The sequence below is a fragment of the Glycine max genome, chromosome 19 (assembly GCF_000004515.6).
Source record: "Glycine max cultivar Williams 82 chromosome 19, Glycine_max_v4.0, whole genome shotgun sequence".
NCBI classification, from domain to species: Eukaryota; Viridiplantae; Streptophyta; class Magnoliopsida; order Fabales; family Fabaceae; genus Glycine; species Glycine max.
Window position 1 is genome coordinate 47,054,440 of NC_038255.2, and position 69,679 is coordinate 47,124,118.

Genomic DNA, 69,679 nt, shown 5'->3' on the forward strand with positions numbered 1-69,679 from the left:
AATACCAAAATTTGATGTCCTAAAATGCAATAGATCTTAAGATGTTTATTAGTTCAGCCCAACCTCTTTATATTGTTTCATTTGTACATGTAAATACAAAAATTGACTTGAGTTAAAACTAAGGTAAAAGAACACTAAAATTATGCAAATAGAACAAGAAAAAGTTGAAGAAAGATATTAAAGTTGAAATAGCTACCATGTTTAATCCAACCATAATAAATCCAAATAAAAATGCTTCAAAAAATCGTGTACTTACATGGAACAAAATGTTTTTAAAAACAAAATAAAAATCACAAAGTTCATTAGATAAAAATAGAAATGGATAAAAAAAAATAACAAATATAACAATATTATGTTTTGCGATTCGAGTTGTGCAAGATGAAGTGTGAGAGATGAAAAACTTTATATCATTTATGAAAGTAAGAGAAAATAATTAAATTAAAAGTGAGAGAAAATTAAAAGATAATGTGTGGTTATTTGGGAGAGAATGATGATATGCAGTTAGTTAATGTTGGAGGAAATATAGGGTGCCGTTATTTGCTTTGGTTAATAATATATCACGAAGTGGTCGGACTGAAATTTTGATACTTCTTTTTGAGGAAATTGGGTCAGTTACTTATTACATCAAATTCACTTTTACTTTACCTTTTTTTCCTTTTTATCCTTAACTAAAAACAGAGATTTATTTATGAAGATAATTTATACATGGACATAAATGTCTTGTAAAAAGAGAAACAAAAAAAAAAATGATTAGAGGTGGCATCTTTTTTATCTATTGTAAACACAGGGATTTATTGGTTTCATTAATTTTAAAAGAGTTATTGTTTTTTAACAACTTTTTCATGACTCGTTTTTTCTTTATTTTTATTTTCATCATATTATTCGTTTTATTTCATTTCTTTCTTTCTATCTGTACTTATATATCATTGATTTGTTTAAAAGCATTAGTGTAGACTACCAATTAACATGTATTTCACACATAATTACATGTAGGCAATTTTTAATACGCAAAAAAAAAATACAGTTAAAAGGAAAATCTTTAATATTATAAAATTATATATAATTAATTTAAATAAATATAATGACAAATAACCAAATTTCAATACATTAGGCCAGGGCTAGTTATATGAAACAAATGACACCGTATTTTAATCCGACTATACATCAAACTATTAAAAATACTTTGTTGAATTATTCCTAAAAATATTTTTTTACTTGAACCAACAAAATCTGGTTCCAGTTTAAAATTCTTTCAAACTCAACCTAAGCCATATTTCTCCCTAGTAAAAGTATTAGTCTTTAAAACCCGCTAAATACTTCAATAAACAATGATAATTATTACACACAAGTACAAGTTGATTATAGATTTAATGTTGTTCTTATTGCTAAAATGAGGGTAAAATTATCATAGCATCTGGTACAGTGGATTGACAGCCATTTAGAAATCGTTTCTATATATTCTATAATTATTCTTATTTTCTCTATTAGGAATTAGGAATGGGAACTTTTCATTTTCATGTCACTTCTAAAATTGTTAAAATATATTTTTTTTTTATCATGCGGTCATTTTAAGTTACCACTTATTGTAAAGATCTCTCCTAATTCTTTACTTAATCATTTAACCTAAGATTTTTTAAATTTAATAATTATTTTAAGAAAATAATAATTTTATGATCAATGTTTAGTATAATAAAATATTCACAAAATGACTGGAACAACATAATAGGATGTTATTAATTAAAGGAAAATAATCCATAGACATCTAATATGTCATATGACACTTAGTGAGAGTGAAGAAAAATAATATAAATTATATATAATGGGAGAGAGAGAGGAATAGAGAGAAATGATGAATATTGATTAGATGTTTTAAAAAAATGAATGTCCATTTATTATTATTCTTAATTAAACTAGTATTTTAAAAATAAGTAATGATATTTGAATACATTTGTATTTTAAACATCCCAATATAACTTTTTTTCATATTTCTTCCTATCACAATTATTCACTTATCAATTATCATATCTATACTTTTTTTTCATTTTCTATTTATGTCAAATAACATTTGAATCTTTAATTATCTTTTCAATAATAATACATAAATCACTATTAATCTTAAACACTTAACCAACATCTTTTATTTTTTTTTATTTTTCTATTCCTATCAAATCATAAATTTTATTATATCTACTTTTTTTTTTCTTTCTATATTCGTAGGTATAGTAAGATAACATATGGATGTATATCAAATGTTTTTCATATCTTATTCCTTTACATGTTTTCTGTCATATATATATATATATGAGATAAAATTACATTGATAACAATTATTTTATTATTTTATAATTTTTAATTGAAAAATATTTTCTTAGTTTTATTAAATTAAAAGTTTATTTCACACAAATTAATTATGTAACATTTTATATTAATTCAAAATTATTTTATATATTATTCTTATAGATTAAAGTCAACATAATATAAATATTTCATAATATATTAAAATATGAATAATTTGATTACTTTTTCTTATTATTTAATTTTAATAAATATTTGATATAAATATAAATTTAATGATTGAATGAATAAAAATGATAAAATGATAGTATAATTTAATCTCGTCTGGTACTTCTTAGTATATATCTACATGGGACGATGGAGCATAAAAGCTGGTCAGTTTATAAAGACCAAAACGCACGCACCCCTACCTTGGATCTGATGAGGTGACTCTCCCTCCCTCCCCGCCTTCTCCGCATTCATTATTTCTTTCTTGGTATCAAATTCAGATTGGAGATTGTGAATTAGCTGGCGAGAATGTCTTCGTCTACGGGCTTGATTTTCCGAGGGCACGAGGCCCAACCCATGGACGACGCCTATTACCCGAAGCCGCAGAAGCCATGGCTCTCCTTCCGCTACCTCCTACGCGAACAGCGTCTCCACTTCCTCCTCCTGGGCATTGTCCTCGCCACCCTCTTCTTCTTCCTCCTCCCCTCTGGCCTCCACGACCCATTCCCCACTCCTTACTTGGAGCCCACCCGCTGGCCCACCAACTCCCCAAGCTACGACGTCGTCTCCGTGCATTCCGTCGGAAAAATCCCTCTGGGGATTAAGCGGAAGGGTCTCCGGATCGTTGTGACCGGTGGGGCCGGGTTCGTCGGTTCCCACTTGGTGGATCGCTTGATTGCCCGCGGAGACAGCGTCATCGTCGTCGACAATTTCTTCACCGGAAGGAAAGAAAACGTCATGCACCATTTCGGCAACCCCAACTTCGAGCTCATTCGACACGACGTCGTTGAGCCTCTCCTGTTAGAGGTCGACCAGATCTACCATCTCGCCTGCCCCGCCTCCCCTGTCCATTACAAGTTTAACCCAGTCAAGACTATCATATCCTTTTCTTACATTCTATTCATGTTTCTTAATTATGCTTAACAATTTTATTTGTTTCTTTTGGAATATTCTTAATTGAGCTAGTGTTAATTCACAAGACCAACGTGGTGGGAACGTTGAACATGCTGGGACTGGCTAAAAGAGTGGGGGCCAGGTTCTTGCTGACCAGTACCAGTGAGGTTTACGGAGATCCTCTGGAACATCCTCAGAAGGAGACCTATTGGGGCAACGTTAATCCCATTGGTCAGTTCCAACCTCTCTCTTCTTTTCTTTTTCTTATTCTGGACTGTACTTTAAGCAATACCCTATGGTCCGAGATTCACATGCTCTGAACCATAGTAGTTAGTTTTTTAGATTAGACTTATTGCGTCACGTGAGAACCACGGTGTTGCGACACCACACCTCTGTTTGTGTGTTTTCCTTTTCAAACTAGGTGAATTGAGGAAAGGAGAGTCAAACCAACCGAGGTTTTTGGCTTGTGAGACACGTGGGACATCATGAGAGGACCACGTTTCCCATACCCTGTCAAAATTCTCATGGGCAACGAGGAATCCCTCACTCCAGGGTCCACCCAACGGAGGGTTCAGACTTCAGATCTTCGTTCCTTGTTCTATAAGATCGTATATAATTCGAATTGCAATCATCACAGTACGTTTCACTATAAAAAATCCTTATCGCCAAAGGTGAAAAACTGAAAAGGGTTGGTACTTGGCTTTTTCACTACCATAGCGGCTAACCTACATACATAATGTTTGGTGCGGTAAAACGAAAAAGAAAGAAATACTAATACAGTATTCATTATATCAACGAAAAAGAAAAAGGAGAGATACAATTATATTTGAGAAAAACATTACATATTTAATAGTGTAAAACAGGTATAAAAGTGTTTTATGCTACTAGTACGTACATATTAAACTCATTAAATAAAAATGAGATTAATTAGGCTTTTTTTTTTGGCAGTATTACGTTTTCGTGTTATAAGAATAGAAATGTGCGTGAATAAAGTATATGTAAAATACGTCATAAAAATATATACTTCCCATTTCATCTTTAGTTTCCAAATTAGAAGGATTAGAAATTGAAGGCTTGGCCAAACTTTGACTTCAAATTATTTGTTTTCCTTGTTAAATAGTACTTCATCCTCTCATTCATTTTCTTTAGTATTAAAACGGCATACCAAATATTAATTGATAGGTGTTCGAAGCTGCTATGATGAGGGAAAGCGTACTGCTGAGACGTTGACCATGGACTACCACAGAGGAGCTGGAGTCGAGGTCATTTAAGTGTTTGATTTTCTTTGCTAATCAATTTCATTGTTCTAGCAAATAAAAAATAATCACAAATTTTTCTTTTGTATTTTATTTTTTTCAGGTGAGAATAGCTAGGATTTTCAACACCTACGGGCCACGAATGTGCTTAGATGATGGTCGCGTTGTTAGTAACTTCGTTGCTCAGGTAATTAAACCAATTGTTTTCAAGTTTGGAAATGCACCTTTCGTTACAGAATGGAATGCATATCGTGGCTTTCTTAGTCAAGTGTCGCTAATTGGTGGCGTTAATGCAGGCACTGAGGAAGGAACCTTTGACCGTTTATGGGGATGGGAAGCAGACTAGGAGTTTCCAATATGTTTCTGACTTGGTAAGTCATATACTTCTTTTTCTCTCTCATCTATTAGTAATTAGTATGCTGATAAAACTAAGTCTTATCTAATAAGTTTTGTGTAATCAAATATAAATTTTAGTACTTTCACACACACACACACATATATATATATATGCTTTATTTGGAAGTAGCTTGACTTTCAATCCAGAAACACGTGAACTTTCCCCTGTGCATACTGCATATATACACAACAAACAATTCTTTTCTTCCGGGATCCATTCACTTGTGAAAGTAGAATTATGGTTGAGAATCGTAATTTCAATTCTAATTCAAGAGAAGTGATGGTGGACGCAAGGGTACGTGGTGACAATTACAATTAACGGTAACAGTGATAACAACATTTTGATGATAATACTGACTGTCACATCAATAGTAGTTGTGGACCAATGGTGATGGAGACGAAGAGTAGTTGTGTAATTTGTAGTAAGTTAAAAATTGTAATTTAAATGGAAGGGATTAGGAATTGAGAATGGTCAATTTAGTTATATTACAATTCTATAGAATTGTATTTTGAAATTGCCATTTTAATTTTAAAAAAGACTTCAAAGTTTCATAATTAAAATTATGGTTAAATTATAATTTCAAACCTTGATTTCATGCTCTTTGCAAAGGGCCGAAGGCTACACCGTGTGTTAAGGCCTAGATCAGTACCAGTGAGATTACTGGTACCTTGTAGTACATTTGGACCATTAGCTGTAGAGCCCATATGCTTCTTTTTGCTGGATTAATGAGGTGTTTATGTTTGCACAGGTGGAGGGGCTGATGCGCCTTATGGAAGGAGAACATGTGGGACCTTTCAATCTTGGAAATCCGGGTGAATTCACCATGCTTGAACTTGCCAAGGTAAAGTTTAGATTCTTGCTCTTATATAAACTGATAAGAGGATGCTTCCTTTTTTTTGGTGAATAAAACTTTCTTATTTTTCACTATGCTTGTAATAATTCCAAGAGAAATTGGCTACAGAAATAATTGTCTAAGGGCTATGAAGGAATATAAAACTACTCATGATCATGCACATTACGTGGACAAAACCAAAAGTCAGAATCATACCTCTATATGTTAAATGAAACGAAGCTTACATATAAGAGGAAAGCATTTAGGTATCATTCTTAGCAAGGACGCCAGTTTATTCTGCTATTCTTGTCTCCTTTTCCTATTCTCTTAACAAGGAATAGATGACACTTGATGCAATTTGTCAAATTGTCTTATTTGCCTTGTCGTTTTCCCACCAAATCGTTTATTCATACACATTTCGATGAATTGCTGTGCCAAACAAATGGCTCTACTAACCCACCCACACAAATATAAATGAAGAATGCCAATTGGGAAGAAAAGAATTGTTGTTGTGATAAGATGTTCTATGGTTTACGAGGGATAATATTATATATCTGGTGATGTCGATGCAGGTGGTCCAAGAAACAATAGATCCAGAGGCTAAGATAGAGTACAGGCCCAACACTGAGGATGACCCGCACAAGAGAAAGCCTGATATTAGTAGGGCCAAGGAGCAACTGGGTTGGGAACCCAAGGTGGACCTACGCAAGGGACTCCCTCTAATGGTTTCTGACTTCCGACAACGCATTTTTGGGGACCAAAAGGAAGGAACAACCTCTGCCTAATTCTTGCTAGGATAATGGAAATTGGAGTTTGTTCTACAAAATATACCTCAGATTGAGTGCAAAAGGGGATTGTAGTTTTGCATTTTCATAGCATTAGCCAGAAAACAGTTAGTGGGATTTCCCATCTCTTCATAGTTCATTAGTCAGCTATATATACATAAATTTCCCCTTTATCGTTTGTCCTTTATAAATTTTTATTGTATGTGCTATTGATGTCCATATTGATATCCAGTGATGATTATATTCCTAAAATTCGGTACAAAGTATAGGAGAAAGTTTATAAACGTCTAATGATTAATTGTGAAACGGAAATATGTCTGAGAATTTACCTTTGGAATGAGTTGCAACTACATTGAACATCATGGATATGTGCCACATATCGACTTATTCTTATAAAACAGACACAGGATAGTTTTAATTCTCTTTTCGTCTGCATCTTTGTTATTGCTTTATGGGGTCTTATAGATTGCTTTTGCTGGTGTTATTATAACTTTATAAGCTTATTAGCCTAGTTATAATATCACTCAATCTTATTATCGATGTTCCATGTGAAAATTTTGTGAAACGATGCTACTTGGAGCTTTGCCACATTTTGTAAACAATTTAGACTCCTATCAATTAGGCAACCACGGGAAAATGGCCATAATAGAACGATATATAGGTACATGCCACAAGGTCACAGTCCCTAACTCCCTACCATAGTACGACTACAATTTAAATTGCTGAGTGGTATTGCAAACGGTTTCCTTTCAACCCACAAAGATAGCTTCTTAGCCCGTTTGCTTGCTTTACAATCTTTGTTGATGATGCAACTGTTGTAAATCTCTCAATGCCATAGTTGTAAGTCTCAATTTGTTGTGATGAAGCATGAGTGCCATTGCTCGTGTGCTTGTCTAGCCACATTATAATGTCTGCAAAGACTTTTTCGATGTTCTCATCGGTCTCCCCCGATGTTAAGCCATGCCACATTCCTGGGTACAATTTTATGGTCTTGTCTTTGCTACTGGCTCGCTCATATAATGCTCAGCTTACTTCTGGCTAGCTCAAAACTCAGCCAATGAACCGAACAAAATCAGGTATAATAAGTATATTTAAGAAGTGGTAATTTGATCGTGAACTAGATTCAATATAAAAACGAACGACTTTATAACCTTATAGCTGTCTTCAAGGCTCATGCTGATTCTCAACATTTCTAATGCTGTTTTCAACCTGGGCTTGACCTGGGTAAACGGATCTAGGTCCATGGACTGGTCCGTGAGGTTCACGGTCTGCCCGGGTTACGAACCAATTTTTTAAACGGTACATGATTATGTCATATTTTTTTGTTCGCCCCGCTTAACCCGCAGACTATGCGGGTTTGGCCTGCGAGATCCGCGGGTTGTCCGGCAGTTCGCATTAGGTTTGATTGGTGTGGTCTAACTCAATTATATTAGGTTTGATTTTCTCTTTTTCACTTTAAACTTTTCTTTTAAAATAACAGATAAAAAAATATATTAGATAAGATAAAGATTTAAAGATAAAAACAAAAGATTTAAATTAAAAAATGATAAAGATAAAAAAGGATAAGATAAGAAAAATAAAAGAACAAAAATCAAAGATTAAGATAAAAAAAGATAAATGATAACATGCTAAAAATCTTTCTTTTTGATATTTTCTCTTTTTTTTTCTTTTAATCAATCTTTTTCATATCTGCAAGTCATAAATAATAAAAATATCAATTCTTATCATTTAAGCTAAAAATAATTGTTAAATAAATATTTTTAAAGACATTTCAATATATTTTTATTATAAAAAATAGCTCACATCATATTTAACCGTTTTCTCCTCACGGTTTTCCTCCACCACGCAATCATGTATGCGCACAAGTCATACAACTCTTTCCATTACAAGAAAAACAAAACGCGACTCACACTCACGCAGTCACGCGACACACTACATCGGCATAGTCTCGGCCCACCACGCAAAGTACATCTCTTCTCTCTCTAGAATTTGTTTTTATCTTATTTTTGTTGGGATGAATTCATTGTTGTTGTACTCTTAAATGTGAAGATGGAGAAGACTCAAGCTACTTCAAATATGGAATCATTTGTTGTTGGAGATGTTTAAATTTCATATTTTAGATTTATTGCTTAGATTTTCTTTTGTTAAGACATTCTTTATTTTACTAATGTAATTGAGTAATTATTTAGATTTTATTTACATTTGCATTTAACTTTTTATTAAAATTAAAATTCTTTTAAAACTAGGCCGGCGAATCTGCTCGTTTGATTCGCGGGATCCACGGGACAGAGGTGGACCCACCAATTTATTTCGTCCGTGTAAAAAGTGGGGCGGACTGATCCGATCTGCTACAAATGCAGACTTATGTGAACGAGTCTTACACGGAACGGGCCAACCCGCTTACCCACCCTTAGGAATGACCCTCAAAGGAAGAGGCACATTAATTAACTCTAGCACTAAATCAACAAGATTTCAAGTCATTTAAGTAAGCATCTCAATTACAATATAAACTTCACCCTTTCACGTTTGACAGGGTCTTTGAAGGTTGAATTTGATCCGATCTGCTACAAATGCAGACTTATGCAAACGAGTCTTACACGGAACGGGCCAACCCGCTTACTCACCCTTAGGAATGACCCTCAAAGGAAGAGGCACATTAATTAACTCTAGCACTAAATCAACAAGATTTCAAGTCATTTAAGTAAGCATCTCAATTACAATATAAACCTCACCCTTTCACGTTTGGCAGGGTCTTTCAAGGCTGAATTGATGGCATCCTTTGTGTGAACTATCTTTCACTTTGGGATTATATCTTCCACTTTAGTCAATATGTTGACCACCACCGGGTATGGCTTCACCACCGGATATCTGGCTTATTGTTCCAACATTTGAATAAGCCATGTTCAATTTTTACGTAGCAAAAAGTACTATTCAATTAATGGAGTTGATAGAGTTACTCGAATTAATTTTATACCATTGGCATGATCTATTTTTCTATACTAAAATATTGTTAAAAACATTCATTCCTTACACATGGGTGCGACGAGAACTGCACCGTCCCAGAATAATGAAGGGTCCTTTTTATGTAAAACTAGGCTCACTGCCCCTCCCATACAAGAATCTAGCCTTACCCTTATACTCTTGTAGCTCTGAAATATGCAAAGGAATCATAAAGCTGAGCAGAAATGTCTCAGGTTTCAATAGAGTTGAGAATTTAAATTATTTGGATCCATACCGCTAACTGACTTGAAAAAGTTATAACAATTGTTAACGATGTTATCAATTTTTTTAATGTAACAACGAGCACCTTCAGAACGTCCATGCTCCTCATAATCAATACCGAACAGAGCATATTCGTCACACGCTAGCCGTACACCACATTCTACACCCATCATGCAAGCAAACCAACAAATTAATTAACTGTATTATTAGTTTTAATTCTAACATATGCACATTCATAACGATATGCTTTTCTCCGCACAAATGCACATTAAGTCTAATGGTTGGCTAAATTAGTTAGGTTTGGGCCAGACATTTTTTATTTGGTCCAATCTCGCGTTTTTGTCATGCAAGAGTGTTGTTCTAGATTGGCGAACACATTATGGTCATTTGATACTTTTTTAACAATGCATACTTGTGAAAAGAAATAATAGCAACAATCTTAATTATTCCCCATCTTCACTTAAAGCCTTCCATATATATTATTGTCAATGTTTGCTTAAAATATCATTTCAATTATTCAACACATAAAATATAAATTAAATAAAAAATTCAGTTATAACTTTTGATATAAGTGTAAATTTTTCACGTACTGTTGATGTAAATATTCTTACATTACTAATTGATAAAAAAAAATGTTAAAATTATTTATATATAACTAAAAAATTTCGTATACACTGTACAAATATAGTTGCTAGTGATAAAATGATATGACTAGCGCCTTCTGTGGGCTTTACTCGCGCTGCCTCTCTCTTTTTGCCCTCTTGTTTTAATAATAATAATAATAATAATAGTTTTACGAAAATAGTATTAAGTTTCCCTCTAATTGTTGAGTCAGGAAGGAAAAGAAAAATAAATTCTTATAGGATAAGACCTCGGTCCACTACCAATCTGCCATTGGCATGTTGTCTATCTCTGCCCACAAAAATGACGAGCACGACCCACTAAGATGAAAATGCAATAAGTATTTTCAGTACGTATAATACATCATTCTTTGTGCTAGCGAAAAATATTACTATCACAGTTTTTCAAAATTTCTTTAACTTGATTTTTCATTGGTTGAATTATACATGTGTGCTATTAAATATATAAAATGTGAGTGTAAAATATTAAACATTTAGTGAGATGCATAAATAAAGTATTAAAAATATATTTCCTGCTACTTGTCAAACTTTTGTATATAATTTTTTTAAAAAAAAACATAATTAAACATACATAGCTACCTATTTTTTCATAGTACTGTAAATTTTAGGTTTTCGTTTGTGATGAAAGAGAACTGAAAATAAATTAAATGAACAATAAAATAAAATATAATTTATATTTTTTATATTCTATTTTAATTCAAAATTTTCATTTTAAAATTCATGTTCATCTAATTTCATTTTATTGAACGAACTCTTAGTTGGATGATCCAGTACCATAGATCTATGCAACATGCACCAATACCATAAATAATCCTTTTCAGTCCAACTGTACCCTACGTGGCTCAATGGTGTTATTATTATACATGAAAAATGGGATGGCACACCAACCAAATTGCATATATATATATATATATATATATATATATATATATATATTTTGTAGTATATGTTATACAGTATAATCTTTTGGCTTAAATATACTTTTGCTGTTTATAAAATATTTTTGTTCATTTTTAATTTTTATAGCACGAACTTATAAAAATTATAAATAAAAAAAATTAAAATTTTGAAGGGATTAAAATTAATTTTTTTTACAAGAATTAAAATTAAAAAAATAAATTTATAAATAAAAAATTAAAAAAGCGTTCACTTATCGAACAAAAGCATAATTTAGTCAAACTTTTGGAGACATTTTTACAACACTACTTTTCCTTTATTTATTTTCCCATTACATGGATTATCTTATCTTAGCTCTTCTTATTTCTATTTGGTGCTTAAAAATACATACATGCAGTGTATCTAGGAATCCTTCTCCTCTGTAAACTCTTCATTCATGGGTTGTGTAGAAGCTTTCCCCGTAACTTATTATATTAATATGCATCCCTCACTCATATGCACCTCTAAGAGGAAACTGTGTGTTTCTACTGCGAAACTCAACGGCGACAATGACCCATTGCTCCTTGCTGCCACTGCCTCTGCTTCTCTTCGTCACCAGGAAACTCTTCGACCAGGCAAATTAACCCATCTCCCCCTCTCATTCCATCACACGTTTTTTAGAAAATGCTATCTCTTTTAGACATTTCATCGAGCATTTCAAGGGTGATCATGAATATAATACATGAGTGCGGTTGAGTTTTCATGCTTCAAAGTACAAACCTATATCTCTATACAGAATTGTTCAAGAAACGGTAGGTGTAGGTTCATCGTGCTAAGCTAGCATTTTATAGCCCACCATTCGAAGCAGGTTGTTTTAACACTTAGAGAAAGAAACAGAGAGAAGAGAGAAATGTAGGTATGATAGATAATATGATGTGATAAAAACAGATATATGAACAGAAATTATAAGTATTGATTGTTTTTGATATACAGAAGTGTCTATATATCATTACTCGTGTATGTATATTCTCCGCCATTGTTATTTATTACATATTTGGAAAATAAAAATAAAATTATGCCATTTATATGCTACATTTTGTCATGTCACATAGTGGACAAGATCAACATGTCTCATAGTATCACTTCTTTGCAAGTGCAGAGCCTCTGTTTCTAGATCCATATGCTGGTTGTTTTGTCCCTCATAATAGTCCCAAGGATGTGATTCAGGACTTGCATCCCTATTGTCTTGCAACCAAGTTCATTGATGATAAGCTGCTTCATACAGTGAGCCTTATTGACGGACTAAAGCAGGTACTTGCTCAGCGTATGTATGTTTATGAGAATAATTCTATATCCTCTTAAATTACTATTTTTCATTTAATATTTTAAGTACTCAGGCGGTTTATTTGAGGATATTGCATAGTTTGATTTGGAATTTTCCTTTTAATTGCAGCTAATTTTGTTGACTGATGGCATGGACACACGGCCATACAGACTTCAGTTGCCCTCTTCGATCCTAATATTTGACATATCCCCAGAAAGTGTATTTAGAATTGCAGCTGAGAAACTTAAAGGTGACATTAGTTGATTTAGTGAACGATGATCTTTTAAGCATGTATCATTGCCAAAATTAAATATCATTAGGCAAAGTTTATCATAGGGACAATAGTGAGCAGAAAAGCTGGTAAGTACACATGCAAGCTAGATGTGCCAGGATTTGGATTCTCTTAGTCAGGTTTTTAAATGATTACATCATTTGAAAAGAAAAACAGGCACAAAGTATCCCAAAATGTGTTATGCAATATATGTCTATTTTTCTCTCATGTAAGGGGAAAAGCTTAGGAAACAATCCAAATCCAATTGGAAACTGTTCTTCAGACTACAACATTATTATTATTATAAATTCAACAAAACCAGGTAGTGCTTAGTTAAAAGAGTTATGCCTCACAAAACTCTGTAAATAAGGCTTGTAGCTTGTTTTCACAATTTCATGCATGTCATTCTCCGCACCTTTCATCTTTATTTCCTTTTATTTTTGTAGTGTGCGATCTAAGACGAAAACATCTAATTGTGTCTTTTTAAAGCTTCAGGTGTTGGGGCTAAGATGCCCAAAGGTTGCATATTCTACCATATTCCACTGGAATCATCTGACATAGAGCAGGCTATGCAATTTAAAGGCTATAATGGTAGTAGACCTAGTATATGGGCCTTACAGGTGATTAATTCTATCATTTTTCTTCCAATTAGTAAAGTCTTGGAATCAAAAGCAAAGTGTTGGGGGAAAAAGGAGTCTTTGCAAGAGAAGTTAGTCATACGGGTTTATTCATGCTCAGGGATTTCCAGTGATGACACTGGCAAATTTTGAAGAGGTTTTGTCAATGATAAGCAGTTTGGCCATGAAAGGATCTCTTTTTGTGGGAGAACTTCCTGCCTGCGTAGCTGAGACAGACATAGAAATTAAGGTTAGTGTGCAACTAATTTAATTAGTTTATTAAAATAATTTTCTTCTTCCAGAAATAGAAAGGAAAAATAGAATCTTTTCTGGTCCCTTGCACAGTCCAATACAAGGCAATGGGTGGATAAACTATTCATGAGCAAGGGTTTTCGGGTGGAAATTATCAACTACAAAGGGTTTGCAGAGAGAAGTGGTAAAGATTTTGTATCAGGACACTACAATAATATACTATTTGTTGCAGAACAGCTGCTACATTCTGATGATCAGGTGAGGCACTTCCTGTTCAAATTGACATGCTATTGCATAGTATTTTGTATAAAGCATAACCAAGCATTGATATTCTGGCAGATGGAGTCATGGAGACGAGAATTTCAAAGGATAGAAAATGAAGGAGATGAAGAAGGTTTTGAAGAGTTATAGAAGAGCATATAAGCTTCACCACACCCTCATTAGCCTTAAAAGGATATCTCTCTATTGCTACTAGGGTCTAAACTTAGTAGCATTGTCCTCTATACAATTGTCTGTATGCTTGTATATCTTGAAGGAGAGTGTTCAGATATGAATTCAAGTGCAATATAATTTAGCTTAGCAGATTCAAATTATTAATAATCAAATACAGTAGCAGGTTATATCTGCACGTCAGTAAGCTTCATCATGACCCACAAATGATTGTAAAATTTGTTGTCCATAGATGAGTCCATGTGCCAGGCCGAAATTGTTTACACCACTGTGAATTATGCACCTTAACCTATAAAAATGTGCTCCCCAGATCCAACTCTTGAATAGAGCAACAGAATGTAACAAAGGCTTCTCAGTGTCTCAACTCTCATAAATGATTGAACCATGTAGGAAAAACCATGTTAATGTTGAAATCCATATGCACTATACACCGTGGATCACTGCTCACCCCTACAAAGAAAAAGTGGGGAAGACAATAAAAGTGATCCACCAATCACTTAGAAGCAAAGACATGATCTACAAATCACTTACCAGTGTCAACAGTAAAATAAAAGCTTAATTGTAAATTAGATCTTTTTATTTATCTCAGCTCACGAATTTAGTCCTGAATTTAGTCCTACTGGTATTTAATTCACAAATTGAGTCTTTCGTTTTTTTGTAATCTAATAATTTTAGTCCCTAACCCTGAATGTTGATCGTTAATTGCTTACGTTGACAGTCACGTGAATTGAGATAAATAGGAATACTAAATTTGTAATTAAGCCTAAAACAAATTAGCTAGGATAAGAACTACCAGTTTTTCAAAACGATGGTTGTTTGAAAATGGTCAAACAAAGTTATACTCAAACAGATAATAACTTGTCCTACAAACAAAACGGGAAGAGGTGGAATTGACTCGACCAAAGGTCCCAAAGGTCACATGCCAGAACGTTACACGTAGAAAAAGACGGAGCAATTCGAACTCGTGGTTCAAGAACATTTAGCACCCCTCTTGGTATTGGTTTAACTTCAACAACACACATATTACTAAATTTTCACATCTAATTTACGGAAACGCCGAAGCAACAAATGGAAGCGTTGATATTGATGCAGATCAGAGTCATCCAACACCAAACCAAACACAAGGTCAGTACTTAGTATTAATTGAGCAAAACAGTGGCACCTCCATCCGGTTGATTTACCAAATACCACCACTGCAATTGATACTAACATTTAATTGTTTCCATTTTTCAATTCAGTTGTATGATTCATTACTTTTTTTTGGCACAATATCTCAAGTATTTTTCATGAAAACAATCCTGCTTAGCCGAACAAGACTACTTCTGAGTTAAGGTAAATACCAGTAAGATGTATTTCTTGCAGGGTCTAGTTCTTCTAAAGTAGTTAAAAAAGAGTTTGATTCATATGCATTACGATTGCAGAATTTTTTTTAAACAAATCTTTCTCTATTATTACATCATATTAACGAATAAAATAATATGGCTATAGAGGAAATTTCTACTGAATATCTATTAAGTATACTTATTTTCAGTAGAATACGCTAAGAGATAAAGATTGTTTAAATAAATTTTAACAAAACATTTTTTAATACGATATTATTTCATATGAATCCCATTAAGGGATAATACCAACATACCAATGAATCCTATATAATTAATAAGTCTCATAAATTGACTTTAAGAAAAAAAAAATTACTATGACATTTCAACTTCGATAATTTTAAACTAAAGTAATGGTTAATAAAATTTTAAAAACAGTGCATAAATGGTACAGATGTTAAAACTTAAAAGCTATGCTAGAGTACATCTGTAGAAAAGCCTGAGAACTGAGAAGAGGGATAATCTATAAAAAAAAATAAAAAATTACAATGAAACAATGAAATCTGACGGCATCTAGAAAGAGAAGAAATCTGTCAAAGATAAATAACACTCTTTTCCACTTCCTTGGGATATTTATATCAATTGGGGACAAAATTAAAAAATAGCATTTTCGTTGGGTGTGAAAATAATGAATAAATAACTCACCAAAAAAAAAATGAATAATTCAACCTGAACGATAATGCAAAAGGAGAAACACCCCCGCCACCCCCACACAAAAACAAAACTCTTGCTCTTAAATTCTGTTTTCTTCAATTTCTTGCATGCCATAAGCCTCCGTGCCTACTAAATTCTCCTCCTTTTTCATTCTTTTTTCTTTTAACCTGGCACAGTTTATTCTCTCCAAAAGACAAAACTGAGAATATTTCTAGAACTGGAACAGAACCAAAACTCCTGTCAATTAACTTTTTCGTCCCACCTTCCCCTTTTTCATGGGATTGTCAGCATTGACTTTATTTTTCTTAAACTTACGCTTATCTCCTCCACTCCGTTGCTCTGTTTTTTCATGAGGATTCACTTCTTCGAACTCTATTGGTTTTATAATAACACCTGGTCTCTTCACCACCTGCACATGGAAGATTATATTTACAAGACAACTAGAAAAAAATGCACATGCATCTTATAGTATTTTTCCTGAATAGTATCATTAGGTAAAAAGACAAGGAACCCACTATAACCTACTAACAGTATCCAATAAACTAAGGTCTTCCCTCCCCCAAGAGAGAGCAAGACTGTCTAAATATTATTTTCAATTACTATAAATAAAAGCTATAGCATGATACTTTTTAACACAAGAAAAAAAATCAAGGATAGAAAGTTTGCCAATCAAGTGTTAGAAAGCACTTACTTCCGGCCGGTTAAGAGGACCAATTGCAGTTGCTGGATTAAATTCAGGTCCGATGGGCACACGCATGCTCTGTTCAAAGACCTCTTGGGAAGTAAAAGGGTATGGCAATGATTTAGTATGTAGTTTCTCAGCCTGCCATATTCAAAAGTTAGAATAAAATTAAAATCAGCTCAATTTACTGGACAGAAAAAAAAAATTAGGAACAAGTGGCAGCTGGCAACATTATTTGAGCCACTAAATTATAATACTATAATTAGAGCATGAAGATCTAACGAAAAGAAAAATTGAAGCAAGAAGAAAACACCAAAAAATAAATACAGGAGTTTTGATTCTTTGGAATAATGAGGTAGGAGTGAGCAATTCACTAATAAGAAGAAGAAGAAGAAGAAGAAGGATATCCATTAATAACTATAATTACAAATCATAATCTGGAAGAAGGATATGCAAAGTGCAAACACCAATGATTAAAAATATGCTGACCCAGAACAACTCCACAAATTTCTTATACGAAAACAAAGATAGTTGTGCACATTGAATCAAGTTGATATCTATAATCTGAAAAGAGTACCAAAGGTTCAAAACCTTGTATTTAATGGCACTAACCTTCTTGTCTATCTTCTCAGATATAATCACATTTTTTAGCTGAGCATCCTTCCTTTTTTTGAGGGCTTCTGCCCTTTTTTTCTGGGCATCTTCATGTTTTTTCAGCATCCAAGATGGTAAACCTTTCTTTTGCTGTACATGTGTCCACTGGCCCCAGCCAGGAAGTAATAGAGGCTTCTCTGGCTCAGGATTTTCTTCGTTGAGGATCTCCTGCTTATCTTTTTCAAAATCATCATCTACATCATCCCCAGCAAAAGCTTGCCGAATGAGCTCCTCTTGAGAAGGAAGTTCATAAGGTACTTTAGAAACAGAAGACAGAATTCCATCCACCATCTGTCCTTCACAATCTGTATCACTATCCTCTCCAAATTCCTTTTCAGTAACCTAAGACATAAAAGGACAAAGGTATAAGGCTAAACCAACAATGCGCTTTATACTCTTAACAAATAGAAAGAGTTCATACTTTTATAGCTTGCATATCTAGTTCTGTAAGCTTCGGAGACTTCTTGATAGTCATGTCTTCATTTTTGTTTTTTGCCTGCTAATCATAAATACATCAGTCCAACAGAACGCCCACTTCAAAAATGAAAGATATTTCTCTTCGATAAAAGATTAAATTTTAAAACAAAACAATATATTAAAAGCATTTGAACCTTTTTCCATGTATCTGAAACAAATATGGAAACATCATATGTAGTTTTTGGCCCAGGATTTTTAATAATCTCATCAATATTCTGTGAACAAAAAAATGCATTGTGTCACATATCTATCCAGAAAGATATTAACTTAAGAAAAAAGTTCAAAAGTTAAGAATTTCATCACCTTAAAAACTGATTCCCGGTGAGTATCAGTGTCATCTTGAATTACAACCAAATCCTTGTTTACATCCGTATGCAAAAGGTCGCTTCCCTCATTCTCTATATTGCCACTTTTGCTGATCCCCAAGTCATCCTCACTATCACTGCCATCATAGCAATTATCTGATTTTACCTTATTACTGGTATCAGACATCTGGGCTTTAGCCATTCCAAATACTCTTCTGCCACTGGTAGAAGCAGCTTTCAGATCTTCTGAGCCACCAGTATTCTCCAACTTCTTCAAGGAATCTTCATATTCGTGGAAAGCAAGGTTGGCTTCTTCAACAGCTGCCTCTTTTCTTTTCTCCAATCCACGCCTCTACATCCGAACAAATCAAGGGAAGACCACAAACCAATAAGAAAAACTTCCCCGGTGACAAATTTCAATCTCTAAATTGGATACTAAAGAATATATAAAAACAAAAGTAACAGAAGCCAAAGGTAATAATTCATTTAACAAGATAGTAATTCATGTAAAAATAATTGAGGTATTTATCAGTCTTCTCAAGCTAGGTTACACTAAAATTTCCTTCAGGGAAAAAGGGAAAAGGAAGAAGAGAGCAGGAATGGATATTACCATAAAAGGCAAAGAAAGCAATCCTGATTTGGGAACTTCATCCTCTTCCTCCAACACTTTCACTGTTTTTTCTTTAGCTTTTCCCAAAATCTTGTAATCCCTATCCTGATCAGAACCAGCAGAGTTGTCATCCTCATCCTCATCACTGCTATCTTCACTGCTACTGCTGCTACCCTTCATAGACTTCATTTTTCTAGTCAATTCAGCATGCCTTTGAAGTTGTTCATGTATGGCAGCACGAGTTCCTTCATCTTGGTTATGTAAACCACGCTGGATAATACGTGCAGCCCACGGATTATGGTTTTTGTGTTTCAGCGTCATGCGTTCCTGTAGCAAGTTGGGAAGTGAGAGAAGGATTAATAGAAATAATTTTTCCATTTTAATCATGAAGATACAAGATATATCAGTAAACAGCATATGTTAAGAAAATTTTCTTGATCTCTTATTTCTCAGGGATGATGATATACCTCAGCCCTTTGACGCTCTTGTTTCATGGCATATTCTTTAGCAGCTTCAGGGTCCATTTGCATCTGAGAAGCTTCTGCCTTTAATCTATCTTTCTTCAACAAACGATGAAATGTTCTAGACTTAATCTTTTTAATATGCTTTGCCTTCATTTCATGACGAAAAAGAAGGCTCCGCATTTTAGCAATCCGATTTTGCCTATCCTTCTCATCTTCAATAGAGACCTGTCAGACATAATAAACAATACAAAACAATTAAAAAGCACTAAAACACCAATAGTTCCATGCCATATTGCATAAAAACATGGGTTAAGAAGAATCAGTAAACAGACCTTTAAAGGTGTAGTCAGTGCAAATTTTATTCTTAAACTCCAACAGGCACACAAGGAAACATTGTATGGCACTTAAAAGTTAAAAATAAAACTGAGATAAATTGAAGGCATCACTCTAGTTGAGACATATGGTTTATCTACCTCCATATCTATTGCTAGAATCATAAAAAGTGGTGAGGACTTATAGTTGAACTTTATGAACAAGCCCGATCAAAGTCTCCACTGTACGGAAAGTGATTGGACTTGTGGGACTGAGCTTCATGTTGTTACTTTATCCAAAATGCCTAAGGCAATTGGACTTGTGCACCTCCAGCTTATATATAAATCCAATCTTTTTAAGCCCATCACTGAAACAAGTCCGGCACCACTCACCCCACCCCCTCCCACACACAAAAAAACAGTTCAGTCCAGAAAAAATACCATTTAGTTACTTCCTCAGACCCTCAATCATGTCAGTTAGGTTGAATTGACCTATTTTAAATCTTAATAGGCAGAAGAAAAAACTTATTTGAATCAAATGTATTTCACAACAACATCCAAGCACTTTTATTTAACAAACAAATTCAAGTTTGACTGTTTGAAACTAAGTATGCCAAACCACAACTGATTCAACTTTATGAATGACTAATCAGAACATTGCCACATTGGTATCATACAACAGACACATGGAAAGCATGGGAATCAGAACAAGACAACTTAAATCAGATTCTAAATTCAATGATCAGCTATTATCAGTAATATCAACTAATATTCATACCTTGTTCATTTCAAGAAGCTTAGAACCATCCTTTTTATGAGCTTCCATAACTTCCTCATCATAAACTAGTGCAGCAATTTTCTTCTCAAATTCAGTTCTGGGTTCAAATTCAGAAGCTATTGCTCCTACAGTTGAAAACCCTAAATTTACATTTTCATCAAAGAAAATAGTTGGGGCCTCTCTATTTCTCTGAATAATATGCTGCCACTTGGTGACATCTTTCTTTGATATTTCATATGCTGCCTTCCTCTCTACCTTAGCTTGAACTGCCTTTGAAAGTGGCACATGAATAATTTTAGCATTCTTCTCAATTTGTTGATATCTCTTCCTAAGTTTTCCATAACCAGATTTTTCACGAAGAGGATTCAGTAGGTCTTCTATGCTAATGCGTCCGTCACCATCCACAACATCACGACTAGGATTATATTCAGACTCTGGATATAGCTCTGGTATAACAGTGTCCTTCATCACCTTCTTTTTCTTCTTATTCTCTGCATAGTTATTAAAATTTTCAAGTGTATCATATCACGGTTTTGAAAACAAAATAGAAAGGGCAACAACAGCAGGATTCTCTCTGCTGTGGGAATCATTCATGTACAAATCTGCTTTGGCATTCATGAAAAATTAAAGCAAAGATATATGTGTGAGTGTGTGAGTGTGTGTGTAAAGGATTAATTGACACCAAGTGTCAAACTTGACAAAAATGACGCCTTCTATAACTTTGTATCAATCCAACTGTTGCATAGAAAGTTCTCATGAAAAAGATCAAGTCTATAATTTCATATCATTTCAAAATTGATATTTCATTACATCACTTTATTTTGAAATGTTACTTAAATATATAAGTTTTCTACCGATAGATTACATGTCTATGAATAAACTTCGTACCCCATTGCTCAGAGGCTCTTCGCTATGCGAAAGTATGGGGGAGGGATATTGTACGCAGCCTTACCCTTGCATATGCAAAGAGGCTGTTTCCGGATTCGAACCCATGACCAACAAGTCACCAAGGCACAACTTTACCGCTGCACCAGGGCTCGCCCTCAGATTACATGTCTATGAATGTCTAAATTATTTAAAATTTGGTATACATGACCATTAGTATATTATCGTATAATTCAATAGTTGCATCAATAGAACTTAACATTTGTATAAAGCTATTAAATTAAAATGTGTCAAGTCAAAAACTATAATGTGATATTAAAAACTTCTTCATATGCATCTCTAATAACTAATTATGATTTCCAATCTATACAGAAGAAAATTAGCAGCATGCATGCTTATAAGTCTAAGTTCTAACAAAAATAATGGATAACACAAAAGTTTAACAGCAGTTTTCTTACCTTCAAAAGCCTCACTCGGCATGCCAGTAATTGCTTGTAGCATCCTTGCATGCCTATCATCGTCTTCCTCTCCAGAATCGTCACTTGGAGCATTTTCATTCCTCTTTGTCCCGGTGTAATCATCATCCTCACTTTCATCATCAGATTGCACATTCTCATCCTAAAATGCAATTGAACACGTGTATCACAATTATCCAGTACATGGATAAGTTGAAAATTGTAATATATAAATTTAATAATCAAGTGGTAAAATGAGCTTAATCTAGATGTTTCAAATGCTGAAACAAAATACGAACACTAATTAAATTTCAAATGAAGAGTTTATATTGCTGAAAAAAATAAAAATAAAAACCTCAATATCTTGAGCAAGGTCATCGTCGACGGATGCAGGGTCGTAACGCTTGTTTTTCTTGGACTCCTCCTCAGCCCGTTCTTCCTCGTACTCGTAAACGTCATTGTCGTCATCGGAATCGACGCTGTCGAAGGAAGTGGTGGGGTTTAAACGGTGGAGCTGTTTCTGAAGAGATGAGGGCAAACGAGGGCCTCTCTTCTTCCATTGAGTGTTTGGCTTCTTCTTCGGCTTCAGTCTTTGGCGGTTGCCTTCGTCCCTCTCCTTCCGCTTCTTCTCTGTCATGTTTGCGCCTACTTGGTGGTTACTTTCTATAATAATTATGTTAGTTTTAATCTTAATCTTTCGTTTAGGTTGTTGGTGTGGATGGTATTGTTTTGTTTTGAAGGTTGTGTGTGAGACAGTGAGGTTTCCCGCGACAGAGGTAAAGTAAAACCCTAGTTCTACTCTACAAGGCGGGGACGGAGCAGGTGACTTCCAAAACTATTGGCCTGTTTTGGTGTGGGCTAATAATCTCTATTTTGTTTTGAAGGTTGTGTGTGAGACTGTGAGGTTTCCCTAGTTCTACTCTCCAAGGCCACGGCGCAGGTGACTTCCAAAACTATGGCCTGTTTTGGTCTGGGCTAATAATCTCTATTTGTAGATTAACTCTCTGGCCCAACTACTGACTAAGATTAAGAAATTTTGTTGCCAATATATTTGTGGTGTGGGCTAATGATTTGTGCCAATATATTTGTTACTTTCTAAGATTAAGAAATTTTTTAATTATTTGTTTAAAACTTTCTTATTTATTGATATCTCATTTAAATACTTAATTCATTACTAATGAGTGTTGGATATAGGGGAAGAGATTACTCCCCTTGTCCAATGATAATTGTCATCTAAGAAAAAAAAATTAAAATATTTGTTATTTTAATTTTTCAAAATAATATTAGTGATTATTGTTCACTTATATCTTTTATAATATAGACAATGAACAATAAAAATCTAATCTTTTATAATATAGACAATGAACAATAAAAATCTATAAATAAATTGATGATAATAAAGTAAATTTTGTGAAATTGTCACTCTCTTTTAATATTTATTAATTTTTATTGGTTTGTATAAAAAAAATCTAAGATGACAAATATCATGAAATGAGAAAAATAATTATTTATAATGTGGCAAATCAAAGTTTTAATTCTTTATAATTAGAGAAATTGAGTAATTTGGGATCATGATATCTAAAAAAAAAATGATTTGGGACCATCATATCCCAAGCAAATTCTATATAACACAATCAAATATTATTTTTTTTCCCATGTAAATTGAAAAGCTAAAACATGCGGGTCATGTAGATATTGACTATAAACATATAGACATGTATGTGGTGACACATGATTATCTAATAATGTATCCTCTATGAGAAGTATCTGTGTTTAACACCCAACAATATTTCAAACAAGATTACCTAAATTATTATTTGACTAAAGCTAATCACCATAAGTAGTATGATTGAAACCATATTTTACTCGATTTAAAACATATTTAATTTTTGTAGGAATATTTTTTAAGGTCATCATCTCTTCACGAGATATTTAGAAAATTGTCCCATGATGTTGCGAGTAGCAAAAAAAATAATTTTTTGTTTTATCAACACCTATTTAATTTGTGATGTTTCATAATTTTTTTAATCAAATATGAAACAAAAAATATTTATTATATCCAGTATCATATTTTTTTATAAAATCTAACAAACCCATATATCATAACTTCAAAATATCCTCACATTGAATTTAAATTTTAATAATAATTGTTTTAGTTCACAATCACATTAATTTTAAATTCCATTTTTCAAATTTGAGGAGTCATTAGTTTTTTTTAAGTAAAGTATTTTTGGGTTAATGTAAAATTTGAAAAATATTATTTGGATCCTCATAAAATTTTTCATATTAATTTGTTCCCTATAAAAATAAAACATATTTTTTATAATCTCAATGATAATTTTATTAAATGGATTCTCTTAAGTAACTAATGACTTAATTACTTTTTCTCTTTATTCTTTTAAACACACTCATAAAACACCAAAACTCATTATTGCTCTATCTTTTCCTCTAATTTCATTAAAAAGTGACAAAAAGTTATAATTTTTGAAGAGTTTTAGCAACATTTTTTTTTAATTCATTTAAAAAGTTTTAACCGTCACAAATTGCTTAATTCATTTGTAATCAGATCGTACCTATAAGTTTATTAGACATACTACTATTTAACAAGATCAAATTAATACAATTTTTTATAATAATCAAATTAATATTTTTTAAATTTTACATGAATCTAAACCTATTTTACCATTTATTTTATTACCCATAAAAGCTCTAATACTTAAATCAGTGCAAGTCAGACTTAAGCGATAAGAGCAAGAGAGAATAATATGTTTTGTATATATTGGCTAATTTAAGATATTTGTAATCTCGTCAACCTTATCATTAAAAAAAATTGTTATATGTATCTTACCATTAGAGATGAATTGATTATCTATATGTTATTGTTAATTAGAGGAGAAGATAATCGTTCAGATCTTATTATATTATAGATATGTTTGTTATTAGAAGAAATAGATAAGTTTCTTATTTATGCTTTTTCATTAGAGATCGAACCTGTTTGGCAAGTATGTTGGTTTAGTGGACCATTATAGACTGAGATTGAAACATATTTGTTTCTTTATTCACATCAACAAAAGTATTCTTTTATAAAAAAAAATATCAGCAAATGTTCCATGCTTTAAATAAGTATTAAATAAAAATAAAAGTATGTATCACAAAAAAAGTTTTAATATCCTAAAAATTCAAATTTATAACAAGAACTGATTCTCCCATTTGCCATATTATTATCTTTTTGAAAACCGTAGCTGGCTTTCCTTAGATTAGTTTGAGCGAATTTGCCAGGTGGCGGCAAACCATAGGTTCCAGATGAATATTTTTTATATTTTGACTCGCTTAACCATTCACTGAGATTATCTTTTACTTAATCGTATCCATTCTCTGCCCTATAAATAAAGGCCCCTCCCTACAACTCAAATTCAAGAGAGAGCGAGTCTTCCACAGTGGGAAGCTTCTTTTTCTGATATCTTTTACGTGCCCATCAAACAAATAAGCTCTCCACTCTATTTCAGTCACCAATCACCAATGACTCCTTCTTTCACTAACGTCAAAATCTTCTCTTCTCTCGTCCTAGACGGATTCTTCAACGCTCTCACCAGGTACCGTAATTGTTTCTTTCACTTTAAAATTGTGTTTTTGTTCTTATGTCAATGACTTTTTTTTGGTTGTAACCATGTTATTGGTCGATTTTGTTGATTTTTAATTTGTATTAAAAAAAACTTAATCACTTTTAGTGAAACCTGTTTTCTTGATTATGTTATTTTTTGCCTCTCATGTATAAGACTTGAATATGAGATTTGAGTCAAAGGATACGTATTCAGTTTCACACTCTGACTAATATGATTTAATCAGACGCGGGTACGCGGTGGCATCACAAAGCGCAACAAAGGAAGGAGTGGGCTTTATGAGCGGCAAGATGGCACCAAAGTCAGGGGAAGACAACAAAGGGGTGTCTACGTACAAGGTTTCGTGGGTGCCAGATCCTGTCACTGGTTACTACAAACCCGAGAACATCAACGAGATTGACCCTGCAGAATTGCGCGCGATGCTTCTCGGCAAAAAAATCGACAACTAATCCCAACCCAATTAAAGAAATATTGCTTCCATTTAGTTAGTTCAAAATATATGGGATTAATGGCCACGGAATATTGATGCTGATATGCTCTGTTCTCTTCTTCATGAAGAGAAGAAGACCTTGATTCACGTTTGTGTTCATTTATTTGCTTTAGTTTTAGAAGTCAAGCGGAATGAATGGCCATTAGCAGCTTATTGTAATGTCTTCTAATTCTGATTTTATTAAATATTGATTATATCAACTTTCGAATTTTTCAAATTATTTTCATTGTGATGGGATTCCAGCTTGCAGTCTTGCGGATCATAAACACGTTAAGGATAGATTATTCATTTTTTTTTTTTTTTTGCCGAGATCCTTTTTTATGGCCGAGATACGGATAGATTATTTACTCCAAAAGATAAAATACGACGGAATTGATAACATATAAGTCTGTATAACTATAAGGCTATCACTCAGTTTAAAAAAATATATATAAGACTGTATAACTGTAAGTACTAGTTCATTTGGATTAAATACAACGGAATTGATAACACTCACATGTCAATTCATAATTTGAATTGATGAGAAAAAGTATTGTTGAAATTTAAAGATATAATCTTAATTATAGGTATTTTTTCTTTTAAAATTAAGATACAATTTCTATAAAAGAAAAAGATGAGAAAAGCAATCCAGTTTATAAAGAAGATCGTTATTAAGTGAAGAAGATAAAGTGAAGGAAGTATTTTTTAAGTTTGTCCGTACCTAAAAGGGAATGTTTCTCAAATTTTGTCTAAAAACCTGTAATCAAAAGAGTTTTCTCAAGTTTATTTAAAAATTTGTAATATGATTTTAAATAATAAATATTAAGATATTTTGTGGATATAGTCAAAAGTATCAAATCGTATTAAATGTTATTATCTTTTACTTTTGGTGTCATAGTCTTTTTATCATGTTTCTTCGTTGCAAACTAGCGATGCAGAGCTTTCCTTCTCCTTCAAACATAATTGGGGCCTAAGGCTAAAATGTCAAATGACTTATGGTTTCGGGACCAATTTTGCTAGACTCCATTTGTTTTAGTAATTTTTATTTACTTGCTAGCGGACATTGCTGCAAAATGAAATGGATTTTGTGATAATCAACACTGCAATTTCGTTTACCACACGAAAATTAATGTTGATTATTTATTTTCATACACAATCTGAAAGACACAAACCTGGTATTCCGTAATATTGTATTGTTTTCTTCTATTTATGATATAAATTAACACGTGACTTAACTTATGATTAACCAACAAACGATTTATGATTGAAGCAATTGGTTTGACCGGAAAAAAAGAAATAGCATGTGATTTACCAGCTTTTACATGTTTTTTGAACAAATAAAATGAAAACTAAAGAAAAGAGTTAAAAGGCAAATGGGAAACAGTTATCGTTTTGTTGGCCACTGGCCATGGCCGGTAATATTAATATTAAATAAATGGCATAGTAGACGAAGCGTGCGTGGCAAGTAAGTGTAAGATGAAGTGAATTGTTGAGGCATTCAGTCGTTTTCAATATGATTATAGATTCTGGCTCGGACGATACAAACGAACATAGAACAAATACTATTCAATAAAAGAATTTGACAGTCACAATGATATAGGGCAGTGACAGCAAGCATGAGGAGGTGATGTAGTTATCTTTACTTGAAGCTGCCCAAGCAAGAAACAAACCCAGCTACAATAGTTTAATGGGATTCCATTTTCTAACTCATGCATGTGATAAAGCTGCACTTGTTGTCCAAAAAATCAACTATGCCTCAGCTAGTACTACTTTGTTTTTTAACTCTAAATGGAGAATAAAAAGAGACAACAAGATGAGAAAATCTGATATGCCGATTCTTGGTTCAACTTGAAATCAATATGCCACCATAAATTGGGAGTTTTTCGTGGGATGTTTTCTCATGTGTCAGAAATTAATTGCTAAGATTGATAGTTTTGCTTTTATGTTCACATTCGATGCATGAATAGAGAATATATTTTCTTGCTTTGTTGGTTGTGCCGTGTCGTGTATTCAATTTAATTTGTTGAGTATTTTTAATTTTTTTCACAAGTAACCTTAGATCCTTTCAGAAGCAATTCGGTTTAAAATACAGGTTATGTTTAGATTTAATTTTGAAAAGTATTTTTTATCATTTCAATATATAATAACCAATTCCAATATATCAAATGAAGAAGAAAAAACCAAGGCAAAAAATGCGATGATTCTCATTGCTGTTACCAATTGGTTCAGCAGATTAAAGAGTTTGTGAACAAAGGTGGCTCTTATTCTTGGTGTCATATCTATAGAGAGGCCAATCAAGTGACCACGGGCTTGTAAAGTTTGGTCTCTCTGTAGACAGGGAAGGAAAAAATTTCGATTTTTGTGCTCAGTTTATTTGTACTCATGTTTTGGTTAATGTAGTTGGTGTTTCTTTCCCGCGAGAATTTTAATAATATCTCTTCTTTGGGGGCTTTAACCTCCTTTTTTACAAACAAAAAATGAAAAAAATTGTTACTTCTTAAATAATTTTATTTTTATGAAATTTTAGTTTTCACAACTTTAATTCAAACCTACGCAGTGTGTCATTGGGGCTTCTTGCAGTGGAGGTTAGAATCTTAACTCATCATATTCTAAGGAGTAATATTTTTCACTAGACTCAATTCTATTGGTTTAACTCTTAGAACTCGAGCATTATGCATATGCCTAAACCGCTACACCTTTTTAACTTTGTTATATGCTTATGCCTAAAATATGCGATGCAATCTAATTTTGGTTACATATCTATGTATGATTAAATTTGCTAACACTACTTTCGAATATATTAGTTTTAGCAAAATTTCGCATGGGGTATGGTTTGGCACTGCATGTACTCACGAGAAATGAAAATCAATTGACGGACAAATCGACGGGCAGTAAGCACCATTCAATAGAAATAGAATTTAATGACTCGGTAGTCATTCCCACCAGTCTGTGTCACCTAAAACTTGGGAACCTATCTGAAACGATTTTTTATCTGAACTAACTTAAGGGCCATGTCATGTTTGCACAAATAGTGGACAGGAATGTCGAGAGTGAGATTCACTCGTATGTAATAATTGGCAACCCCGCAAGTTTGAAAAGATTGTGAAACAAAGACACAAAGACCACAAGGAAATTATGCGTGATTAATACAAAATGGAATCTTAAAGGAAAGGAAAAGGATAAAGAAGGAAAAAAGAAGTGAAAGTAAAACTTTCAACATTGACGGCTTTGATGCTAATTGCTAAGAACCAATGATATTTCAGATGCTCTAGGTTTTATATACAACAATACATGAGATATAAGATGAATTGATTGGTTAACAAAGAAAGAAAAGAAAATCGATTTTAATCAAATTAACATTCTAATAATTAACATATATCAATAAATAAATGATATACAGCCATACGTAACTCAGGCCTCTATTTTGGAATTTTTATTATTATAAAATATGCCATGCAGTAAAAACAGTATACTATTTATTCATACGAAAACAGATAAAATCAAACTTAACAGAAGAAAGAAGGCATAACCATTGAAGAGGATGGAGAAGTTAAAAATTATTTTCCAATAGAATTATAACATGTTTGATTGGTACAAATTCTTGTGATAAATCTGCACATGTGGCATCAACGGGGATTAAATCTAGTGAAATAGATTAGTTTTCACAATATTAAATTCCTAATGAAATATGTGTTCGTATTTAATGCCCCGTCATGTAATTATTTCCAAAGAAAGACAAACATGGGAAAAAAATATATATATACCTTTTATCATTTCCCAACTTTTTATGTCTTGAAGAGAAATTCTACAAGGGTTGATTCCGGGAGCGGGGACTTGGGGGAAGGGATCAAAGCATTACACCAATCACAACACAAAGATACATTTCAATGGCCCACTTAATTGCTATGAAAGTAATTAACTTCGGCTATGTTTGGATTAAAAATTAAAAAGTATTTTTTAATGCACAATAAAAAAATTAATTCACTAAGCAAAGAAGAAAAATTATTATTTCTAGAATAAAATTACTTTTAAATTCTCCTAACTTTAATCTAAATACGCACCTCATCAGTTTAATATGATGTGAAGTGTGAACGCATTAGGGTCTCGTTTTATTCATTCGGGTATAAAGCACAAAATTGAGATATTTGTTCATTCTATCAAATCAGGTCAAAACAAAAGGCAAGTCAGCAAGAATGGAGAAAGAAAGAAAAAGAGGCAAAAAGCCCTGAAAGATGCTTTGCAAAAACAGACCTTTCTTTTGTCCAAACCAACCCTGTTTTTACCTTTTCACGTTGAGACGAGTCATCTTGTATGCTATCTATCTAATGAAACCCAAAATCGTTAAAAGCACGAGCACGATGCCATATCCGTAGTTATCGTCCATGCCGAACTTTAAAATTAGACAAGCTGCATCTACGTCCATCAAGCACTGACCAAGATTTGTTCAACTTATGAACAAATTATTAATATCCACAATTTATTGTTGACACATTCATAAAACAGTATCCTAAGTATTTTTCTGCTCGTCACTCACAATGAATTTAAGGAAAAGCTAAACATGTTACACATGTTTGCTAATTATATAATTTTATTCTTTTGTAACGGAAATCTATTTTGGTTTTTCATAAGAAGAAAAACAAAATGGGCAGTTTTATATTAGTTTATGAGCAAACTCATTGTTTCCCCCCCTAAAAATACTTACGAAAAATTTATCCAAACAAGCCAAACTACATATTTTGAACCACTTTTATATAAGATAATTTCAATAGTTGATCACTTTTGATATTATTTTTTTATCACAAATTAAAATCTTCAACTTAGATTTCATCTTCACTTTGTGAAACTATAGCAAACGAACAATTACAAAAAATATTGACTTTCATGAAAATAACTTCAATGTAAGATAAAGTTTATCCTTATATTTTGTTTATGATCATGGCAAAAGGTACAAAGAAAAAAGAAATAGATATATTTAAAATTTCAATGATTAACAACTTTAAAAGTTATACTGATAGAAATTTCTTATTGATTAACAATGTAAAATTGTTTAAGATGACTGTGCATAGTTATTAAAATCTTGCAAATACTTAGACTTTAAATGCACTTAACAGAAAATTGAAAGATAATTGATTTATTTTAGAGAAAATATTTTAAATTCAAATAATTTTGTTTTCGGATACAAATTAAATTTTCATATAATATTATAGGGTTAAAAAAATGTTTCATGATTTTTTTGAAATTTTCTGTTTAAATTGTAGGAATTTAGAGTAATTTTTCATTCTTTCTTAACTTCGAAGTTATGATCCCCATTTGTCTATAGGAAGAGCATTTTGATTCTTAATCGAATAAGTTGTTAAGCCCAAATTTTCTTTTAAGCCCATGTAATTGCTACTTTTTTTTTCTTCTTTTCATGAACTAGGTCCACGTGTTAAGGGAATTGTTATTCTTACCCTACGTTATGCTATTCTCACCCACATGTGTTTAAATATTTATTTTCTTGCTCTTTGAATGAAAATATATTTCTGAAGTAAAAAAAAAATATAATACAATAAAAATTAAAGAATGCTAAACAGATATTTATGTAATATTAGTATAAGAGTAATGTTATATTTTTCTTTTTAAAAAATTCTTACTATTTTATAAAAAAAAATATCATATAAAAACAAATATATTTAATGTTTTGAAAATACAAAACGAGATCCATAAAGCAAGAGATTAATAAGAGAATTTAGAATGATTAGAGGATATCCATGTTATCTAAAAACCCAGGGACAAGGTTAGCTGAGAAAAGTAAAACTTGACGACAAGCCAAATTGGGGATGCAGCCAATGCTAGTTGTCTTACATCAATTTGTCTGGTGTCTACCATAGTCATAATTTACGCAAAGGAAAACAACATGATGATGCTGTTCAATAATTAATTAAGGACGGAAAAAACATAGTAACAGATCCGAATTCTAAAGAGAAGAAACATCACCATTTTGATTGAAATTGTCGCAAGCGAATCCACAGCCACACTGGGGGCTCTCGGAGAAGCTGTCGACGCTGAAGCCAGCAGAGGCAACACCCACCGAGAATTGGAGGTCATCGCCGTCGCGAGTTAGCTCCACGATTTTGAGCCACAACACTTCAATCTTCACACTAACACCTTTCAGCTTCGACAACTTGCCCTTGGAGATCACTCCCTTGATGGTGGACTTGTACTTTAGCTCATACGACTCTATGCTGAAGTAGCATGTTCCATTCAAATACGCTGTGAAGTGCCCGTTTTTTTCGTTTAATTCATACCCTGTGGCACCTTTTGGAAGAAGCCCAACTGGGAGATCGTATTTCTCAAGAACGTCGTAAGCTGACAATTCCGCAGCTACCACGTTCAGATACACCAGAATGCAAAGAAATATGATTGAAGACCTCATCTTCTTTTATATATTCTTAATTTGTTAGCGTATGATATGGAAAATGGGGAGATTGAACTTTAAAGTGTTAAGATCTGTGAGGAACAAATATTAAACGAAACTCGTAAACCAATCAATAACGTGAAATGATATAACTCTTAACTTCAATAGGAAGTGTTTGCTTCACTATTTCCCTTTGAAGCTTTTCGTCCCTACGTAATAATGTTAATATTCTAATAGTTAATGCGTGCAACTCGCGTAGCACGTGCAAAGCTTTTTAAAGTCCACATTTGTGCTTAAAATGGATTGGAATATGCTAGAAGAGAAGGGGGGAGTACGGAGCTCACATGTAGCCGAAGAAGATTTTTTGGTCCAATATTTAAATGTAAGAATTATAAATGGGTGAAGTATTGTTGAAAAAAAAACGCTTATAAAAATATGGATAAAAGAATATAACACAAACAAACAATGTCACACTAGAAATAACAATAGACAAGCGTTTTGACACCTTTCTGCTTTCACCAGAACATCTTAACAAATAATTCAATATCTTAATAAAATTACAATTTTTCTAGACAAACTTAAATAATTTATCATCCTACAAACCACAATCTCTTATTTAAAAGTTACAAAGAATTATAAATACTCTCACACTCATAAAAGACCCTCACATTTTGAACTAACATGTCTTTTACTTGGTACATGACCATCTCTATGGGATAAGGTGATTCTTTTCTTCTTAAAAACATCTATTAAAAGCATCTCTAACCCAAAATCTTATTTATTTGTTTTTTATACATTTTTACTTTGTAGATTCCACCATTAAATATCATTAATTTTTACAACTTAAACAACTCCTCTCTCCAATTCATCAACTTAAAAAAGTGTACTAAATAAATCCCTTAACACAACCCCACATTCTTACATTTAATCACATTAGTTTTTATAAATTTTTTGTAATATAGTTGGACCCAAAAAAAGATATCAGAACCAGTGCTTATTTAGGCCCTTGATACAATACTTGTAGGGGTGCTTGATAAGCACAAGCTCCAATGACAGAGTCTTATTAAGCACAAGTACTTAATAAACATAAACAAGATAAGTTCTCCATTTGAGATGACATTAGGCCATCTCCATCGGTAACCTTTACACGCTCTTATTAAGATAAGCTCTCGTGCTTATTTTTTGCTGCTACTTCTGCACCTCAAAAATTGCTTCATGATACCTTTGTGGGATGTTTTTTTTTTTTCACCTTTTGGATTGGCTATCGGGAAGCCGAACGATGTAGCTAATCCAGAATACAATTTTACATTCTGAATTGGTCAATCCAAAAGCCAAAATAGGGTGCAAGAAGAAACAAGTTTTGGGTGCTGGAAGCAACGGCCTTGTTCTTTTCAACCATTAGAGGCTTAGCTTGTTAAGCACTAGAAACGACTACCAAGTGAATATAACTTTCTAGTGCTTGATTTCCTGAAGTGTATACAGTGTTCAATTGAAGATTTGAAGTAGATTGGAAAAAGGTTGAGCCAAAAGTTTATGTGAAATTAAAAGTTTAGATATGAAATGATATTTCGATGATAGAAGAGGTTTTGAATAAAAATGTCCTAACGGGGATTGTTGATTATATATATATCTTGTTGATTATATATATATCTCTTTCTGGGTGCGCGCGTGCGTGTGTGACCTCTAACACGGGTACTATCCAAATTTTTGCCTGCATGGATTTGGTTTTGTCCCCCATAAAAGTGATCTTTAAAGTATGAAATATCCACCAAATTAATCTTTAAATTGTTAATTTTACTAATATTGAGGGGCTAATCTGAAGGATTTCTCAATAATCAAGAAACTAAGGAGCATAATTTCTAATACTTAAAGAATTACTTATAGTATATATAATTTTTTTTTTACTTTAGGGATTATTTAGGAGAGAGAACAATACTTTAATGATAAAATTGATGGTTTATAGTATCATTTAAAAACCAACCATCCAGAAGTATGGTATGGCCAACCTGTACTTGGCTATATCAACTCAAGTTTTAATATTTATTCGATAGGGTCTATTTTGACACAATTTATAATTTTAGCCAACTTAAAATAATATATTGTCATTAGATTTTATATATCTAATTCAATCTTAACAGTAGACATTTATATCAAAATCTATCATTTTTAATTTCTTTATAAATTACGCAGCAGCACCACAAGATGGCAGTTGAACACATGCTGAAAAGACAGATGGTAAATCAAATCAGTAGAAGTGCCACTCTGTTTAAAAATAGCTTTGAACACAGCACAGACACGGGAGTGCAACTAACTCTCAACAACAAAGACAAGACAACAGAGAAAATATTAAAACAGCTGTGGGGAGGCAAAGAGGATAGTGAGAAAGTTAATTGAATAAAATGGAAGAAAGTCTGTAGTCCAAATGAACATGGTGGGTTGAGAATTAAAGACATTAGCACCTTTAAAGATGCTTTGTTGGCTATGGAAATTGAGTTTATTCTTTCAAAAAGATAATCTTTGGAGCAAAATGATGGAGACAAAGTATGGTGGTTGGGAATGTTTATTTGGCAAGGAAGTGCAAGCTAATGTCTCAACTTGGTGGAGTAATGGTTGATTAGCATGTGGGGGTTTGAACAACACAAAATGGTTTGACAAAATGGTAGGGGTGGAAGGTAGGGAGCAAGGGGGTTTTAGATTTTAGATTGATTGGTGGTTGAAGAAAGCGAACCTAGCTACTTCATATCCTATGTTGCTTTTAAATTATAAACAACAACATTAAGTGTTAGTAAATATGAGAAGTGGGAAATAGATGTGTGACATTCAGACTTTAAATGGAGAAAAAATGATTTGAGTGACAAACACATGTGGTTGAAGATTTTGAGAGTAAATTGGTGAACATAGCAATACACAAAGAGTTTAAGGATGCTTGGGTTCGAAGGGGAGATTATAAAAGGTTTTTTTTCCCCTATAAATCTAACTTTTTAGATGAGATAGTTGGGCTTCGAAATGTAAGTGATTGTAAGGGATGGATGACCCTAGTACCTCATTTTTCTATTCCTTTATAAAATTCACCTTGTTGATAAAAAAAAACCTAATAATACCCTTTAATCAATTAACTTGAAGAACAACAATGCTATATATTCAAGTTAGGCATCAACAATAAAGAATTTGTGACTTTTTATTTTTTCAATTTTTTTTATCTAACTTTAAAGTTATAAATATATTAGTTTGACATTATTTCTTTAAACTTATTGATTCGAGTGATATTAGATTCGATTCTCTTAAATAAAGTGTTGTGTTCGAATTTTGTGGATGAAAAAAATGTGATTAAAAAAGAAGAACTTCACTAAAGATAACCAATTAAATTTTTTGACAAAGATTAATCATCAATAATGACAACAAATACTTTATATTAATAATATGATAAAAAAAATTATTTAATAATATATTAAATAAATAAGGATACAAGAGACCTATTAGGTGGCAATTAACCACACTAACACCTATTTTATACAAGTTTTCAAATAAATACTAATTAATAATTATATGAAAAAATATTTTTTAGTAGATAATTTTATCTGTCAACACAACTATTTTATGAGCATCTAGAAAGTTTAGATTGAATTATATGCTTGAATGGAAAAATAAAATAAAAAACATTTATATTTGATAAGAAAGATGAAATGTTTCACAAAATCTATCTACATACAACAAAATTATATTATATTATTGATAATTTAACATTTGATAATTGGTAAAAAAATATGTGCAATTTTTTCATACAATTTACATAATCGGAAAGTGTAAAATAAAATAAAAATAAGTAATAACTAATATATACCAAAGAAAATAAAACATAAATGTATAAAAAATATTATAAAATTTAATTGTATAAATAGTATTTCTCAAAACATCCCATCATAATTGTACAAAAAGAAAAAAAAATATCCTTCATAGGCACTGTTGTTTCACTAAACGGGTCGTGGATGTGACCCGAGTTGAGTCCGTTTTTTATTTCCTCTTCTGGGTATTAGAAGGGGCTAAATGCCTAAAAGCCCGTGGGAAAATTTGTCAAATAAATTCATCTAACCCCAAACAAAACCCTAGCACACTTTTATCGCTTAGTGGCAGCAGCAGTGGCGGCAAGCAACTCCATCCGCAATGGTATGTTTCGCTTCAACGGCGTCACCATCCCTCATCCTTGGAGAGTTGATCTGACTGAGTTCTTGAACTTGATTGCAGGGAATCGATTTGAAGGCAGGAGGTAAGTCCAAGAAGACCAAGCGAACCGCCCCCAAATCCGATGATATCTACCTCAAGCTTCTCGTCAAGGTACCTTTCTTCTAAATCTCGCGCATCACTCTGAATGAATGAATTAGAGATTGATATTTGCCATGTTCCTTCTGTTTTCAGCTGTACCGTTTTCTTGTTCGGAGGACTGGGAGTAACTTCAATGCTGTTGTCCTCAAGCGCCTTTTCATGAGCAAGGTCAACAAGCCCCCGCTATCCCTCTCTAGATTGATCCGTTACACGAAGGGAAAGGTACCTACCCGTCTCTTTACTTCAATATCATTAATTTTTGGCATTTGAGATGATAACGAATATAGTCATTGATGTTTTTGCTTTGGATTTAATTCATTAGGAGGATAAGATAGCTGTGGTTGTTGGTGCCGTGACCGATGACATTAGGGTTTATGAAGTCCCTGCTCTGAAGGTAACTGCCTTGAGGTTCACTGAAACTGCCAGAGCTAGAATTGAGAAGGCTGGTGGGGAGTGCCTCACCTTTGATCAACTGGCTCTTAGAGCTCCACTTGGCCAAAACACGGTATGGTTTTTGTCACTTTTTTTTTTTTTATATAAACTTCTCTATAAACACATAAGAGAAAAGATGAGTAGCTAAAGTTAATACATTAGATAAGGCTCCTCAGGTTGTAACTTATGAGTTATTATGTGAACAAAACATAACAATGACAATGACTAACGAACTTCATGTCACTATATGTTATCTTGTTGTAAAGGTTATGTTGGCCTTTAACTTTGACTTTTTTTTTGTCTGAACAAGTAGCAATTTTTGTGTTTTCTCGTCCCCTGCTAGCAGTTCTTCCTCTGTATAACCTTTTGTGCACTTTACCCTTGTAATGAGTTACTTTGTTCATACATTCTGGATAATCATGTTGGTTGTGCTGGGTTATTGGCCCCTAATCTTTGTGATAGTGAAATTCAACTGGATGATTAATGTATTCTAAGTCTACAATTTATTTGTCTTAATCGTGTTCATGTGGACCAAGGACAAGGATGATGCATAATTTTCCTTGTCAGCAAATTTTCTTATATAACTTAATGCTAAAACGGTTCTACTTTCTGTTTCTAACTTGTAATTTAGTTCATCCACTTTCCTGCCAATCTAGTGTTGTAAGTGTTGATCCAACTTAAAGTGTTAAAAGTTGCAAAGGTTGAAATGGCAATTAACTAAATGTAGATCCACTTTCATGACAACTAGACCCACAAACAAAATTATGTATCATTCTTGTTGTTTGTGGTTCTAGTTGTCTTGCTATTCTATGTTGTTGCAGTAGGAAGAAGAAAATAATAATGCAAGGTCTGCCTTTTACCTGCAGTAAGGAAATTGTTAAAAATGATGTGTCTATAGCATGACATTTGTTTTGGAATGATGTTTCAGGTTCTTCTTAGAGGTCCCAAGAATGCGCGTGAGGCTGTCAAGCACTTTGGACCAGCTCCTGGTGTGCCCCATAGCCACACCAAGCCCTATGTCCGTGCAAAGGGAAGGAAATTTGAGCGGGCCAGAGGAAGAAGGAATAGCAGAGGCTTTAGAGTTTGAGTTCTGGAGCTCAAACATGAAGGACTTTTCCTTTTAACTTATGATCATTATGTATTGTTTTCTTGTTTTTTGGAACAATCTGTTAATTTTAGTTTTTATTTTTCCTTCTCTATGGGAAAAAAATTGAAACGCTTTCCCCGAACAATTTTGTTCTAGCACAAACTACTTTTGAGAGGAGGATTAAAGAGTAGCTATTGGTCTGCTTCAGTTGTGATTTTGCCAAGTTTTCATCTAATTTTTTATTTTTAATCTCTGTATATTCCTATTTTGTTATGTGTTGCTATAGAGGACCAGACAGGGAGTGTCCGTTTTATTAAGAGTGGGATTAAATTATTTAATGAATTGTCGCCCCTTTATATCCTGTATTCTATTATGGGTGCCCATTATAAACCTCAAACTGGTATTTTTTATCTCATTATGGATGGAATGAAGGATAATGGAACGAACCTAATGATATTAAAAAAATTATTAGAGTGGGACTAAATTATTTATTGAGTAAATTATACTTGCATCTCATGTTTTTTTTTTTTTCAAATTGTATTCATATTTTTTTACATTATTTTTATTTTCTTTTGTTAAACGACAATTAAAATAGGTAAGCAAATAAAATTATTTTAATATTTTTATTAAATATTTAATAATAAATTAATAATTAATCCTATGAATAGATTTTTTTTGAGGTAATAATTATTATTTTTAATATTTAATTCTTATTTTATTGTTGTTAACATTAGAAAAGGTAATTTTTGAGTAAGATATTATATTAAATATCAAAAATAAATATTTCAAAAAAGAAGTTAAAAATATAAATGCAAAAATAAAACACTAAAATTTTAAAATAAGAATCATATTTAATTAATAGGTTTTGTTGAGAACACGTTCAATATTTGTTTATTTTTTGTTAAGTTTAATATTTGTTTATTTTTTGTTAAATTATTAAACAATGTTTAAGAGTGAGTTAAGCGGAATTTTTTTTAGGGTGAAAAAAAAAAGTGTCGAATATAATTTACTCTTATTTATTTAGATTGTTTGAATTAAGATAGATATTTAAGGTGGTTCCATTTAACGTTAGTATTGTATATAATGTGATGAATTAAGTTTTTAATATAATTAATATTAGGGAAGGTGTTTAAATTTCATGTCTGATCGAGCTAAACATGGTTTGCTTCTCAAGAACGATATTTGTAGAAATGAAATAACAATAAAGTCAAATTTCATAAGAATGTGTTGTTCTATTCTGTTTAATATTAATTTATTTTTTTCATTTTAAAGTATCTAATAAGGTGGCAAGTTTATTATTTAATCTATTTTTATTGACTCACTGTTGCTTGTTGTGTCTACAATAGCATGGTCAATCAAGTCAGTTTTCGTTTGGTGTGTTTCGGGGCCTCAAATTGAAAGTATGAGACCATCAACCCCAACCATTTCCTTTCGTTTTTTCCCGCATTATTGTTGTCATTTTAAGCTCATTCTATTATACCAAATTATTACTGCGACTGTCAATCGCTACCACCACATTAACGAGTACTGACGACGATATAGAGAGAAAGAAATCTACCACTTGGGAGTTAGGATTGATTCAACCGTGGCATCATGGAAGGAGGGGGTGTGGGTATAAGTTTTAAAACTCAAAGGAGACATTTAGTAAAAGAAAAGTTTAGTTTTTCAAAAATTATAAGTTGAAAACTTAATTTCTCACAAAAACTTTCTTATAATAAAAAATGAAAATCTTACTTTTTCGAATTTAATTTTTCTTTTACTATAATAGAAACATCAATTTATTTTTTATTAAATTATATGTGATAAATAATTAAAATTATCGATAAAAATATTCATAATTTTTTTATTTTCAGGAAATTGATCTAAAGATTCCAAGAAATATGATTCTCAAGATTCTTGATTTCCCAACATGAAAAAGTGCTTTCCTGCCAAACGTCCCCTTAGTTAAATGCACTAAATATTTTTATTTTTATACAAGCCAAATTAAGAAAAGAAACCTTGGCATTACGCCAGAAGTTGTGTAGATGACATTGATACAAGCTTGAGAAACAGTGCATCCAAGTCAGGATTACAGGAATTATTAATGACTTGTGCACGGTATACTTCTGAAGGATAATAACGTGGATTAGAATTTCTTGATGAAGTCGTATATATGCGCGCTGATCTCTTGGGGCCTTTCCTGATTTATAAAGTGAGCTACTCCTTCCATCACAACCAATTCTTGCAAGAATGGTACGTCTCTCTTAAAGCCACCATTATGTATATACTCCTTAACACCTGGAGTGTTGTATGTAATGTCAAGGTCTCCCACAATAAACTTGACTGGTACCTTAATCTGTACTCCAGTCCATGCTGCTGTGAGCTCCCAGGTTCTGCAGAAAAAAGAAAAAAAAGAATTTACCAGACTACATACACATCCTTCAACAAAATAAATTAGCAAAAACCTAATAACAAACTGATAATCTCATCGAAAAAGAAAACAATTATATTCTGAACTTATTTTCTTGGTACATACATACGGTACTACAAGTCAGGTTCAGTTACTGCATCAAAAATAACTTATGAAAGCTACTCCCAAACATACCCTTTTATTACAAACTCAATTGTTGTTGAACATTAAAAATAAATATAAACATACACTCACTTATTCTTCTATATCATTTTCTACTTCATTTTTTTCTTGTCTCTCTTTATTTTCCATCGCATCACTTATGAGATCTGTCACACTCAAAGAGTGTCCAAGCCTACATTAGCCATATCATTCCCAGGCCAAGGATTGCATATGAGGAGTGCGGAAAAATGAGGGTGGCACAATAACAACCCCTCACGCCTAGGAATAAACTTCTAGAGCATAGACAAATATTGGTGACACAATAACAGAAAGTAGAATAGACTCTTAGACCATCTTAGAATTTAGAGTTAAAGTCTAACTTAACCTCACAAAACAAGCCTGAAGGTGTGAAATGCTCAAGCCTTATTCGGACTACATTAGTCTTATCTGCACACTTTTTTTTTTCATCTCTCTTCCTTGCACCCTATGTACCCATTTGGGGTAACGTTTATCAGTGCTCTAAATAGAATCATTAGGAACAATTTATTCATAATCAGTTCATGCAAAAGGAATTTAAGAACCAGAGAAGAAATTGGGATATTTGAGAGGATAAAAGAAAGAACTATCACGCAGTAGTAGTAGTATTGATTTAAGTTCATGCTTTGCTTCTAAGAAAAACTCAAGTCTTACTAAAATAAACTTTAAAGTTGAATCTACAGAACAGGAGGTTACTTTGTAGTAAGTATAGCAATGTTTCCTACGTCGAACTAGAAGAAACTTACAGGTCCATAGCGCGATAGTAGTTTAGGCCGCCAGTGAAACCTTTCTGTTCAAATTTGCTGGCATAATAATTGACATCTTCTTCGGTCAGCCACGAAGGTAGATCAATACGAAGGTCAGGTGAACCACCAAATCCTATCTCCTTAGGCACACAAGGTGGTCGTGGATCGCGAGATGCAATAAATGTCTTTATAATTCTCGCAGCACCAGCACGTGCAAACTCTTCTTCAACCTCCCCAGGTTTCTACAGCACAACCAAATAACAAAGTACTACTTATTATTAACAAAGGGAGAAGGAAAAATTAGCGAGTAACTAATATTTGCCGATGAAAAAAATTAGGACTTGAATTATTATTTACCTGGAACCTGCAGATATAGTAATCGTCGCCCATGATGGCCCTGAGGCTCTGAATGGGCTTTCGATTAGGGTTTCTGGGGCGGAACACGACGCTCATGTTGACGAGGGCCTTCACACGATCGGGCCTCAGCAAGCAGAAATGCCAGGCTATGGAGGCTCCCCAGTCATGGCCCACCAGAAAAACTCGCTCGATTCCCAAAGCGTCGAGAAGCCCGACGAGGTCGGCGACGATGTGGAGGGCGGAGTACGAGGAAGCGTCGGGCGGGGCGTCGGTGTCGCCGTAGCCGCGGAGGTCGGGGGCGATGGCCCGGTAGCCCACGGCGGAGAGGGACAGAAGCTGGTGGCGCCACGTGTACCAAAGCTCCGGGAAGCCGTGGAGGAACAGTACAACTGGGCCTGACCCAATGGATGCCACGTGCATGTTTATTCCATTCGTCCTCACCGTTTTGTGCTCTATTTTCTCCATCTTTTTCTTCTCCACTTTCTGTCGCTCTCAGAAAAAGAAAAAAAAACAACTTTGATAACGCGATATGGACTGGACTTTAGACGACGTGGTTTATTTGGATTGAACTCCTCTGCTTTGCTTTTCCTTTTCCTGTGTCTTTGTATTCGCGCCGTAAGTAGAATATGCTGTTAGAAGGAATTTATCAAGTGTTTGATAGGGTTCACGTTTTTTCTTACCCCAAAATTATGAATCTTCCGAATTATATTTTCTGAGGATAAATATAATGTATTTGATTGTTTTTAGAAATTTTTAGATCAATTTTAGAAGAATCACAGTTATGCACATTTTTATTTAATTATTTTTAATTGTTTATCACATTATATAATTTAATAATGAATAACATAATATTTTTATTATAATAAAAAATAATTAAAATTTAAAAAGTAATATTTTCACCTCCTCATGAATTTTTTTTTTTAGAATTTTCATAAATGTTATTTTTTTTAAAACGCATGCTAAATTTGAGAAATCAAGTTTTTTATAATTCTTGGAAAACGAAAAATTCCTCTCCTAACAAACGCTTAGATGATTAGTGGGAAAGGGATTTTTTTTTTCTTTTTACCTTTTGGAAACAAGTGTGGAGGCTTGTCTCGGTTCGAACTTCACTCTTTTTCTTTAAGCAAAAATTCCAAATGATTTTACCTTAGATGATCCGATTCTTGCCTTTTCTAATCTGATTCCCAAATTGTTTTTACACTTTTTTTTTTCTAGGCTTGCCTGAAAGCGAAATCACATTTGTATTCTTCTTAGACCCTTTACAATTACTGTAATATGTTTTTCAATTCGAAGATTAGACACTCCATTGGGAACTACTGTTCGCACCACCAATCCTTACTATTGGTATTATCAACCTTGAGAAAACTCCTCTTTTGCCCACTTACCAAATTCCCATACCCCCTTCCTTCTCCTCAGATCCAAAACCCTCTCCCCACCCCAACCCACACATGCCGCCACCCTCCCCCGCACCACTCTCCTTGGCAACACCCATCCCCCCATGACCCCCACCCAACTTAGATCTAGAACACATATGAGTGTCTGTGATGTTTTATTGTTGTGAGTGTTAGTGTTGTGTGTAGGGGGTAGGGGAAAGGGTATGAGAATTTTTTGCCAAAATGGAAATACATTTCCATTTGGATGGGGTGGGGATTTTGTGAGAAGAAATTACATTTTTGTTTTGTAAAATAACAAAAAAATAAGAATAATAAAAACACAATTTTATTTCATAAATTTTCAAACCTGCAACAAAAATACTGGACAATAGCTCACCCTAACATACGTTTCAATTCTTTTTTATTTTCATTTTATTTGATTATTAAAATACATATTTTAAATTTAAAAAAAAACATATACAACCAACAAGTTGAATTGAACATATTTTATGTATCTAATTTATTTAGAAGAAAGAATACTTAAATATATGTTTTTTTTATAAATATTTAAATAAATTATATTTATATTGATTATTTAAATATATTGATTTTTCCTAAATGTTATTCTAGATAAGATATTCATTTTTCTACAAATATTTAACTAAATTATATTTATATTAAGTATTTAAATACATGTATTTTTCTTAAATAATATTCTAGATAAATTAATTTTTTATAAATTAGTAAAATAAAAAATTAAAACAGAAAATAGTTATTTAAAAAAAAATCGAAATAAAAAAAACACACTTTAGAAAAATATGTGCAAGTGAGAAATCAGTTTCGGGAAAACCGATTTCTCACCTTATACGGTATTTTATATTATCCATGTAAATATTTTCTTACATGTATTATTTGGATAAACTTTTTTTTTGTATTTTTGGGGTGAAAAATTCGTTTCTGTTTTGTAAATGGGATGAAGAAATCAATACACGACGGAAACATTTGTGTTTCCGTTCAAGGAGCAATTTGGAAATACAGTTAAAAGGCATCCGCGTGGGTAATGCCAATAGCCAAAGAGATACTGCTAATGGCAATATCTCACTCTATTTCTTAAGGTTTGAATTTACCGCACTTCTAGCCCATTGAAATGTTAATGGCGTTTGGATATAGAGGCTCAAATTAACAGGCCCAACGACAATGCAGCCTGCTAAAAAAGGCGTATTCAGATTCTTTCAATCTCATAATGATATTATTACTTTATAAGTGATTGTTATTCTTTTTAGAAAGAAAAAAAAAGTAATACATTAACGGTATCCGGTAAAAAAATTTATTGTTACGAATAATTGCCTTATAAATCATATCGATGATTGATAATTAATGATTTATGATTAGATAATTTTATAAAATTATTTTATATTGTTTTTATATATACACATTAAACTTTTTTTTGTTAACAAGATTGTCATATTTTTTTAAAAAGAAAGTGAATTATACACTAAATAGTGGAAAACAATTTCACAATAACAATTACCATATATAATTTACTTTATTTTTAAAATAATTATTTAAAAATTATATCAATATTTTTTTTATTAATTGATAATGTAAATATTTTTTAAATTATGAATGTTTCTAAATTGATAACAAAATGGTAATCCTAATATCTATGAGTTAACTTTCCAATTTATGCTTCTTTGGCAGGGATCATTAAGCCTTTTATCTTCTAAAATCTACTTTAATTTATAGATGATACTATACTCTTTTTACTATAAAAAAAACTCTTATTTTCCTATGAGAATGTTGACAAATGTTTTGTCTCAACTTGAAATTTGATAGATTTAAATTCGAAACTAACTTAATTAAGACCCCATAATGTATGACATAAGATTGAGTCAAGTCAATTTATTGAGATTATTTTTTATTTTCATTATTCATTTTGTTGATGGAGGGAGGCGGTGCAAGCTAAATTAGTGAAACAAGGTAAGCTATCAAACACCCTAAAAAAAGATGTGCATTGGAGATATTTTGTACAAGTTTCAATACAATATCTTCTAATTTCAAGCATTATAATAGCTTACAGTAAAACTACAGTGGGAATGGAATAACTGAAAGAATAATGGTACATAAATTATCATTTATTTGAAATACTCTACAAATACTTCTCTCTGTTTACTTCTATCTCTCTATTCCTTTTGCATCGTAACCCATATATATATATATTTTCAGTTAGGAGATGCTTCTAACTTTCTATTCCGAATAAGCCAAGAAACACAAGCAATCGGGTGGGGGTGGGGGATCTCTCTGCATGAATAATGAGTCGTGTTACAAACACATTCGCGGAGACCACAATTCCGATAGATAAGTGCAGCATCTTTACCTAAATTATTTTGGAATCGGAATCCAAAAAGCCTCTCACTTGACATTTCCTCCGTTGCTTTTTCACTTTACATTGTGCTTTTTTGCACTTTCTCCTCCAAATTCTAATGGATATATATTTTTGTTAAACGATACATGTATAAGTTTGGTTTCTTTCTGGAATCTCAAAATTATATAAAAAGTTAAAAGTTTTTTTTGCCGTAAACTAGGGCTTTCCTACCAAACGGTGCACTGAATCATAAAGAAAACTGTATATAGCCAGGCCAACTTGAGTGGCAAGTGGCAACGATGTATTTTATGTTTGTATACAGTGACAATCTGCTGTACTGTTCTATTCCCAAAGATTCTTATCTGATCCCATTGGATTGGATGATCCTGTTGTCGATATGTTATTGTTGCTTACTGGCAGATAACTTACTAGCATTTGGCTTTATAATTTGGAACCACTTTTTTGTTTCAAATTCTCGAGTTATCTGTCTTCATTTACAAACAATACAGATTGCACTGAATTTTATCTGTACCAAATATCCCTTTTTTGTACTGAGTGGGGTTTAACAAATTTTCACTAAAGAAACTCTATAAGGCGGAAAGAAGAGAAGTTTCTTGTTGAAGCCCCGCCAAAAACTTTATAATTCTCAAAAAATGAGGTATGCTCGTATATGAAAAGGGTGAGAGTACTAATAAGATTGGGTATACAAGAATGAATTAGTGCGTGCTTGATTTGCAGTGAAAAATGCTATGGCGTGCATTCCAATGTAAATTCAACGGATAAAACTAAAATGAACCCAAAAATAAGGGTCTTGATTGTTGGAAAAATAAAACAAAAATGAAGGAAAATAAATACGAAGAAGATGCACAGTCTTGAATTAAATAACAAAATAACAGTAGTAAATTAAATTTAATTCACAGCACATGAATAATGCATTATAACATACAATAAGCACAAGAAAAAAAATTAAGGGAAGAAAGATATAGCCTGAGTTGAAGCGCGTAAACGCTATCCTTAGAGAGAAAACGCCCCCACTGCACGGGTAAGAAATTCTGATTGCGCTCCTCTCCCAAGATACGACAACCCGTTTGGTTCCGATCGTGTGCAGCAAAAGGATCCCCGAACCTTATGAACACCAATGCTCTTACTCTCACAAAAAATAAGTTTTGTATAGGAAAAGAAAGAGACAAGGGAGAAAAAACCAGAGCTCTCAGTCTCTCTGTCATTTCTAGAAAAGAGGAAAGAGATATATATAGGCATTTTACAACAACAAAATATGACCGTTGGAAAACCAACCCATAGTTGTCACAACAAATATAACAAACTAGTTTGACTCATTAAAACAAAATCTTAAAAGAATCTAAAATAAATATTATTTTATAAAATAGAATTAATATATATTTATAAATTTTAAATTAAAATACAAATATTTACCAACATTGATCAGTTGGCAAAATAACTTTTTCTTCAAAAGTAATTTTGCAATGAATTCCTAAACATGCTCCTAGTCTTTTAGAATGTGATGAATTAAGGTTTGAATCTCTTCGAGAGAAATATCTACATTTATTATTTTATTGTTCCTCTAACATGATTGACTTGAAAATAAAGTTTGCATGAAAAAAAAAAGGACAGGAGTTTTATTAAAGCTGAATCCACATGTAACAGTTAATTAATATTGGACAATGTATAACCTATTTCGTTGCAAAATGTACAGGGATTGAAGGTAATTCATTTTCAATGAAACCCACTTGAATTGAATGGGACAATTGCCTTATCTCACATCACCACTTAGCTTTACTGCGTCTCTTGTATGCAGTAAGAGGCACACAATATATTTGGCATGGATTAGCACACATCGATAGTTTGAAAATAAAATTGTGGTGCAGCATTATTGTTGGGTTTGGAATGAACAGTTGGATTAACACTACTCATGCTTCGTTATCCATAGTTAACTACATGTTGTTTGAAAACAATCTAATTGTTTGAAGACTTTTGGAAATTGCCCACTCAGTTGCGGTTTTCTAGCAAATACGCCATCCAACAAGTTGTGTCACGTGTGTGCTCCTTTCTTTCTCTGCTTTTTTACTCTTTTCCCAAGCTTTCTCAGTTTTCACACCTGTTTAAATTAGGCCCTCTTGCTGCAATTGCAATCCTATGGCATGTAATTTTTTGCCGGAAAAGATCCAATCAAACATGACCAGGGGAGAGAGGGGGTGAGAAAATGAAAAATGTCAATATGGTACTTTTTGCATTAAAGCTCCAAGTGGATTAGTACTCTGTTTTAACTTTCAAGTGGACTAGTGGTATATCAGCCAAATAAGCACACTCCATATAGTTTTGCAGATCCTTTTTCCCCCTAATAAGACAAGAAAATGTCAATATGGTATTTTTTTTTAGTTAGCATGCGTGGGATGCATAGATTATGATGTATGTGAGATGCCATTTAATCAATGATCAATCTCGACATGCTTAGTGACAATAAAAACGGTTCCTTATCTTTGCAGCATATAACTTTTCAAATTAAAAGTAAAAAGTGAAAGCAACTCATAAAAGAGATAGCGAATGCCTTACATCCAGGAGGCCACAGAAACATCTGGAATGAATTTAAGATTATCTATAGACAAATAATATTATAATGATTTAATTTTAAGTTTAATGTTTTAAATATAAAAACATTTGACAATTATAAGTCCAACGAAGCTGATCTGAGACTCAAGTTATGATTTAATTTTACATTTTTTCTGTGTATTTAATATTTATGTTGCAGAAAGAGGAAAGCAAACTCCAGGCATAGTCGAATATCACAAGGAGCATGCTTTTTTTTTTTTTTCCTGAATGATCACAAAGAGCATGGTGTTGCAGCCAATAGGAAGGGAACGCGTAGGGTAAATTCAACCAATGAGATTGACTTATTGCATCCCTTTCTATCAATATTAAGATTTGAGACCATGCCTACAATTGTTAATGCGTGTGATAGATAAGTAATGATTAAATTTTGTGACTCATATTTTTTGGTGAACTGTTTGACTTTTTCAGAACAATTGCTGATGCGTGTCAGAGATCACGAGTTGAGAAAATTTGACATCGACTATCCAGAAAAAAAAAAAGAGATAAATGAATATGGATAATAATAATTTCAAGTATGTCTGTAGTAGTAATTAAGGGTTTGATTTACAAGACAATTTAAAAAAAAAATAATCCAAAATTTTAATCGCTTATGCTAAATCACGGACGACAACTCAATTTGTAGAAAGAGTTAATACATTTAATTAGGAAAAAATATTCTCTCCAGTTGATGGAGAAGTCATTGGACGTGTCTATTTCTTTCCTAATCAACCTCTTCTTTAACGGGAGAGGAGCCCAACCCATTTAATTATCTTTGGCAAGGATTGTTAGCGAGACTTAGGACAGGCACCATCATGAGAATCCTAATTTGCAAGCATGTCTCTCTCAATTTCTCCATCCAGATATGCCGAAAGTAAAAGTTAACCAATTAGTGTATGATCACGTGGAAAAACTGGATAGAGGTGTTTTTTTTTTTTTAATTTACATTTTCTATTTTTACACATACACATTTTTTCTCTTTATCACATTATTCATCATGTTTATCAATTTTCTCTTTTCTTTTTAGTATCTTTTTGTCTTTAATGAGTTTATCTAGACACCCTTGAGAGTCTTAAAGAATCTTTATTCTTATCAAAACGATACAAAAGCATGGCAGATAAACATTGAAATTCAATTTTAGATAAAAAAAAAATCTGCACGAAGAAGGTGGTAAGAATATATAAAGATAAAAAGTAATGAGCAATCAGTGGTTCCACGTATTATATATATAGGCAGATATATCGATTTGATCCAAATAAAAAGCCTTCCAATTGGGCAATTCCTCCAGTGACCCATTTGCTCCCACTAAAATTACAAATTGTCAAATTCACATTACTCTCTCTTCACTCTTTCTCCGTCATGACTACGGAACCAGACGTTGAATCCAAGTATGCCCACAACGGCAAGGTCATGGTGGGCACCGCCATTCTCCTCTTCATTCTCATAATAATCATTATTTTCTTCCACACCTACGTCCGCTTCTGCCGCCGTCGCCGCCGCTTCTCTCATTCGCTTCCGACCAATTCCTCCGCCGCCGCCTCTCTCGACGACCCGTGCCTCGACCCTTCCATCATCAAGTCCCTTCCCACTTTTACTTTCTCCGCCGCCACCCACCGCTCTCTCCAGGACTGCGCCGTGTGCTTATCGGAGTTCTCCGACGGCGACGAGGGCCGCGTGCTCCCGAATTGTAAGCACTCTTTCCACGCTCATTGCATCGACACGTGGATCGGGTCGCACTCCACGTGTCCTCTCTGCCGAACCCCGGTCAAACCGGTCACGGGTTCTTCCGACACTGAACCGGGTTCGGTTTCGGTTTCCGAAGCGGGTGAGGGTTGCTCCTCTTCGTCTTTGCCTCCGCCAATTGGGTGCCCGAGAAAGCCGTTGGGTATAAATATAATCGTAGAGATTCCAGAGGTGGAAAGAGGGTCGGATTCTGTAACCGGAGATCAAGGGTTCAGATGGTCATTGAAGAGGTTTTGCAATGTTTAAGACTTCAATGCCTGGCTTGGATACAAGAGGGTTTTTGAGAGTTTTTCTCCTGAAAATATGATATATAAAAGCTTTGAAAAACTCTCAAAATCACTTTTACCTTTCTATTCAAACAGGCTCTAAGTGAGTGAGTGTGCTTTGCCATATGGATCATAAGGATGATAAAATTCCTGAAATCATCACAAGACATAGCCACTCATCGATGCTGAAACAAAGGGACAACATTTTCGTTTTCCGAAACCATAGATTGTATGATACAGGCTAGGCTGGGAAAGAAAAACAGAACATCTGTTGCTTGCAAGAGTTATCCCTTTTGTTATGGCGTTACTTTCTATAGAATCTCAATCTCAATTGTGTTTAACCTTTACCACTGGGTTGGTGTATTTAATCTGTGTATGTTTGGACGCAAGTTCGGGTGCTACAATGGTCATTTTTCTCTTTTGAATTAATTCTGATTTGATTACTTGTTTGATCTTTATGTTTATACAACTTTTTATATTTTAATCTTCGTATCTAAAGCTCGTTTAATCTGTTTTAGTTCCAATTTTCCAAAATTGTAGGGACTAATAAGTGTATGTAAAAAAATTATAAATAAATTAAAAAGTGTACGTGCAGGATTAAAATGAACAATTTCTATATGCGAAACTATATGAATAAGTAAACTTTAACTTTTTATCCAAAAGAAATATAACTTGTACGAAATAATTTCTTAATAATTTTTTGAAATTATACTTAAAGTAATGTTTTTTTAAAAGTCGACTTTAAGTTTTTTATATTTATTTTTATTTTTATCTTCAATATATATTTTTTTCTAATTATCTTTTTAAATAAATTATGATTTTATTATTTTTTTATCATTTTATAATTTTTAACTACTTTAATAGTTAATTTTATTAATATTTATAATTCAATAAACTACCTTTTCATCTACCGACTAATTTTTTATTTTTTCAACTAATTTTATTAAACATAGTTTAAATCAAAATTAATTCTCTGACTAAAATCAAACGTCAATAAAGTAATTGGATGTTTTGTTTCTTCCACTGAGTGCTTGTGGAATATAGTAAACAAAGATATCATTTTTTCCCAATGTTATATATTTGATTAATAATAATTTAATGTTCAAATATGAGCCGTGTAATTTGATTTACACTTAAACTAGACTTAAATTTGTATTCAATTTTTCCCCCATCTCCTAGAGATTCATTTTGCGTAAATTTGGTTGATAAAACACTTGTTGACTTTTAATCTCTAAACGAATTATAAAAAAAATATCAAGTGTATTTAAATATATCTTTAATCATTCTATTTTTATGTTTTTTTTTATTTTCATCATCACAAAATTATTTTTTTTATTTTTAATTTTTGCAAATAATGTTTATTTTTTTCATTCTTATAATATTTATATGATTTTTTTAATGTTTAAAGTATTATCTAAAATATTTTAAAGATTAAAGATAAAACAAACATAATTATTAATTGAATTAATCATGTTTGCATTTTTTCAAGAAATATACCATTCATGATTTGCCAAATTTGTTTTCAATAAGTTTTCAAAACTTGATTCACTTCCTTTTGAGTTTTTGTAACCATTTGGCTAATGGTTAGAGTTCTGTCAAAATGAGTTTCCCCTTGAAATTTGTGTCGGAAAATGTAAAAGAAAGAATAATAAACATTTTAACTGTTTTTAAATCACCGTCTATAGTGGGCACAATGGGTTGAGCATGTAAGAGATTTGAGAAAAAATAGGGAAATGCAAAACCTAAAAATAAGACCGTGAGAACTTGTTAGTTTCCAATTTTTTATCCAATGATTGACTATTGCTATGCATTATAAATTAAATCAATTATGCTAAAATAAATAAGAATATTTTATGTGAATAGTTAAAATGTACTATTACAATTTTTTTCCTTTTTGTAGAATTTATAAATTTGTTTGTAATACCCTTTGTTACAATAATAATTTGTAATAAAATATATTAAAAAGAATATAAAATCTCAAAATTATAATAGTTTGAAAATATCTTATGTAAAATAAAATAAGTTAAATAAATAAATTTTTATAAAAGAAAATATTATCTTTAAAATATGAACATCTAAACTAAATAAATGCTAAATATATAACGAAAATAGTCATATCTAATGTCTTGTTTTGAAGTATTGACAAAATTAAAATAAATGTAACTAAAAAAATTATATCTTGAAGTCTTCTCAGACTTAACAATTTATGTCTCATATCCTGAAAATAATATTTATAATGAGAAAATAATTTCAGTTAATATAACAATTAAAAGAAATTCGTAAATAGTATTGTTCTCAATCACGATAATATGAAAAATCAATCATAATATTCGCAATAAATTTAAAATAAGACTATATATATGTGTGTGTATATACACTCCAAAAATCATATTAAAACAATCACAATTCATAATATTTTGAATAAATAAAATATCTAAATAAACGACAATACCTTATCGCATCCAAATAAATATAGCATATATAACTTAGTGATACTGATATTCACAAAACTCAATTTTGTGGTTCCTGAAATTGGTGTAGACTCTATATTCTTCAAAGAATGCATGAGTTCATATTATATGCAATGACGTATGATGTTTCACTGTCTTTCCCATCATAGATGGAGGTATCCATAATTTCTTTCTCATCCCTCATGGAGGTATCTATAAATAATTATCATTTTCAGATTAAAGTATCTAATATTATAATGTTATAATAAAATGTACATCATCATCCTTCCCAAAAGGTGATGACTAACTCACAAAATTACAAGAATATCATTAAAAAAATACCAAACAAACTTTCTAATTTCGTGCATTCAATAATAATTTTCAAAATTACACCACAAGAATAATAGAATCAACTAATAATATGAAATCACACATATAACAACATTTAGATACATAATATAATAACTGACATATAATATTCACAGAGGTTAGAACATAACACACGCATATAAATTGGTTCTCATCCTAAAGTTATTTTACTCACCTCTTGAAACAAGAAATTTGTATTATTTGTTATTCTTCTTCTTCTCTACCAGTTGCATCAAAAGAATTTATCAACTTCTTTATTTTTCTCAATCTTTGAGCAACCCACCAATACCAAAATGAATCGTTTATGTGTGTGCTTTCAAGAGAATGAATTGTTTATCATTATATAAGAATTATACGTAATTTAAAATTTATTTAACCTATATTTCTTTATCTATTATTTCTATTATCTTTAATTATAATCATCTTTAATCAATCTAATATATTATTATACTAATATCTTTTCAAAATAAAAATAACAATCTAATATATTAAATAATTTAATCTATATTTTCCTTTATTAAAAGATACATTTAAATACTTTTATCTAAATAAATATTAAATTATTTTTTTCCCTCTAGCTCATCTTTTCAACATTAAAAGACACTTGGTCTAAAATTGTCAAAGCAAATAAAAAAATGTTAAAACTGAATGATGTTTGAGATTACCAATTCACCATGTAAGCTTTTGGCGATGAGCATGACTCAATCTAACCTGCTAACTTTGCCTAGTCGGCCCGACCTGATATTATTTTTATGGGTTTTGGTTTTGGAGTTGGATTAAATGATCAAACAACTAATAGTAGTAAAAATATGTTTATCTAGATTTCAATAAACGAGGTTCTTTTCATAGATGTATTTTCTTATGCCTTAGGGAGTCTAAGTGGCCGAAGCAGACTATACTTTTTTACTTTCAAACTCTGTAGTTGAACTCTTTATTCCTGGGTTTACTTTCATGTACCTTGGGGTGATCAAGTGGTCGTAGTGAGTTTCAAATATTTCCCAATTTCCAGTAGTAGAGGTCCTCCACCCGGGTGTACTTTCTCGTGCCTTAGGGGGGTCGAATGATCATAGCAAGTCTCAAAAATATTTTTTGAATTTCAGTGATCAAAGCCTTAAAGAGACAAACTGACAATTAAGTCAAGTCAAAATAATATATTACTATAGTTGGAAAACTTGACTGCTTGGAAATTATTTTGATTTGACTGGAATATATATATTTATTAATTAATTGTATGAGACTAAACATGCACAATAGTTACATCATCTAACAACCTGATTTGAAATAGTGGGCATGGTAATTTTTCAGCCACAGCAAATACAATTGTAACCAACATGTCATCTAACTTTTACTACTTCATTCAATTTTTATTGGTATAAAATATTTATTAATTTTTGAGCCGTTTTTTATTATCTTGAGAGGTTAATTTTCAAAAGCTATCACAACATTACATTATATTGCTTATGAATGACTTCCTACTTGTGTACTTTATGATTATTTTCAGATCAATGAAATATTGAGTGAATATTATTATATATTAGAATATTTCAAATGGTTAATTTTCAAAAGCTATCACAACGTTGCATTTTATTGCTTATGGATGAATATTGTCCTATATTTGAATATTTCATAGGTTAAATTTCACAAGTTAATTTTATTAATTTAATATTCACACTTTTTTTATTTGTTAGTATTTTTAATTTACAGTGTTGACCTACTTTTAATATCCATTAATTTCCAACGGTCAGATAATTATTTATTAATATATTTTTATTTTTCATATTTATTTAAACCATGTGTGCTGAGTGATTTATACTGAACCCTAATTTTCAATTGGGGCTGCTCGCCTTTTCTCCCTAGAAAATTTTTGAGTTATTGAAGTGACCGTCACGCCTCTTAAGATATTTCTCTTGTGATCATTTGAATTTGTGGATTCAAGATCGGGTTGTGGTTCGTGATTTGCTTACCATTGACAACAATTTTGAGGTCTTAAGGTAGAATTCTAATCCCAACTTCTCTTACATCATTTGATTAATATTTTGTGGTTCGTAATTTATTAATCAATATTTTTTTTATTCCCCATCTTAATCATTTGATGTTAATGAGATGTCATCTTAATTCGCGACATTTTCGAAGAGTAATGAATAATTAGATGGAGGATTATTGGGTTATTTCGTTTTAGTTTAAAAAAATATTTTGAGAGGTTTTGTGAATATGTTTTTTGAGCTATGCTCTTGTGGTTTTTGGGCGAGTTAGGATTTTGAATTCCTTTCACTGAATATTTATATTGCATCATTGTTTTTTTATTTTATTCATATTGTCTCATTGATATTCAAACACCCACCTAATCCTTAATTAATCTGTTTATGGTACAGTAGTCATTTGAAAGATTTAGATTTTTTTTAGAAGAATATATGTTTTCTTTTTACTCTTCAGTGAATCTTGTGTGAAGAATTTATCGATTTTGACCTAAAACTGTCTTTAATAAAAAAAAAAATCAATCTAAATTTTGAATTTCTTTTCTTATTACTTTACTACAATTTTTGCAACTATTTAATTGAATTTTATTACAGTGGTTGGCACGATAAATGTGCATTACACTTTCATTGCCAATGAGGAGTATTAGTAACATTTTTTAATATATTCTCTTTAATTTGTTAAAATTTATTAAAAATTATAAAATTTTGTTAAATTTGATTTGATACCTGCAAAATTTTGTGATTTTTAATAATTTCAAACCAATTAAAAAATGTGTGTTTAAAAAAATATGGTAAAAAGTGTGTTCATAGTTTTTTTATTGAGAAAGTAATTTAGCAATTATCTAAGAGCTTTAAAAGCGAGTCGTGTTTGCAACAGTAAAATGGATTTGGCTGCCGTTGTGATTCAAAATTTAAGATAGATACTATTATAAATCGCAACACTATTATTGTTGTAGATATTTAAAAAACATTATTTTACAATACTGGGTGAATGGTACGTGTTTATAAAACTATTATTGTCTGCATATTTTAATGGAGTGCTCCTATCAATATTATTTGATGTTGTAAGGAAAATTATTTCACGACCATGTTTGAGAGAATTCATTATTTTTTATTCTTTTAGAAATCTTCCAATTATTATTCTGACTTTTTTTTTTCATCATAACATCAGTGCAGAAATCCATTAGACTTCTTCAATTACTTCGTTTTGATCTATAACACATCTCCTATTTTCCATTATATTACGATGCCTTTATTTCATGTTTGTGAGGCAAACGTTTTCTAAAAAGTGACTTTATTATACTATTAATATGTGATGTGTTGCTACACAAAGTTTTTTGTTTAGTTGGTTTCAATATTAAAATATTTTATTTATTTTTGGATAGAATACAAAGTCTTGAAATTATATATTTATCATGAATATTTTGTCAGGGAATATAATTGAATAATCTTGGTTAGGTTTTATTTTATTATAGTTAATATTATAAGATGAACATTGTTTTTGATTGTAAAATAAATTATATTGAGAAAAAAATATTTATATTATTTGTGTTCATGATAAATGTTAATAACTGCTTTCAATTTAAATAATTTAAACTATTTCATATCAATATCATTTTCATGATATAAAATAAAAAATATTGTTAGTTAAAAAAAGCGGAGGAATCAGTTGTGTAACTGAAAAAACTAGAAGAGTACTGTGTACTGTGCACTGAGTCGTAACCCCCAACTGTTGGCGCCAAAAAAGGAAATTTGAGAATTCGCGCTTTCCTCAAATTTGCGCTCCTTACTTTCTTCAAATGTCACACAACACAACCACGATCAGCCATTACTTCCATGAATCTATATTTTTTGTGTTTATAGCGATACATGAATTATCTCTGCTCCTTTCTTACGTTTCTCTTTTTAGACAGATCCATTTTTCTGTGTTTGTTATACACTCTCACAGTCATAGTCAAAGCTTCCTCTTTTTAATTCAAAGGCGTAGATTGCCGGATTTGGTTGGGTGGAGTTAGGGTTTCAAAGATGATAATTAAGCGGAGTTTGAAAACTGGACTTCAGAAGCGGAAACAGTATAAGCCAGAGAACTGCGATAATCTCGCGATTCAGAAGGAGCCGAAGCCAGAAAACTGCGATAATTCCGCGGTTCAGAAGAAGCAGAGAGTAAATGAGGTTTCTTCTGCTGAAGGAGGAGCCTCTGGATCCTGTGAGGTTCAGTCCAATTCAAATTCCGTGGACTCAAATGGCACAATTCAAGGATTGGTCCCACAATCAGAAGAGGTTCAACCACCCCGGCCTTCCAGAGGTCGAGCTAAGAAGCTTCCCAGAAGGTTTAGTGATTCTGTTTTTTACGAACGCTTCGGGCTTGTAGACGAGAATAAGAATACTTTGCAATACATTGCTGACAAGAGAAATCAAAGAGATTCTCCTTGTTCTCCAAATTCTATTGAGTCCGGCGATTTCGAGTTCTCGGTTAAGACTGTTAAGAAGACGGTTAACGGGGGTCGTAAGTTATTGGTTAAAGAAAAGAGTAATGATGCCGCTGGACATAGTTCCAATTCTGAGGGTGTGGATGGAAACGGTAAAAAGAAAGACATTTTCAAATTAGATGATTTTGTTTTGGGTGACATAGTTTGGGCAAAATGTGGGAAGAAGCATCCTGCTTGGCCTGCTGTAGTCATTGATCCCCTCTTGCAAGCTCCCAAATCCGTCTTAAGCTGTTGTGTTCCTGGTGCACTTTGCGTCATGTTTTTCGGCTATTCCAAAATTGGAAAGCAAAGGGTAAGAGTTTGTTTGATTTCTATTTTTGAAAACTGATTTTAGTTTTCAAAATTCAACTAAACAAGGTTGCCCAGACAATTCAAGGAAATATCTTTGGGCTGTTTCTACTTTTTGGTTTTTTAAAACTCATACTTTGAAAACAATTTTCAAAACCTAATAAATTTTGGTTGAGTAAAGTAGAATTGTTTTAGAAAACAGTTTTAAAAACTAAAAAATGACAAGGGTATCAAACATTACTAAATTTCTTACCTGTGCGTGTTCATAGACTTGAGTTTTTTAGTGCCTAAATATTTCTAATAAAATGATGATGGGCAGGACTATGCGTGGGTGAAGCAGGGGATGATATTTCCGTTCTTGGAATTCATGGACAGGTGTGTATCGGCAGCAGTTGTTTCTGTAAGAATGTTTACTGTTTGGTATTTACTTATTAAAAGTCTTTGTTCAGATTCCCCGGGCAGACCCAACTATACAGAGGTAAAGCAAGTGACTTCCACGCAGCAATGGATGAGGCATACTTGGTAGAAAACGGCATTTTTGAGGTACAATTGGGAGCTGAGCAAAATATGGATGGTGTGGATTCCTGTGTTAACCAGGAATGTGCTGATCAAGACCAGGTGATTTTATATCTTTCACTTGTGTTTCTTATAATCATGGTTGATACTGATAACAAGAGCATCTATAAGGTTCATTTAGTGTGTGTTTGGTTTCACATTAGAGAATTTATTCCAAGCTCAAAATTGATTTTAGATAAATTTTTACGTGTTTAGTTTCACGTCGGAAAGAGGTCTAGTTATGTTGTGTACTTGTAATATAGATGACAGAGGCTGCACTGCATTAGCTGATCTTAATCTTAGCAGGAAGGGCTAAGGACTAAGGAGTGCCTAATGATATGTACGTTCTAGCTTCTTATGTAGTTATTACCCACTTGAAGAATTCAAATTATGATATACCGAGTGAGTATTTTTTTAATGGCCAAAAATGCAAAACTAGAGGGACTAATAGAATTATGATTTTTCAATGGTATCAGTTAGGGACTAATAGAATTATGATTTTTCAATGGTATCAGTTACTCCTAAGTTAATAGATTTTTAACTCAGCATGTGAAGTGAAACTGATCATGCAGTTTGCCTTAAAATATTTTCTTGTCGTGTTCCATAGGATATAGCTCAGATATAGGCGTATGGGCTTGGCTGATTGCCGAGTATCACACATATAGTTTTTAATTTGTTCAAATTTCTCATAGACTTCAAAGACATGCCTTTGACATAGTGACATACTCGTAATGTTATAGCATTATGTCACTGTTTCAAAGCATAATTCTTATTCAAAGTTTAGTTTATACATTACGGCTACTGTTAAGAAATAAAAAATGGAAAGTTTTCATTACAAAGTGTAGCATTTAAGGTTATTAATACATTCCTATCGTGATTTTCAATAAAAACCTTTTATTTGTTGTTTCCTTAATAATTGCCCTATACTAATATCATATACATTATGGGATCTGACTTCTCTGTCATCCTTGTATTGCACATTCAAAACGACATAATTTTGAGAGTTGTGTTAATATTTAATTGTGAAAATGATTAATAATATTTAGAGGTGAACAACACAACACTCTCAAAACGACGTTGTTTCGAAGAGACAACACGGGAATAACTTAGAAAGGGACAGCAGAAAAGTCAATTTCTATTCCATATATTTATGTCAACTTGGGATCAGTTGGGGCCGGTTTGATTAAACCTTTTTACCTAATGTCTTTCATCTCTTTCAATATATCTGTATGAAAGATAAGGGTAATTTCTAGTGAATTTATCTTTTAAATCCTCTAGTCTGGTTAATTATAGATTTTTATCTGGTTAATAAATTATGTAGGATACAATATCTTGTGCTGGCTGTGGTTTGATGTCGCCATGCAAAACCATGAAGAAGATTAAGGATTCAAGCTGTGCTACTCAGCACTTTTGCAAGCCTTGTGCAAAGGTTCTGCCTCGACTCATTCTAGATTTCTTCAATTTCTTGACTGGATAAATTCATAGTTGACATTTAATTACTTTTTTTGGGGTTCTGTTATAACAGTTAATAAAATCGAGACAATATTGTGGCATTTGCAAAAAGATTTGGCACCATTCAGATGGTGGGAATTGGGTGAGATTGTCTACTTTCTCAAGGTGTCTGTTTGTTTTAATTATTTTATTTCAACAAAAAAAAATTAATTTTTGGAGATTTTGTGGGGCTAATCTCTGACAGGTATGCTGTGATGGTTGTAATGTTTGGGTGCATGCTGAGTGTGACAAAATTTCCAGCAAACTTTTCAAGGTATCATATCATGGTTAGCATGGTGATACATTCCACTTTTCGTTATTCTATTCATCTCTTGCTTGTTTGATTTCCTTTGATAAAGGTAATATTAAGATGACTAATTAGTTTCTTAATGCAGGATCTGGAAAATGCAGATTACTATTGCCCCGATTGCAAGGGAAAATTCAATTATGAATCATCAACATCACAAACATACAAGTCAAAAAATATGTATGTAGAAATTTTCTATTGCTTCCTTTTCTCATTCTTTTAGGGGCATTGAGCATTTTGACTTTATTCTTTGAATCTTATAATGTGATATTTTTTGAGATAGATCAATGGAGACAGGCAAAAAACCTGCAATACCAGAAAATTTAGTGGTCTTATGCAATGGCTTGAAAGGAATCTATGTTCCAAAGGATCATATGTAAGCCTTCAATACTTTTTTTTATATTATGGGATGAAACTATCCTCAATGTAGATTCTAGATTTGTTAACCTACCTGGATAGGTTCACAAGCAAAACAATGTTCGATATGGGAACCAGTGAATAACTTTTGGTGATTAAACATATTATGTCATTCTAGAGAAATTTCATATAGCTTCTTTTTATTAAATTTTCTTCTAGGATTATCTGCAAGTGTTGCTTGTGTGGTTCAAGGACGCATACACTTACCGAATGGGAAAGACATGCAGGTTCCAAAGCCAGAAAATGGAGATATAGTGTGAAAGTAGAAAGCACAATGCAACCGCTCAAAGAATGGGTTTGTACCAGTTCTTGTTATATTATATGTGTTGTTTTTTTTTGTATTAAATGTCATGAAGAATTTTACTCACTTGGATTACTTCAGTGCTGTCTAGTGTCTATATCTCTTGTATTTCAAACATCTCCCAATTTTCAAGTATGCAGCTATAGTGCTGTAATGTGTGTATATTGTGCCTTTATTTTTCCATATAATGCGTTTCTTATATTTTTAACTAACAATAAAAATTTCTTCAGATCGATGAACACAATTCCGGAGCTGGAACTTCTCTGCAGTTAGATCAGCAGCAAATACTCTCCTTTTTGCAAGGTGAATGTGTATTTCATATAAACTTTTACATATTGAAGCCCCAATTTCTCTTATGCGATTAAGTCTTATGGCACGTTGAAGTCGCATGTTTTCTGTTGAATATATCTCCGAATGGGAGAAACTTATTTTCCTTTTACCTTTTTTCAGAGAAATATGAGCCAGTTTATGCAAACTGGATAACAGAAAGATGTGCCATTTGCAGATGGGTTGAAGATTGGGAAGATAACAAAATTATCATCTGTAACAGGTGTTCTCATCATTGTTCATTATCTTAATTTGGCCCAAGCTGTATAGTTATGATGGATATGTCAAGTTTCATTCCAAACTTACAGGGCTTCAAATGATTAACTGTCAATTACGTCATATACACTTGTTTATTGGACAGGTGCCAAATTGCTGTCCACCAAGAATGCTACGGGGCAAAGAATGTTCAGGACTTTACTTCCTGGGTTTGTAGAGTCTGTGAAAATCCTGATGTTGAGAGAGAGTGTTGCCTTTGCCCAGTAAAAGGCATGTCATTTACATTTAGTATTTTTTGCAGTCCGACCATTTTTGTTGTATCATAAGCTGTTCTGTTAAATTTTTTATGACCGTAGTAAGTGATGGACCCAATACTCTAACTTTTCACCAAGAAATGGACTAGTTTTCATGCATTTCAAGATTGGCTTGATTTTGTTGGATCATCAATCTCTACACCAATTTATGCATGCAATTAAGTTAGCCAATTTTTACATAGTTAAGGAGAATTCTCTTCGGGGAAATCCAATAAAATTGGAATGATAAGGAGAATCCTCCTGCAAGTTTCATGGACAATTCTGTCTTCCATTGCTAATATACTTTTACAATATGGGAAAATGCTTTGCAGGTGGGGCTCTGAAGCCAACAGATGTTGAGATGTTGTGGGTTCATGTCACGTGCGCTTGGTTTCGGCCTGAAGTTATTTTCCAAAATGACAAGGCAATGGAACCAGCCTCTGGAATCCTCAAGATTCCTCCTAATTCCTTTTCAAAGGTATAGCATTGGGCTAAAAGGTCTACGTGAAATTTATTGTCATGTGGTTTCAGCTGCAAGCCTACAATATTATTCTTTCTAAAAGTACCCTAAGAACTTATGTGCTTGTTTTGATAACCATGCAGAATACATTCATTCGGTGCTATTAAAAAAATTACAATCATACAATGTAATTTTTTATTTTGATAATTTCATATCCCAACAAAGAACCCATTCTGTAAAAAATTACTGTTCCAAAACACTTTTTACTCAACAGAAATTATATACTAACAACACACTGATAGCCTGAACATGCATCATATAATCTTCTACCTTGATTTCAACACAAATATAAACACTCCTTCCCATGATTTTTTTCACATTGATCGATAAGATAGTGGTTACCTTGTTATTTAATCTTTGTCGGCTCTCCCTTTTCTTGTTGGCTTGAAATTATTTAACGTTTAGTCTATTTTGACGGCAGACTTGCGTGATCTGTAAACAAAGCCACGGTTCCTGTACAAGTTGTTGCAAGTGTGCTACATATTTTCATGTAATGTGCGCGTCAAGAAAGGGATATAGCATGGAAGTAAGTTTAATGGTCCTCTTGAATATGGATAAATCAATGTTCTAAAACTGCTTTCTTTTTTCTTCTTAACTTGCTTCGTTAACCTTAATAAATAATTTTCTATGGAAGTTGGCATTTAATTGTATGATGATTCATTGCTGGGGAAATATGTTGATATCGTTTAAATTTACAGTTGCATTCGACAGAAAAGAATGGGACTCTAATAACGAATAAGCTAATATATTGTGCAATGCACAGGTTTGAGCTCTGGTCACTAAATTACAATAACTTATCCATGTGATTTTTTTCTTAGAATTTTTATATATAAGTTGATATCATTTTAGGGTCCCAAACCCAGAATCAGGTCTGGTTGTACATACACCCAATGAGGTATTCTCATCGACAACTTCACTTCAAAATCATCCGGGGAGCATCAGGAGATCAAGGCTGGTTTCATCAGAGATTGTAGTACTTCCCGAATCTGCAAACTCTGAAATTAATGAGATTGAACCACTGTCTGCAGCAAGATGTCGTGTGTTCATAAGGCCTTCCCGTAAGGTGATTTAGAACTTTATATTGTGGCCATAATATTAAATTAACTTCTATAGTTTTTGTTTTATTCTCAAAGTCCCTTCCCCTATTTCTGCTGCATCCGAAACTGAATACTGTAATCTGGATTTGGCGTAAACGGGTTATTTACTCACATTATCAATATATTTTCCCTATATTGCTAGAAGGATGGAGTGCCAATAATTCACTTGCTTGGGGGGCCAAACCTTCACTCTTTAAGTGCAATAACTCAATTGAACAGCAATAAGGTAATCTTATTTTGGTGTTTGACCTATTGCTTTTGAAATGTATAACTAGTCTTTTTGAGCTGAGATTGTACCACAAGATTTTTTTTTTCCCGTTTGATAGAAAAATATATCTCATACGTTGTAATATTCTGTGATAGGATGCTCAAGTATTTTCTTCTCTTAAGGAGCGTCTTCACCATTTACAGGTTAGTTAGTCTCTCCATTTGCTCAGATTAAAACTTCATTTCCATTTGTTAATTTTTATATTTTTAGATTAAAATTGTATCTCGTTTTTTGCCTTGTTTTGTTCAACCTTTAATGTTTTGGGGTTGCAGAAAACAGAGAACCAAAAAGTTTGCTTAGGGAAATCAGGTATTCATGGATGGGGCCTCTTTGCTCGTAGAGATCTGGAAGAAGGAGAAATGGTAACTTTATTAATTTAAGATGGTCAATTAAAAGAAAATTACTTACCTGAGTTTTCTTGAAAGACAATATGCACATGCTTCTTATGGCTGTATGCAGGTTGTTGAATATCGTGGCGAGCAGTTACGGCGTAGTATTACTGACCTAAGGGAAGCACAGTATCGTTCAGAAGGCAAAGATTGTTATGTGAGTATCTTGTTTATGATGGTTTTTGATATCTGTCTGTATTGTACTATACTCCCAGCCACTTGCTGTGTTCTTCTTCACATTGTATTCTGATAAAATAATGAGGTTTCATTTACTTGGTAACTCAGCTTTTGTGTGCTTTCACTTGCTGTCTGCTTCACAATTAAAAATGATGAATTAATTGTTATTTTAAATCCCAAAGATTTAAATGGTTTATATTTAGAAATCCTATCAAATATTATGAGACCTATCATGCTCCATTTGTACTCCTAGTTGATATTGTTTAATGTCCCGTTGTAGTTGGGTTCATATTTACTGTTAACATTAGGACTCATTGTACTGCTGATCTTAATGCCGAAAGATATAAATTATGCAGTTCTTTAAGATTAATGAGGAAGTGGTGATTGACGCAACGGATAAGGGGAATATTGCACGTTTAATAAACCATTCTGTAAGTTATTTCTGGCGAATCTTGTCTTTGGACTTTGATTTCGTGTACTTTAATTAATGTTCAATTATGAATCTTATATGTTTATGAAAAAATAAATGAATCAACCTGTTCTGCTACAGTGCATGCCTAACTGCTTTGCAAGGATTGTGCCTTCGGGTGATCAGAAGAACCGGATTGTTCTTATTGCCAAGACCAATGTTTCAGCTGGTGAAGAACTAACGTACGGTTTGTTGTGTTTTTATATCTTTCAATGGGTGTGCACACAAGGAATCGTACGTGCATATTGAATGTGCCACACAGCATACTTAATTAATGCCTTTTTTTATTAGCTAGTGTGAATCGAATAACCGTTTTTTCGTCTTTTAATGTTGCAACAGGTATAATTATTCGTTCGACGATGAGCGGGATGAAGAAAAGGTTCCCTGTCGCTGTAAAGCCCCTAACTGTAGCGGATTTATGAACTAGGCTCTACATTGTTTCTGCCCATGGAGCCATTGCAGTTACCCAACCATGGGGAAATATTTGTTGATTCTTGTACTTTTTATGTTAAATTAGTTAATTTGTATACCATTTGATTAATTTACATAATAATAATAATAAAAAAAAGGAAAATCTGCTCACAATGAGTGGGAATAGGATGCATTGGCTGTAACTATTACATATGTTCCATTATATTCTTCATTTATAATGTGCAGAAACAATCATTGAAGAGTTTCATAGTGAATTTGTAATACACTTACAGTGTAAAACTAGCTGTACAACATATCAATTCACTTAGATATTTGTTGGATCACTGATTCGTTTGGACCGATTCGATGAAAAAACTGATTGACATACATTGATTTCATTCATAATATCTTTTAAAAGATATTATAAAGTAATTTTAATTCTTGACATACATTGATATTATAATATATTTTAAAAGATATTATACAACAACTGGCTGAGACTGGTTCGATTAGCAAGTTTAAGTAATTTTAATTCTTGTACTTTCTTGGTAGGTATCAAATTATCCAAACATGTATCTGTTATTCACATATTAATTATTAAAATTTAATTAAAAACAGTGAATAAAAATACAATTATAAATCAATTAATTAAAATGAAAATTTAATGTTTTTGCATTGATAATTTTAAAAATTCTCTACAAATAATAATAATAAAAACAATCATGATGATGACTATATACTATAGTCAATTTTCCTAGTAACTTCTTGGCTTGGAGCATAAGCATCAAGCTAAAAATCCCTTGATTTGGAAACTGACAGCAAGAAGACTCATAAAGGTTGATATACTAAAGTAATAAAAAGTTATATTTATAATACTATTAAAAGTTATATTATTATTATTCTCTTCATTTTTATTTATAATACTCAAATTAAAAGTTATATTTATTTATTTTTATAAAACTCAATGTATAATATTTATTATATTAATTATTTTTAGACTAAAATATTTATACTAACAAATAATTAAAAGAGAAAGAAAAATATTAATAACAAGAATAACTTCTAAAATAGATATAAGTTTAAGATAAATTAAGTAACTGAGTAATTGAGGATTGACGACATAGAAGTACACTTTTTCCTCCTTTAATTCTGACAAATTAATTGAGTCATATAACCGTTTTTAGGGACAGAAGAGTACATTTTTCCCTCCTTTAATGCAACCAATTTTAGTGAGCGAGAGGAATTTGGATGTAACCATAAGATTGTGACCTAAAATTACAGTTTCAGGAGTTGCAACCAAAAATAGAGATACATGCAGGGGCAAAAGGAGTGTCCAGTTAACCTCAAACGCAAAATACGGTTCGCTGTTTTGGTAGAGGGAAGCTATCATCCTAAACTTAAGCATTGAAATAACTAACCAATACTTATTTTAGCAAAACCAATTTCAGTGTGCATCTCTCCCACTATAAATCACTCCCCCCACCCTCTATGCATTCCTCGTCCTGGTGTGTCCACAACACAAGAAAACCAACCTAATTCCGAGAAGAAGAAAAACATTCATTGTTTCCATAAAAAAGAAAATGGAACGCTCTACAAAACTCTTCTCGGCGGCGTTGGTTCTCTGCGTGGTTGTGATGGCACACCAGACAGCAGCACAGGAACTAAAAGGAAAGAACCTAATCAACAAGGTTTGCACAATCACCCCGAGCAGAGACCTCTGCGTTGGGATCCTCTCATCGGACCCAATCAGAAGCCCTGACGCAGACCTCAAGGACTTGGCAGTTATCTCCCTTAGGGTTGCTGCCAGAAACGCCTCCGGCATCCTCAGCGAAGCCAAAATGTTGATCGATGACGACAACCTAGACCCCGACGTCCAACAAGGTTTGTCTGATTGCAAGGAGACAATCTTGGACGCCGAGAGCCAGCTCGAGGACACCATTGCATCCTTGTTGGTGGATTCCGACACCGACACACAGATTTGGCTCAAGGCTGCCTTGGCCGCCATCGACACCTGCGACGCTTCCATTCCCGGAGACGACGACGTTCTCTCCGTCAAGAGTGCCATGTTCCGCAGGCTGTGCAACATTGCCATTGCCATCACCAAGCGCTTGAACAAACCTCTTAAATTCTAAACTTGTCGATTGTCCTTTCCTTTAACTCTTTTTTTTTTTTTTTCATCCTGTGTCAATCTTAATCTGAATATCTTCCGTAATTTCATTTACGGTATTAACAGTGCATGCTGTCGTCCGAGTTTTTTTTTCTTCTTCCTTTTTGTACGTGTAGTAGTATTTTGTTATGTGAGAAATGGAGGGCTCGCGAAATGACAGTGCTTAAGAACTCATGCAGCGATAATGATAGGTCTTGCACTGTGTGAATCATTGATTCAGTTTTTTTTTTTTTTTTTAAACTTTTGATTGACAAAGATTAATTTGGATCATGATCATCTCTATCATTTCCTCAGTCTTATTATCTTTTTCAACCTGCTACACATCGATTACTAATACATTGCGGATGATATACTCTGTAAATAATAAAAACAGTAAATATCTATTTTTATCCATGAGTTAGTGTGTAATTAGTTGAGAAATATATCTAGATAAAAATTTAAAATTTAATCACATTTAAATGAAAAGTATACTCCTTTATTATTACACTCGTACTCATTTAAATATCTTTAATGTAAAATATAATATTAATATAGGTTTAATTTTATTAAAAAATACTTCAAAATTTAAATTTTATTATTTTTTTAATTTATTATATTTTATAATCTCATATATTATATTTTAAAATATAATATATAAGATTAAATTTTATTTTCACATAAATTAGAATATGTATATTTATATAGTTTTATTATTATTTTATATATTATATTTATCTTTCAAAATAATTCATGTGAGTTTCCGATAACATGTTTTTGTCAGTATTAAGATATTCATGTTATTTATTATAATATAGATAAAAAATATTGTCAAAAGATCACATACATAAATATTTTAAAACAAAAAATACTCTCATTTTATTTAATATCGTATCTTTAATATATAATTTAATTCTTTAAAAAATTTAAATACCTAATTAAATAAAGTTAAATATAAAAAATACTATTATAATAAATAAAAAAATATATTAATATAGGTTAAAAATAATAAAATATTACCATTTTATGAAATTATAATTTATATAAAAAAATTACATTAAAGATAAAATTTATATTGATAAAATTTATATTATATCTTTATTGCATAAAATAAGTTTTGAATAATGTAATAAAAAATATATAAGATTATAAAAATATAATATATAAAATAAAAATGAAACTTGTATAGGTATACATATCTAATTTGTGCAAAAGTAGAATTTAATCTTATATATTATATTTTAAAAGATAATATATAAAAATATAATAAATTAAAAAGAATAAAGTTTAAATTTTGAACTATTTTCGTATAAAATATGTAATAATAATATATTTTGCACCAAATATTTCAATTAGTACTTGGGTGTAGTGGTAAATGAGTGTATTTCTTATTTCAAGAATCATATTTTTACTTAACGTTTAGAATTTATCAGTCAACGAATTATCAACCGTTAAAATTAGTTCTAGGATTTAGATAATAACTTAAAAAATAGGAGAATCAATTTGGTGAGATAGACAAAAAGAGACGTGTTTTATCATTAAGTTTTTTTTTTTAATTCTTTTCATCATCATCATTATATTATTATTATTATTTTATATTTATTTAGCTTTTCATCTCCTTATTGTAAAAATTATTGCGAAAATTGAAGTGAAAATTAGCAAATTACACTTTTTCCTTTAGTATATAAAGGATACCGAAAAAGTCAAAATCAGCGGTAGATGTACAGGAACTGAGGGGAAAGAGTCACAAACTGATTGAGTACTAAATAATTGTGAAGGGGACAGAAATCAATACAATATTTGCTTTATAACTAAATCACAATAATTTTCAATGAAACAATATGCTTTGAACATTTGTCGGAGGTAGGGTATTTAATTAATTAGTAGATTAGAGTACAGACTTTTTAGTATAAAAAAAAATACAAGAAGCAAAAGAATAAAGGGAATGTGTCAATCCACTATATCAAGTTATTGGTGTAACTCACTCCTGTCTGCGGTAACCAATCATCACCAAGCAAAAAATTGGACACAGTAAAGTTAGCTGCATCCGTGGCATTAATCACATGATAACCGGGCCACGTCACTCTATTATCGGTTCCAGACCCTGGCCCACTGTTGCTGTACTCTGCGTAATACAAAGTGCTTAATGCAAAATCACCGTCCCATTCACGCCACCCCTTAGCGTGGATCACACTGTCCATAACAGTTTGCATATAAACCGTTCTAGAATACTCCTTCCACGGCCTTCCCAAATACGTTGCAACACCGTTGCTAGCAGCTAAATCATCAGCTGCTCTTATGGTACAATTATGGATTGAAATACCTGTGTCTTGGTTTGGGTCTGTTCTTCCTTGTGCGGTGATGGCGTTGAATTGACCACTCATGGG

At 32.3% G+C, this 69,679-nt stretch overlaps 11 protein-coding genes and 1 pseudogene across 13 annotated transcripts in view; 7 read left to right on the forward strand and 5 right to left on the reverse strand.

Moving 5' to 3' along the window:
- The first annotated feature begins 2,660 nt into the window (after window positions 1–2,660).
- On the forward strand, window positions 2,661–6,918 carry LOC100809832 (UDP-glucuronic acid decarboxylase 2). Its single transcript, XM_003553604.5, has 7 exons — window positions 2,661–3,381; window positions 3,480–3,627; window positions 4,579–4,658; window positions 4,756–4,839; window positions 4,949–5,023; window positions 5,798–5,890; window positions 6,454–6,918. Exons 1-7 carry the CDS (start codon window positions 2,812–2,814, stop codon window positions 6,664–6,666), a joined length of 1,263 nt encoding a protein of 420 aa, XP_003553652.1. The 5' UTR covers window positions 2,661–2,811; the 3' UTR covers window positions 6,667–6,918.
- Window positions 6,919–7,380: 462 nt separating this feature from the next.
- Window positions 7,381–10,058, reverse strand: LOC100810361 (caffeoylshikimate esterase-like; annotated as a pseudogene).
- Window positions 10,059–11,754: 1,696 nt separating this feature from the next.
- On the forward strand, window positions 11,755–14,459 carry LOC100810891 (O-methyltransferase 1, chloroplastic). 2 transcript variants are annotated; one of them, XM_006604657.4, is made up of 7 exons: window positions 11,755–12,040; window positions 12,565–12,716; window positions 12,859–12,979; window positions 13,490–13,620; window positions 13,739–13,867; window positions 13,963–14,127; window positions 14,209–14,459. In XM_006604657.4, the coding sequence occupies exons 1-7, from the start codon at window positions 11,863–11,865 to the stop codon at window positions 14,278–14,280; spliced, it is 948 nt and encodes a 315-aa protein (XP_006604720.1). In that variant the 5' UTR covers window positions 11,755–11,862; the 3' UTR covers window positions 14,281–14,459. The 2 variants fall into 2 exon arrangements, with proteins under 2 accessions (XP_006604720.1, XP_003553653.2); XM_003553605.5 differs by having other exon boundaries at window positions 11,757–12,040; window positions 13,496–13,620.
- Window positions 14,460–16,238: 1,779 nt separating this feature from the next.
- LOC100811431 (U3 small nucleolar RNA-associated protein 14) lies at window positions 16,239–22,929 on the reverse strand. 2 transcript variants are annotated; one of them, XM_006604659.4, is made up of 11 exons: window positions 22,329–22,929; window positions 21,977–22,136; window positions 20,634–21,124; window positions 19,548–19,769; window positions 19,081–19,407; window positions 18,469–18,822; window positions 18,300–18,380; window positions 18,110–18,184; window positions 17,647–18,030; window positions 17,044–17,175; window positions 16,239–16,761 (listed from the first exon to the last, which is right to left on the reverse strand). In XM_006604659.4, the coding sequence occupies exons 1-11, from the start codon at window positions 22,608–22,610 to the stop codon at window positions 16,597–16,599; spliced, it is 2,673 nt and encodes an 890-aa protein (XP_006604722.1). In that variant the 5' UTR covers window positions 22,611–22,929; the 3' UTR covers window positions 16,239–16,596. The 2 variants fall into 2 exon arrangements, with proteins under 2 accessions (XP_006604722.1, XP_006604721.1); XM_006604658.4 differs by having other exon boundaries at window positions 18,110–18,187.
- A 2,459-nt stretch (window positions 22,930–25,388) lies between these two features.
- LOC100306430 (late embryogenesis abundant protein) lies at window positions 25,389–26,300 on the forward strand. The gene is made up of 2 exons (NM_001251800.3): window positions 25,389–25,566; window positions 25,820–26,300. The coding sequence occupies exons 1-2, from the start codon at window positions 25,493–25,495 to the stop codon at window positions 26,040–26,042; spliced, it is 297 nt and encodes a 98-aa protein (NP_001238729.2). The 5' UTR covers window positions 25,389–25,492; the 3' UTR covers window positions 26,043–26,300.
- A 5,582-nt stretch (window positions 26,301–31,882) lies between these two features.
- LOC100500136 (uncharacterized) lies at window positions 31,883–32,654 on the reverse strand. Its single transcript, NM_001250403.3, has one exon. The coding sequence runs from the start codon at window positions 32,475–32,477 to the stop codon at window positions 32,019–32,021; it is 459 nt and encodes a 152-aa protein (NP_001237332.1). The 5' UTR covers window positions 32,478–32,654; the 3' UTR covers window positions 31,883–32,018.
- Window positions 32,655–36,511: 3,857 nt separating this feature from the next.
- Window positions 36,512–38,532, forward strand: LOC100306301 (60S ribosomal protein L18). The gene is made up of 5 exons (NM_001249772.2): window positions 36,512–36,623; window positions 36,702–36,791; window positions 36,873–37,001; window positions 37,102–37,284; window positions 38,140–38,532. The coding sequence occupies exons 1-5, from the start codon at window positions 36,621–36,623 to the stop codon at window positions 38,296–38,298; spliced, it is 564 nt and encodes a 187-aa protein (NP_001236701.2). The 5' UTR covers window positions 36,512–36,620; the 3' UTR covers window positions 38,299–38,532.
- Window positions 38,533–40,219: 1,687 nt separating this feature from the next.
- LOC100799903 (epoxide hydrolase A) lies at window positions 40,220–42,649 on the reverse strand. The gene is made up of 3 exons (XM_003554479.5): window positions 41,989–42,649; window positions 41,632–41,873; window positions 40,220–40,670 (listed from the first exon to the last, which is right to left on the reverse strand). Exons 1-3 carry the CDS (start codon window positions 42,451–42,453, stop codon window positions 40,424–40,426), a joined length of 954 nt encoding a protein of 317 aa, XP_003554527.1. The 5' UTR covers window positions 42,454–42,649; the 3' UTR covers window positions 40,220–40,423.
- A 6,871-nt stretch (window positions 42,650–49,520) lies between these two features.
- Window positions 49,521–50,823, forward strand: LOC100800433 (RING-H2 finger protein ATL5). The gene has a single exon (XM_006605184.4). The coding sequence runs from the start codon at window positions 49,690–49,692 to the stop codon at window positions 50,317–50,319; it is 630 nt and encodes a 209-aa protein (XP_006605247.1). The 5' UTR covers window positions 49,521–49,689; the 3' UTR covers window positions 50,320–50,823.
- Window positions 50,824–57,115: 6,292 nt separating this feature from the next.
- On the forward strand, window positions 57,116–65,341 carry LOC100811960 (histone-lysine N-methyltransferase ATX3). Its single transcript, XM_041012909.1, has 23 exons — window positions 57,116–57,915; window positions 58,231–58,286; window positions 58,361–58,529; window positions 59,788–59,895; window positions 59,992–60,060; window positions 60,163–60,231; window positions 60,353–60,432; window positions 60,548–60,640; window positions 60,841–60,976; window positions 61,213–61,285; window positions 61,433–61,532; window positions 61,671–61,795; window positions 62,151–62,296; window positions 62,760–62,864; window positions 63,037–63,101; window positions 63,188–63,401; window positions 63,578–63,661; window positions 63,799–63,846; window positions 63,976–64,065; window positions 64,163–64,249; window positions 64,626–64,700; window positions 64,820–64,920; window positions 65,078–65,341. Exons 1-23 carry the CDS (start codon window positions 57,160–57,162, stop codon window positions 65,163–65,165), a joined length of 2,937 nt encoding a protein of 978 aa, XP_040868843.1. The 5' UTR covers window positions 57,116–57,159; the 3' UTR covers window positions 65,166–65,341.
- A 1,318-nt stretch (window positions 65,342–66,659) lies between these two features.
- On the forward strand, window positions 66,660–67,579 carry LOC102667060 (uncharacterized). The gene has a single exon (XM_006604661.4). It carries the CDS (start codon window positions 66,730–66,732, stop codon window positions 67,279–67,281), a length of 552 nt encoding a protein of 183 aa, XP_006604724.1. The 5' UTR covers window positions 66,660–66,729; the 3' UTR covers window positions 67,282–67,579.
- A 1,465-nt stretch (window positions 67,580–69,044) lies between these two features.
- Window positions 69,045–69,679, reverse strand: part of LOC100800971 (probable pectinesterase/pectinesterase inhibitor 41) — a 2,407-nt gene continuing 1,772 nt past the window's right edge. The window contains exon 2 of the mRNA XM_003554481.5: window positions 69,045–69,679. This exon is cut by the window's right edge and continues 260 nt beyond it. Coding sequence (XP_003554529.1) covers window positions 69,251–69,679 — 429 coding nt within the window. The 3' untranslated portion in view covers window positions 69,045–69,250.

Excerpts from the sequence above, each read along its gene's own strand:
- LOC100809832 (XM_003553604.5), top strand. The coding sequence starts at position 2,812 with ATGTCTTCGTCTACGGGCTTGATTTTCCGAGGGCACGAGGCCCAACCC. Across the intron at positions 3,382-3,479 it reads TTAACCCAGTCAAGACTATC|AAGACCAACGTGGTGGGAAC; the intron begins ATATCCTTTTCT and ends GTGTTAATTCAC. Across the intron at positions 5,024-5,797 it reads TCCAATATGTTTCTGACTTG|GTGGAGGGGCTGATGCGCCT; the intron begins GTAAGTCATATA and ends ATGTTTGCACAG.
- LOC100811431 (XM_006604658.4), bottom strand. The coding sequence starts at position 22,610 with ATGACAGAGAAGAAGCGGAAGGAGAGGGACGAAGGCAACCGCCAAAGA. Across the intron at positions 22,137-22,328 it reads ACCTTGCTCAAGATATTGAG|GATGAGAATGTGCAATCTGA; the intron begins GTTTTTATTTTT and ends ATTGCATTTTAG. Across the intron at positions 21,125-21,976 it reads GCCGAGTGAGGCTTTTGAAG|AGAATAAGAAGAAAAAGAAG; the intron begins GTAAGAAAACTG and ends ATAACTATGCAG.
- LOC102667060 (XM_006604661.4), top strand. The coding sequence starts at position 66,730 with ATGGAACGCTCTACAAAACTCTTCTCGGCGGCGTTGGTTCTCTGCGTG.
- LOC100810891 (XM_006604657.4), top strand. The coding sequence starts at position 11,863 with ATGGGTTGTGTAGAAGCTTTCCCCGTAACTTATTATATTAATATGCAT. Across the intron at positions 12,717-12,858 it reads TTATTGACGGACTAAAGCAG|CTAATTTTGTTGACTGATGG; the intron begins GTACTTGCTCAG and ends TTTTAATTGCAG. Across the intron at positions 12,980-13,489 it reads TGCAGCTGAGAAACTTAAAG|CTTCAGGTGTTGGGGCTAAG; the intron begins GTGACATTAGTT and ends GTCTTTTTAAAG.
- LOC100306301 (NM_001249772.2), top strand. Across the intron at positions 36,792-36,872 it reads ACCTCAAGCTTCTCGTCAAG|CTGTACCGTTTTCTTGTTCG; the intron begins GTACCTTTCTTC and ends TTCTGTTTTCAG. Across the intron at positions 37,002-37,101 it reads TCCGTTACACGAAGGGAAAG|GAGGATAAGATAGCTGTGGT; the intron begins GTACCTACCCGT and ends TTAATTCATTAG.
- LOC100799903 (XM_003554479.5), bottom strand. The coding sequence starts at position 42,453 with ATGGAGAAAATAGAGCACAAAACGGTGAGGACGAATGGAATAAACATG. Across the intron at positions 41,874-41,988 it reads ACTATATCTGCAGGTTCCAG|AAACCTGGGGAGGTTGAAGA; the intron begins GTAAATAATAAT and ends GTTGTGCTGTAG. Across the intron at positions 40,671-41,631 it reads TACTATCGCGCTATGGACCT|AACCTGGGAGCTCACAGCAG; the intron begins GTAAGTTTCTTC and ends TTTTTTCTGCAG.
- LOC100800433 (XM_006605184.4), top strand. The coding sequence starts at position 49,690 with ATGACTACGGAACCAGACGTTGAATCCAAGTATGCCCACAACGGCAAG.
- LOC100811960 (XM_041012909.1), top strand. The coding sequence starts at position 57,160 with ATGATAATTAAGCGGAGTTTGAAAACTGGACTTCAGAAGCGGAAACAG. Across the intron at positions 63,402-63,577 it reads TCATAAGGCCTTCCCGTAAG|AAGGATGGAGTGCCAATAAT; the intron begins GTGATTTAGAAC and ends CTATATTGCTAG. Across the intron at positions 63,847-63,975 it reads AGCGTCTTCACCATTTACAG|AAAACAGAGAACCAAAAAGT; the intron begins GTTAGTTAGTCT and ends TTGGGGTTGCAG.
- LOC100500136 (NM_001250403.3), bottom strand. The coding sequence starts at position 32,477 with ATGAGGTCTTCAATCATATTTCTTTGCATTCTGGTGTATCTGAACGTG.
- LOC100306430 (NM_001251800.3), top strand. The coding sequence starts at position 25,493 with ATGACTCCTTCTTTCACTAACGTCAAAATCTTCTCTTCTCTCGTCCTA. Across the intron at positions 25,567-25,819 it reads TTCTTCAACGCTCTCACCAG|ACGCGGGTACGCGGTGGCAT; the intron begins GTACCGTAATTG and ends TGATTTAATCAG.